At 38.9% G+C, this 60,948-nt stretch overlaps 2 protein-coding genes across 4 annotated transcripts in view; one reads left to right on the forward strand and one right to left on the reverse strand.

Moving 5' to 3' along the window:
- Positions 1–9,091, reverse strand: part of nmd3 (NMD3 ribosome export adaptor) — a 15,707-nt gene extending 6,616 nt beyond the window's left edge. Inside the window, exons 1-9 of the mRNA XM_005807997.3 lie at positions 9,023–9,091; positions 8,555–8,636; positions 5,965–6,099; positions 5,753–5,849; positions 4,584–4,664; positions 3,979–4,107; positions 1,595–1,685; positions 826–904; positions 455–551 (exon numbers count right to left, since the gene is read on the reverse strand). Of these exons, the coding sequence (XP_005808054.1) occupies positions 455–551; positions 826–904; positions 1,595–1,685; positions 3,979–4,107; positions 4,584–4,664; positions 5,753–5,849; positions 5,965–6,099; positions 8,555–8,598 (753 nt within the window). The 5' untranslated portion in view covers positions 8,599–8,636; positions 9,023–9,091. The remainder of the gene's footprint in view (positions 1–454; positions 552–825; positions 905–1,594; positions 1,686–3,978; positions 4,108–4,583; positions 4,665–5,752; positions 5,850–5,964; positions 6,100–8,554; positions 8,637–9,022) is intronic.
- Positions 9,092–10,587: 1,496 nt separating this feature from the next.
- ppm1l (protein phosphatase, Mg2+/Mn2+ dependent 1L) lies at positions 10,588–60,694 on the forward strand. Of its 3 annotated transcripts, XM_005807996.2 has the most exons (5): positions 10,589–10,718; positions 11,148–11,505; positions 47,998–48,208; positions 56,276–56,437; positions 57,539–60,694. In XM_005807996.2, the coding sequence occupies exons 2-5, from the start codon at positions 11,152–11,154 to the stop codon at positions 57,880–57,882; spliced, it is 1,071 nt and encodes a 356-aa protein (XP_005808053.1). In that variant the 5' UTR covers positions 10,589–10,718; positions 11,148–11,151; the 3' UTR covers positions 57,883–60,694. The 3 variants fall into 3 exon arrangements, with proteins under 3 accessions (XP_005808052.1, XP_023207445.1, XP_005808053.1); XM_005807995.2 differs by having other exon boundaries at positions 10,588–11,505; XM_023351677.1 differs by lacking the exon at positions 11,148–11,505 and having other exon boundaries at positions 10,588–10,718.
- The last annotated feature ends 254 nt before the right edge of the window (positions 60,695–60,948 follow it).

Consider the following 60,948-nt stretch of genomic DNA (forward strand, 5'->3'; position numbering starts at 1 on the left):
AACAGAGAGTAAAAATAAAATTTTTGTTAATACTGCCAATCTTGTTTTTTTTCCCCCATTTTAACATAATTTGAAATTCATTGACATGACAATAGTTCAAAATTCTTATCGAGATAAGAAGCTGTTCACAATAAACTATATGATAAATGGCCACCTCTAGTGAAAAGTATCAACAATGTTGAAAAGACAAAAGAACTATTCATTGCAGAAGTGGTCACTTAAAGTAAAAGAATCAAAGTTTGATATTTTCAGTATCAGCTTCACTTATTGACTAGAAATTTGTTTTTGGCTCAAAGTTTAAACCCAGAAACTAGAAATAAACAAATCTCTGATTGGTGCATCTCCAAAACTAACAGTAAAGCTAAAAAGAAAGCAACTCCAGTCTGTTCATTCATATATTTACATCCAATCTAAAATGAAAAGCCAGAAATATAGCAATAGATCTGTAGCATACCTTGCAGACGGGAACAATTTCCATGGAGAAGGTGCTTTTATAGTTGTATGTGTTTGAATGAATGTCATGAGAGATGAGGCGCTGGGATGCTTTGGACCTGGAAGAAACATGTGGGAAATAATGGGTTTCAAGTTCTACAGAAATTACTTTTACAAGTTAGATACTCAAACACTAAATTAGCCTACTTTTATAAAAATGTTGATGTACAGAAACTATTGATTTAAGCAAGTAATAATTCCAGCCAGTGTTTTCTTCTTATAACCAATTTTACATTTTATCATCTTATAAATCAGTTTACGACAATTCCTGAGCGTAATCTCATCACTGAAGGTTTCCTTCTCCTTCTGAGCCCAGAGAGAAGCAATGCTCACCTGCAGGGTACGGTGCACTGCAAGAAGTCCACCATCTTCTGTGCGTGCTGCTTGGAGCCATAGTAGAAATCAATGCCCTCTGCGAGAGAAGACCAACACCATCAAACAAGCTCCACCGGCAAATTAATCACAGGTGCTTCACCGGCCATCACTGCTGCGGGGCACGTATGCATGCAAGCACGCACACACACAGACGCACACACGCGGGAAAGCTGAGGAAAATATGGCAGCCAGATGTTTTAACCTTCATAAAGCTTTCAAGTCCTGCCACGACACAGACATGATTTAGATTACACTTTAGAGCCAAATTCCACTTTTTCATCCTGTCCAAGAGTGCAAAAAAAAAAAAAGCTGCTGCTGCTGCTGAGCTGTCACAGCGTGTGCATGCCTGGAGTAGCTCTTAGCATATCTGAAAAGGGCGAGAAGCGAGCTTGCATTGCTAGAAGCTGGTTTGAAGTGCCGGCTCTGATTGCAGCGCTCTGATTAGCTGCACAACGCGTGCCGCCATGAGGCCCTCCTGAGGCCAGCTGTGGCAAGCGATTGGCGCCAGCGATAGGCATGCGCGGCTTGCGCTCTGGTACAGGAAGCGCTAATTAACACCTGACATATCGTCATGCTCCGCGCCAACTCGCAGGCAAGTTCCCCACTGTTCAGTCCAAGTTTGGATTAAAGGCCCAGATGAGAACACTAACCACTCCTTCAGGGGAGTAAAATCTGAAAACATGAGAACAAAAAAAAAAACAAAACAAAACACACAACACAAACCTACCATGAATTTCTTTGATGTTTAAGGCATTCTGGTGGAGTTTATGCTTCAGGATCAGCTGCTCCAAGTAGTAGAAAGTCTTTTTATGGACAGTCTAAAAGAAAAGACAAATTCATGTGAATACAGTGAAACAATAAACACTATATCCATTTACAGCATGTTGAAACAAACCTCACAGATTATTTATCAAGTCGAAACAAAGCGTTCATATTTTTTATTTTGATTTCAAGCTCATTTTTATCTCTATTTTTTTTTTACATATTCTGGCATTTTTCATTTATTGCTTTAGCTTATATTTATTGTCTCCAAATGAGAACATATTCTGATTCAGCAGAATAAAAAAATGATGTTTTGTCAGCTTCCGAGGCAAACACCTTCCCATAGTCAGGTGTGTGTTGCATTGTGGGACGCTGTAAACAAACTAATAAAACAAAGGCAGCACATCCGTTCATACAGCTCTAATCAACTTCCAAGTTGTGTTCTCAAAATCTATTTGGTACATTTACCAAATAATTTTGTCTGAAATAGTTTCTGAAAAAGCACCAACAAGATGACATTCCTTGTGCTTTTGACTAGCTTGGAATAGCATTTGCTTCCAGTATTTGAATTTGGTTCTCAGTCCTCAGAAACATGTAAAAATACTGAACACTCTTTTGCGTGTTGTGTATTTTAATTTGCATTTAATTTCCTCTGTGTGGAAAGGAACCAAATTTTATTGATTCAGACCGAAGAATCGGAACTACAAGTGTGAAAAACGTGCTTAGGCTTGTCAGTACACGACTGTGTTCTATTACGCTAAAAACAGATTCATCGAATCATTTTGTTATCTTTAATGCCTTTATTTTCTGTTAAAAATTACAGAAAATATTAGTGTCAATGTTTTAATGTGGCATACGGCACATCAAAATGCCTGATCGAGGAGTTTCCACAGGAGGGGGGAAAAAAAAAAGAGGTCTAATTACCTTTTTGATTTTCAACTTCGATTGCATTAATTTCTGGATTCTCTGCCAATAACTCAAAAAAAAAACAAAATAATCGAAGAATCATTTTTAGCATTAGCAGCTCTAATGCTGGTAAAGAAAATGTTGCCAACTCATGAACCTGATTACAACGCAGCTCTGATTTTCAAAGAAATTACAAAAATTAGAGCTGCATTTGAAAAAATGGATCCTAAAATTAGGAGGAGGCCGGTGTTTGCTGCACAGCTCCTCAGTAGCTTACAATATATATCCAAAGGAAGACTTGTTGTATTTAATCTATTTTACTCTCTCCAAGAGAAACTCAAAGTGTCCATTTCGGGGTTTGACCTCTTTTCTCTGTATGTGCTGTGAATCGGAAACATGATCACAAGGTACCATATTTGTCTTTCATTTCTACACTGATGCCATCCAGATGTGCAATCTCACTCCCTCTGCTTTATTAGCAAGACGCCACAGATTGTGTAAAAAGTTCTCACATAAACAGACCTCATTAGTTTCTGAAATAATTTTCATATCAACAGAAATTTTCTCTACAGCTACCTGAAACCAGAGGCGTTCCAGCTGCTGTCAGACATCTTGTTTTTCACATGTCAATTTTATTTGTTGCTGCATGTTTTAATTTCTTTTTCATGCTGCTGATCGCTACTTTTTATTTGTTGCAGATTTTTTTAAATTTTTGTATACAAGTTATTTTTCAGCAATGAGAACTAAAATTGATTGTGTTTTCAGTGTGTGATGTGGCAAATGAACTATTTAGTTACAAATTAATGAAAAACACACCTTGTCCTAAATTCTGATTTCCCCCCCCCCTAACTAACGGAATACATTCTAAGTCTGGAAATTTAAGCTTTTTTTTGTTGTTTTACACCCAAATTTGTTTTTATACAGACTTGAAAGACAATTAAATTAAGATTCAAGAGTTTTCTAAACAACATAGGAATTTTATGAAACAAGTGAGATGGATAAGAAATCCTGCAACCAGAAGGAGACAAGAAACTTAGCGCCTCATCTAGACTACACGACTTTGTGTTTTTCACCAAATGGGATAGATTAGCCCTGCTAGGAGCAGGAAGTTTGTTTGCACTCATAAATATCTTAAATGCAGCTAACATGTTCCGTTACATGCGCCTCCCTGCAACCAAACACTTATTTTGCCTTTTCTATGCAAAAGCCTTGTATTTTCATAAGTACCTAATTAAAACAGTGAGAGATTAAAAGTCAACTAAAGGATCACAGGTAGATATTATGCAGTGTGTCAGTATATATGATTGTTTACATCAAAGTACATTTTCTGAACCCAGACTAATTCGGCAAATCTAACCCTAGGTTTTAACTAGAAAGCCTCATGCGTCAGGAGTTAAAATTATACAATAAATATCATCAGATCACCAGAAGAGCGACACAAACCTTCTGCCTCACTTGAACCACTGCCTTCCAGAAGTCCTTGGCCTCCACACGGTGGCAGTCGTCGCACATCTGGTACTGGATGACAAACTCCACCACGAACACCTGCTGCAGTATCGCCCCATTCATCACCTGCAGCGACAAAAACAGCCATTAGTCACTGCATATGCACCGGATGCATTAACGACACATACCGAGTACATTTAATTATTGAAACTCACTTGTTAACCAAGCAGTTTGAAAATTAAACCAGTGATTATTTTATGATTAGCTTCAAACTGGAGCCAAAAGCGAGGCTCACAATCAGCACAAAAGAGCTGGCACTGAGAGGTCCAGCAGCTCAAGTTCTGCCTAAAGGTCAAGTGGATGTGATAACAGCCACATGTAAAACCGGCTCCCCTCAAACAAATAGATCTGTTGCTCTGCTGTAATTAAGATATCAAATAGATTTATCTATAATTTAACACACACTATTAGCTAAAAGGCAGGGAAATCTATAAATTTGCACTCTACTGCTAATTACCATTTAAAAGAAACGAGCCACGATTCAGGTTTAATCTCTGCAAATGTCACCGTCCACACTTGTCCCGTCCTTTCTGTCCTCCTACCTCTTTCTGGATGGTCAGTTTCATCTTAATCCTCTTGGAGTGGGGCTCCGTCCACAGGAAGCCGGCATCGATAAGCCGCACCTGGAAAATTATGAAGGAGGAGGAAATGTCAAACTAAACTGGGCATCCATCGGCTCTAAAATTCAGACAGCGAAGGTAATCGGGAGTCAAGAATACCTCGTTGAACAAAAGCACTAATAGGGAGGCTGCAGATGCTAGCTTCTGCAGTAGTGCTAAGACAGTTTCCACTATGTATATCAATGCATCATAAGTTACATGGTCCACTTAACTTCTGAAAGCAACTGATTGCCTATGTTGTATTTGTATGGATCCAAGTGAAATGGTCTAAATACAAATGGCCACTTATACTGTATGTAAATGCATGACACACTGTTTAGATCATTATTTGTACAAAACTTTGAACACTAGTGGTTTTTTATATTAATAACATATCTGCAACCTTCATTTAAAAATAGCTATATACAATATACAAGAGTATGGTGAAAAAGACAACATGAATCCTATTAAACAATAGAATCAAACTAAATGATAGTATTGAAAAATACATCCAGATATTACCAGGAAACATTTTAAAGATTAATTTCACAACAAAATCACTCTATCATTTTTAAGAATACAATAGTTCCTTATTATTGCTGCACAGGGGAAAATCACAATAACAAAATACAACTTCATTGAATATAAAAATATCTATTAACAACTGTATATTAATGAAGTATATTAAAGCAGAAGAAATTAAAAAATTAAAACAAAGGCAAGTCTATTATGATCAAAAAGCCAAACTGAATTAATCATTTCCTTCCTCTTTACTATTATGCACAACTTTGTGATGCTTCATCACACAAATTATCAGTAAAATACATCAAAGTTTGAGGTTGTTAGGCAACTAAAAGTAAAATAGTTCAAGAGGTAGTTTTGCAAGGAAGTGCATCTATTAACAAAAAAGCAAACGCGCAAGATTATAAGTGTTAGAGCAAGCACTTTTGAAAGCACAGTCATTCACATGCTAAAAGCAATTCTGCATTGAAATCCCTTCTTTTATCATTTATAAGGCATTTCATTCTTAGCAACACAAGCCTCGGACTAAAACCGTGACTCTCTTGCACTTTAAGTCTTTTAAATTGTAGAAAGATAATAATCCGCCCTACCTTGGTCATTGAGCTCTTAAGTTTTTTCAGACAAAGAGCGAGAAGCTCCCTCGACTCCAGAGCGCACTGCATCCAGGTGGCGGGAGGCTGCAGGTACCTGATTTACAGGAAACAAGCGGGATTTCTAAATCATTACAGAAACAACGATTTGCTATCTTGTGCTGTAAAACGGACAGCTGCTTTGGGGTTCTGAACAAATGTAGAAAACGAACCGTTCACATTGCTTGCAGAAGTGAACCGTGACTTGCTTGGGGATTCCCTCGGAGATGTCGACCTGAGTGCGCAGGCAGGCCACGCACATGTTGGCAGGGTTGGGAGGAATGGGGACACCACAGGTACAGCACAGGCTGCGCAGGAGAAAACAAACTTTAAAAGAGCCGGAGACCTCCCGTTTCTGCCCCTCTGGTGACTTTGTAGTCATGTTTGTCATGATGCAAAATTCGTCCTGAAGGCACAATTTTGAGTTAATTTTACAGATTTTTTAAAATTCATTTTTAACACCTTAAAATTTTCTCCAGCCACACTACCTCACCAGATATTTAGCTTGGCTGTTAACCCAATATGTAGTGTCAACTTTATTTTGATTTCACAATTACTCTGATAGTTATACTTGTATTTATTTTTTTGCATTTTACTTTATATACAGCTTAATCTAATTTGTATGCTTACTCTGATCAGTGCTGCTTTTAAAAGTAGGTTATAAGATACAGTTGCATAGTTAACCACACATGCCGTTGTTGACATATATTTAGAACGTCTCCTATGCATCTCTTCTGAGATTTCCTGTTTGAAACGACATGTAAGTGTCAATAAAATAGTTTATTTCTTGAAAAAATTTATGTTTATTTCTAAAAGATAGAATAATGCATTTTAAGTTGTTTGGTTCACGTTTTAAGATTTGTGTTAAATGATTGTATTTTATTTCGTGTCAAATAATTTTTTGTCAAATGTTATCGCGAGATTTGTGTACGTGTGTGAGGCTGCGAGACTTAAATAACCATAGAAGAAGCAGAAGCCCGTGCCAGAGCTATGTGTAGCAGCCTCATGTCCTGTCGTCAAGGTATTTTGTAGTTATGTTTGTAATGTTTTGTGAATTTATTGGCTATGGTGTTTTAATTACTTAATATTTTGGTTTAGAGTGAACAACGACGAATCATTCGGTTAAAGACCTCCGAAGTGGCAGGCGGCCACAGGGTATCCATCCATCCATCCATCCATCTTCTTCCGCTTATCCGAGGTCGGGTCGCGGGGGTAGCAGCTTCAGAAGGGAGGCCCAGACTTCCCTCTCCCCAGCCACTTCTTCTAGCTCCTCCGGGGGAATCCCGAGGCGTTCCCAGGCCAGCCGAGAGACATAGTCCCTCCAGCGTGTCCTGGGTCTTCCCCGGGGCCTCCTCCCGGTGGGACGTGCCCGGAACACCTCACCAGGGAGGCGTCCAGGAGGCATCCTGACCAGATGCCCGAGCCACCTCAACTGGCTCCTCTCGATGTGAAGGAGCAGCGGCTCTACTCTGAGTCCCTCCCAGATGACTGAGCTTCTCACCCTATCTCTAAGGGAGAGCCCAGCCACCCTACGGAGAAAACTCATTTCGGCCGCTTGTATCCGCGATCTCGTTCTTTCGGTCATGACCCAAAGCTCATGACCATAGATGAGGGTGGGAACGTAGATCGACCAGTAAATCGAGAGCTTCGCTTTTTGGCTCAGCTCTCTCTTCACCACGACGGACCGGTACAGCGCCCGCTTGACAGCAGACGCTGCGCCAATCCGCCTGTCGATCTCCCGCTCCCTTCTTCCCCCATTCGTGAACAAGATCCCGAGATACTTAAACTCCTCCACTTGGGGCAGGACACCCCCCCACAGGGCCACAGGGTAACCTTTGTCAAAGCAGGTGTCACCTGTCTGTCTGTAAATGTATCTATGTCTAAAGCTTTGTCTTTTATTTCTGTAGTTTTCACGGCATTTAATAAAGAGCCCGTCTTAAGAAAGCCGTGGCAGAGTTGTCACTTTGGAGCTACACGACACATTGCACAGGGTGTAAAAGAGAAAAGAAGGTCCTGAAATAGACCCAGTAGTTACATTTCTCTTTAAATAAAAACAAGTAGGCCTCCCTGTAGCCAGCTGGGAAAGTCAAAGCTGGTAAAGTTTGATACCATATATGACTGTGTGTAAGCACGACGTAATGATTATTTTATTATCAATTCTGACAGGTTGAGTTTCATTAAACCAGCAGCATACAGAGTGAATACAGTATCCATTTGTGAAAATGTTCCTTCAGTGTTAAAACACAAAAAAATAAGAACTAAGAAATATTGTAATTGGCTCTTATAGTTCACAACACAACAAACAGAAAATCCTGACTTGAACACTAGAATGCTCAACTCAGGCTTGCAAGTGCAAAATAAATTATGTATTAATGGTAATGACCGTACACTTAGTTAATCATTGTAGTTTGGTCCCATTTCGTTCTGTGGATGAGAAATGGCGGTGTAGATTATGACCAGCAGCTCTTGTGGCGAGCTGAACTTTTTGTGTTTCTCTCTATTGTAGTTCTCCAGCAGAAGTAGCACAAGAAGTTTTTATGAGGGAAGTGACAGATTACTAATCGAAAATCCCTTTAAATTCCGATTTCGTGTTTAAAGTTTGAATAGAAATGTGTCCGTTACATTTAAATTAAATGGTTTGTTAGGTAATAATTGTGTCACCATTGATTTTTGTGAATAGCAATCATGAGAGAACAAAGGATGTTTGTCGTACCAAAATACATGTAACCAACTCAGAGGATGGATTCCACTTGTTTAACTCACATGTTCCCCTGACTGCTGGCAGCTGGAGCCTGCATGTACTCCATCTCTCAGGTCGACAAATCACAGAAGAACCTCCTGATTTCTATTGACAGAAACATGACAGACGCATTTGGTCAACTAAAGTTGACGCTTTCCTACAGACATTTAAGCTTTAATACACTACGATAGCTCATACCGTTTTAATAAACTGCTTTTTTTATAAGTATGTACAATCGAACATGTAAAATTTGCTGAGACTAAACACAATACCGATCACTTTAAACCTGCTAACACCGCTGATGTTCTGGGGTTTAGTAGCACACTTTTAGCATTGAAGGCTACCCTGCTCGGCTGCCGAGTAACTCTAAAGGAAAACAACTAAAGAATAAACTGAAACAAACGGGCAAACATTTTTTCTCCTCCCAAATGGTCTAACCGAGTGCTGACAAGAAACAACAATGTCTGAAACAACAATAAATCCCGACATACCCTCAGTAGGAGCACTCCACGTTTTCACAACCGAGGACCGACGTGGGAAGCGTCACAAAGGACCCCTAGAGACGCTTCTGCTGCCTTCGTTTTGCCTGAATAAATTTACTGCAAACATAAGCATTAAAGCGCCAATATGTCCAAGTGATGAAAAATAACGTTGTTAAATTCGTTAAAATACGTTCTTATTTTTATTTATTTATATGGCGGAATTTATATAATATATTAATATATTACATTTATGTCACAGATATAATTGAATTCATATCACAGAAAGTGATATAAATTATAGTTGAGAATTGTATATGTTTTCAGGCAAATAACAGGCTGTTTTACTCAATTATTGGCTAAAATTTAGTAATGAAAAATATTAATAAAAGTGAACGCTGTTGTTTTGTTGGACCTAGTTAGAATGGTAGCTAGAATGAGTCTGTAAACTCATGTCAGCATTCAACACTGTGCACGTCTCCAGTTACTAATGCTGTCATTTGTTATAATGAAACCACATCCAGTCGGTCCCCAACAATTCAAGGGTATTTGAATGCACCTGTCATACGCGCTTGCTTGGATGCCTTCAGGTACAGTCGGATTTATTTAGGAACTGGAAATTTGACCAATCCTGCTTGTTGGTTGCGAGAGAATATTTAAGTACCCATTACTGTGATCAAAGGTAATTCAGTACAGAAAGCATTTACAAAATAATGCTTGGGAATTAGTTTACTTCTCATTTGTTAACTTCTTTTTTTTATTATTATTTGTTTTTCGTTAGCACGTCATAATAAATTAAGCATCCACATATGACTGCATGCACCAGAACAAACCTTTTCTCCCTCTCCTCTCCTATCCTCTGTTCCCCGCACCAAATAACTGAGATTTATCTACTTGCTGACTTCTGTGCTACAAGCGTACGGTATTTTTTATGAAAGTTTGAGTGTGTTTATTCCAGAAAACAACTGTTTTTGCCTTTTATGTAGTCAGATATATCTGACCCATATCTAGCCCATACCTGGCTAAATTGCAAATATAACAAACATGACTAGTTTACATTTTATCACAATATTTAATGTTAATGTTTCCTTTTGTTTGCTCCTGTTTATCAGCGGACATTTTTCTAGCTGTTCTGTTTATATCTGTTTTAATTCCAGACATATGCAGGATCACAGTCCACGTTGGGAATTTATGTCAGATTTTTATTGTTTTACAAAAGATTGTGGAAATTTTATTTAATTTTATTGCAGAATCCAATAGCCTTTATCACCACACACCACACAACAAAATCAAATATTTAAGGGTCTCCAATTCCTTTGTTTCTGTTGGGATTTGATAGAACTTAAGTCATCAGACCCAAAATATAATGTGTCTAGTGAGCCAGTTTTTTCCTCAAGTAGTAGTTATTGCTTATATAATTCTGCTAAGAGCAAGTGTCCTTAACAAATACCTTTTTGTACAATTTTTGTGAAGGGTTTCAGTTTAGTTACTTGGTATTTGTTACAAACACAGGCAACCACTGCTAGAGGAAATTCCGGTCTGCACTTGAAGGCAGCACCGTGAATCAGAACAGCAGGAGCTCAGAGTCGCAGTCAGTCGGTGTTGCCACCGGGAATGGGCGGCTTTAAACGCTCGCTGTTTTCAGGACTGGGAACTCAAGCTGAGCTGGTCAGAGCAGACCTTCTTGCTGTGACTTTACTCTCGTAAGGTAACCCGAAACCATACTTCATTCAAATTTCAGGCGAGTTTTTCCCCCCCCTCCTCCGAGTGTCGGTGTGCTCGGACCGCAGTAGATGATCAACGCACAGCGGTTGGTGGCTCTCCGCCGCGGGGCTACATGCTAGAAATAAGCCGCCGGAGCACCGCGTCGGTTTCTGTGTGAATACGTTGCCACTCTGTCGTCCGGGCCCCGTTTAGAAATGCTCTAAAAAAAAAAAATAAAAAAAAAGTGTCGCCTTTATTTTATTTTGTTTTTCATGGTGTGAAAACGCTCTGTTAAATGTGCGTCGACAAAAGGCTATGGAGTGAAATCTGCGGCGGGCGCGAAGAACACAACGACCTGCCGTGGTTTCCCTGAGCTGCGTGTAAACAAATAGATGATAGAGGATACAATGACCCTGCTATCTCTTTTGGGTAGGATCATGCGTTATTTTCTGCTCCGACCGGAGACCTTGTTCCTGCTGTGCATCAGCCTGGCTCTCTGGAGTTACTTCTTTCACACGGACGAGGTGAAGACCATCGTCAAGTCCAGCCGGGATGCGGTCAAGATGGTCAAGGGGAAAGTGGCGGAGATGATGCAGAACGAGCGCTTCGGCGGGCTGGACGTCCTGGACGCGGAGTTCTCCAAGACCTGGGAGTTCAAGAGCAACAATGTGGCCGTGTACTCCATCCAAGGCCGGCGGGATCACATGGAGGACAGGTTCCAGGTGCTCACCGACGTCGTGAACAAGAGCCACCCGTCCATTTTTGGGGTTTTTGATGGCCATGGAGGAGAGGTGAGTCTGATTATGAAGATGTGGCGAAGGGACATTTATGTCTGATCTAGGTCCATCACACTCAGCTCTGTGTGGGAAACCAAAGTATACATTATACCGGAACACTACAGTGTAATTTAGTCTAGTTTGGTCTAGTTTTAGTATTTTGTTGTTGTTGTAGTAAAATTTGGATACCAGGTTGACCTAAAATGTTATTTATCTGTTTAAAATAACTACAACTTATTAATCGGTTGCAGGAGTTTTAGAGCAGGTGTACATTTTTGCCAGAAATAAGTTTGTAAGGTGGATTGTAATACATGTGTCATGTTAAGATTATACAGTGGCTTGAAAATTCATTGTTACCCGTTGAATTTCTCCACATTTTATCATGTTACCGCCACAAGCTGAAGTGTAGTAGCCACTTAAGATCAGAACGTTTTGTTCTGATCTGTTCTTTTTCTAGGTTTTTATCTCATTTCTTTTGTTTATTTTTGGTTGAGGCATTGCATGTTTGGACAATTATTCCCTCTGGTTGTGGATGCTGTGCAGCAGAAAGGATCTTTTCTCTCACTTTGAAACATTTGTTATGGTGCGTAACCATGGCAACAAGGTAGGACTGGGTTAATGGCCTAAAAATAAAATGTTGGGTTTTTCTTTTTTTATATATACAAGATTTCTATTCCAATTTTAATAACCCCCCCCCCACTCAATTTTTCCTCATTTAAAAAAAAGTATCTTAAAAAAACTGGCTTTCATTTCAGTCGCTCTGTCCTTGAGTTGACCTGAATTCAAATGCCGAATAAATAGAAGCTGTAAAACATGTTTTTCCCCCCAAGATGGTAGCTCTTGGGTGGGCTAACATCTCTCTGAACTTTGAAAAACTAAGGAATGCATTGGCGAAAAAGCAAAATTCAGATTTTCCAAAAGCTTCTATTTTATTTTAATGGCAGCTTATGCTGCTGCCAATGAACCGTGACACTTTGGGGACGATGTGTTCAAGGTGAATGTCCATGTTAGTACGCTTCTCCACAACTCATCTTTGACCTGTTTATTGTTCTGCCTTTTTGTCATGATGTCCATGAATGTTTTCTACCAAATATTTGATGCTTTTACAGATGATCTATATTCATACCAAAATGAAATTACATACAGGTGGACTGCTTTCCATTTAGTGGTATCATAGTAAACGGGATTGGAAACAAATATGCACCACACTTTTAAGATATTTATTTGTAAAAAAAAATATATATATATATATATATTTTAAAGTATCATCTCTAACAACTAAGTACACCAGATTTTATTTAGGGGTAGAAGAGTGAAATGGGGTTTAATACAAAAGCCCGTTTGTATTAAACACCACCGAAATGCACCGATTTGAAAATCTGGGCCGATATTTTGCAATAGTAATATTGCTGTGATGGCCAATAACCAATATTTACTGATGTTACATATATTTCACTACTGTTTTGACACTGAAAAAAATGAGCATACCGCTGACTTCACTGCTTTTCTGTTAATCCACTTTAGTTTTCACTTTTACTATCACATGACCAAACACATACCACATGACCAATTTGTCATCCCCATCCAGAAACAAACGGCAACAAGATGGAAATAAATATCGATTGTTAATATTGGCCTAAAGTTATTTATCTGACTGATACAATATGTTAAAAAGTGACTAAGATTGGTTGATAACTATGTTGTTGCCAATATATTGTGCATCCCTAACAAAAAAAAAAAGAAAATTTGTGACAAAATGTGAAAACTTAAAAGGTGTATGAATACTTTTTTAAAAGTAGCTTTTGACATTTATTTATCTTGTTCCAATTGGGCTCATTTTCCAGTTTTAACTAACTGGTAATTTGAATAAATCTAAAATTTGGCTCAGGCTTACGCAACATGTCAGGATGAAGTGAATAAAAACTCTCTTAGACAGCGGCTCAGGGTAAGGGCATGCACTGAAATTCTTGCTCTGTCAGCTGAAACCTCCCCACAATTCACTTTGATAGGTTTTCTTTTAAAACTAAGGCGAAGTGTCATGAAACTGACTTTACCCGTCGGGACTGCTGGAGGAAGTCACCAATCTAGTTTTGGACATTTGAGTAAACGAAGGAGGAGTCCAACAACTGCAACTCTACTCAACCACTGTTTCCTAATATGGAGTAATGGAGGTGCTTAAAAATTGACAAATCAAAACAAAACCATATTTTTCCATGTATTTTTATGCCTTGATGCTGAATGCTAGAGACAACCATTAAGCATAACCGATGTGTTGACACAATCAGAGTGAGAATACAGGTGTAGTCTGACTCACTGTTGACTCACAGCAGCTCTGATGTGATTCTCAAAAGGTTCTCCACTGCGGTTTGAATCAAACAGTTTGATGTTGTCGTTTCTTTTGGTGGATTGAGGGGCGAGAAAGAAAAAGTAATTCACTGCAAGAACCTTTTAAAATAGCTGGATTTCAACCAGGCTCTCAACTGACTGCACTGATGCAACTAAAGGCAAAGCACAGAAAAAATACCAAAAAAAATAAAATAAAATCACTTGATCTTTTCTCTTCAAAGTCTGCATTAAGCATTACAGAAACCGTGTCATCTCTCCGAGGACCACCACGGCCTGACGACGTCTTCATTCAGAGTTCGACTGCTGTGTTCTGACGCTCTGCAGTAGCCCGCTAAATATATCCACGCATGGCCATGAAAGTTGTCGTTCTCTCAGAGGAAAATTAGATTTAGTGGAAGCTGAGTGCACTTCAGTAGATTTTGACCAAAAGTGGTCAATGGATTGCTGCTGTCTTCTTGGGTTTTTTTTTTCTTTCGTAGAGCTTTTCCCTCTCTGCTTCCTCTCTCTATTTCAGGAGATTTCTAAAATTGAGCTTCACAAACTTCCTTAAAGGAATGTTTTTGTTTTTTTTTTAAATATCCGCTTGAGGATAAAGAGTGAAGTGGCATCAGTTGTTGCATTATATTTTGTGAACCAAGTTGCCAGGCAGCAGCCATGAAAAACAAGTTTATGTATTTGGCAAATCTGGATTTATTACCCCACGCCCAAAACCTGTTGAATAAACTTACGCAGTGGGGTGCATTCTGGCCCAAGGGAGAGCCAAGAATACAACATGCCTCAGCTGGCTTGTTGGTTAGCTGTCAGAAAGTTTTATTTCTTTGTGCTCACAAACAATTGTCCCAGTGAAACCACACTGTGCCATTAAGGCACAGCCTTGCTCATGTCAACATCAATCTATTGTTCAGGACTGCATCAACGAGTTCACAAAGTCTTGACTTGGAGTTAAGAAATCAAGCTTTTCTTTTGTAATTAAGTTCTTTTTGTGTGTGTACCACCAAATTAACCACAAATGCCACCCCAGTAAACTTTCATGTCCAATTGCATGAAATCCAGATCAGTAAACAATTTAATTTAAATCAGTTAGTCAAGACTTTGACTTCACAGCAGTCACTTGTTGTTCAATAAGCTGGGAAAGAGACACCAGCTGCGTTTCCATTACAAATGTGGTTTATTGATCAAAAAACGGGTTTTTTCAAACTTGCCGTGTTTCCACGAAGCAAATTTATTTTCACAATGTCGAACTGCACAATTATATGGTCAGTAGAAACCAGGGGTGCACCGATTGCAATTTTCTGTCCGATTATTGGTCTTTAAAAAGCTTGTTAAAAATGGCTTATTTTTCTAGCAGATCATCAATCAGTTCTACATGGAATCTCTTTTCCACCCCACCAGCTAATTTTTTTATTTTTATTTATTTTTTTGCCACACACCCGCTTTCACACTACACTGCAGATTCACTCTTCACTGTTTAAAATTGGCGTTTAATGTGAGCGTGTCCATCGGCAGCCTCAATCGGCAAACGTGTCCAGGTTTCTGATGAAATGACAATAGATTTTTTTCTTTCTTTTTTTTCTTTTATCTGACACTTAAGAATAAAACAACCAGCGTGGAATTGATAACCTCGGGCTTTCCGGCCATTATGCAGCAACGCGAGCTGCACTTCGCCTCCATCCTCGTCTCACAGTCAGGCCGTGGCTGAGTCGGCTGCTAAATTACAGCAGAGCGCAGAGAACACCTTCACAACAACATATCCTCTACGTCTTCTCTGGACATTGTTTCGCCTTTGCTTATTGTGTTAGTTTTTTTTTTGTCTGCTCCATCGTGTCTCAGTCTTACATGCAGTTTTGGCCACGGGCATTTAATTGTGAGGGTGGATGTAATGGATACGGTGTCTTGCTGAGAAGGAGGCGATGGGAGATCTCGGAGCAGAAGATGATTGCTATTTTTATATGTCTGCTGTCTGTCTTCTAATTCGGCTTGTAGTTTTGCTTTAATGCTACTTTAAAGATACATTTTTCAGCTATTTCAGTTGTTTAGTATAAAATCCTTTTTATTCTAAGTAAAAAAAGGATTTTTAAGCAGTGCACGTTTTTTTTTTTTTTTTGGAGAAGTAATGCCGTTAACATACTAAGTAGTCAGAATTTCTCGTGAGCTCGCTCTCACTGGAGAGATGAAAGAAAGACCTGGCATGTGACTAATTGCTCTGTTGGCATTACAGGATTACAGAACGCAAGGACACAAATGTGTACATCAGTGTGTGTAAAACAATTGTGTGTTGCAAGCATGCACTACAATGCTGACGGTTCAGGTAGAGATAAGCTGGACACTTTGTTGTTCCATTCCACAGAGAGACGCATCTATAACTTTAAAAGCCAGAGATCTATCAGGAGCGCACATCTGATTCATACTAACTCAGCGGTTCTGGTAAATAGACTTCACAGGCACTTGTGCTGAAATTATCAGCCAGGCTTTCTTCTTTTTTTTATTGTATTTTGCCTTCTAACTCAGCTAAAGGCAGCGAGTAGAGAAAGGGAAGGCAGTGACATAAAGCAAAGGCTTGAATGGAACAAGGGTTGCTGAGTTAAGTGCTAAGGCTTTGTAGACGGTGCGCAAGCTTTACAATGTGATCTACTGCCTCCCACAGTCCTCTTAGAATACATTAACAACTCAAAGATGTACAGGGAAAAAATCTGAAAAATGTCCACATATCTAATATGTGTTTCAAAGTAATTTTTTTATTCATTATGAAAGAATGGATGGATGATATTGCTATTTACAACATTTGTTTTATGTGATTAAAATTCAGCTGGAGGTGAAAACCTGCCGAGTCCAGACTGGTTGTTTGTAAATGTGTAGCCTGGTACAAGCCAGCGTTTGTTCTATATTTTGCTACATGCACAGGTATTGAGAAATGATTGCTAGCTGGAGGCCTGGACTCTGTTGAAGTTTTAAATTTTACCCAGTCGCTGACTTTTGCCTGTAATGCCAGTTCAACGCTTACCGGAAATCTGTAAGCTCCATAGTTGTAGACGACCATCTCTCACTGCGAAGAGAGAAGTGCTGAGCCGAACGAGATAGTTAATGTTAATTCAATATTTGGAAGAGTAGCCAACATGGTTTGAACGGCTATGTTCACTTCCTCTGCCATTGAGAAAGAACTACCATTGGCACACTACAATTATAAGACGGCACAGAAAATTGACGTCACCTTTCCAAATTTCTTCTGTTCACCGACTTAAGCACCAAATTTCAACCAACTGGTTGAAATTCATTCAGACAAATTGAGCTCAATGGGAGAAATCTCGGCTGGTGCAATGAAGGGAGATGAGAATTGAGTGGAATTGCATAGGAAGGCAATGATCAGGGTTGCAAATGTGCTTAAAGTGCAGAATATTACACCTTCTTACAGCTAATGAGTGATTATAACTCTGGCATGACAGACATGCTGCCTTTAGCTTGCCAGATGTAGATTTAAAACGGCTAAGTCAGAGTGATGGCTCTTTCTTCGCATTGACCATCCATATTTTCTGCAACTGGGAATTTTGTAGAAACTGCGTAAACCTAATTAGAAACGTGTAGCAGCCTTGTTCTGTTTTGACTGTGTTTTGCCTCCAGCCAATAACTTCAGCACATGCAAAATATTCTAAAAGAAATTCTCTTCTTGATTTGATTTATTCCCAAACTCTAAGTATAACTTCCTACCAACCATGCTTGTTTTTAGTTACCATGGTGATTGCTTCACTTTGCAAATAATAGAGAATTCAATTGATGAAAATAGATGAATCATAGCTGGAAAATAATAATTTTTTAAGTTCTAAAAGCAGTTTATGACTCCCTTTTTGAAGGAAATCCATATTTTTGTCCGTCTCTGTGACCATTGTTTGACTAACTCCATTTATTGCATGACTAACACTGCCTGCGTCCAACTGCTGGCAATTTATTTCCTATCAAACAATGGAGCTGGAGGTTCTCCTTGCTTCAAGAAAATCATTTGAAATGGTTATTTAAATGCTGGCAGTGTACTTAAAATGTGGAATCATATTAGCAATGTGCCCTTGAGTATTGACTTTCACTGTAGATTAGATAAGTATAGGACTTCTCCTAAAAAGGATCAGTAGTACTGCTTGTCAGTTGAAGCTGACACTATTTCATCTCTTCCTTGAAGTAAAGTGAAGCAGAAAGTACATGAGGTCATGTTTTCTTTGAAAAGGATTCCTGTAGCAGAAAAGAGACTAGTGTGTTCTCCTGAAAAGTCTCCTGGTAATTTAGTAATTTGTCCTTGGTGAGGATGTTTCCTGTTTGTGTGGTGAGAAATCCCTCAGGATGTGATTGGAGGGGAAAACTGAATATATAAATGGATGAACATTGTTGTCTGTCGAGCTCTGGATATGTTTTAAAGATTTGGCAAGCATTTGTCGTCCCGTTTTGTCCTGCATTGTTTTCTAGAAAGCTGATAAATGGTTTGCTTGTGAAGTGTAATGACATCTTTTCTCGCTGCGCATCTTTGCTTCAACCTAGTAGAGTGCTTAAGAAGACCTTCCGATGCATTTTGTGTGACAGGTAGGAGATAAGAGAACCTTCGTCAGCTTTCTTGTACCATCCTGCACTGCTGGCACGGTTAAATTTTTTAACACCCTCTCTGTCCCTTCTGCTAAGCCCTCCTGTCTAAATATATCTCCTCCTACCTCGTCAAGAGAAGGAAGCCACAAGGTCAATGTTTAGACACACTCATCACATCTCGTATAATTCATGCTGTGTGGGTGGATTTTTGCTGGAAGGGTTATGACGTTTGGGCTTTCTGGTGTTGAGCTCCTCTCTGCAAGTTGGTCTTATGTAACAAGAGGTTGAAAGCTGAAAGGTGTGTTGGATAGTAAAGATTTGCACCCTCTGTCACTGCTTCCTTTCACCTGATGGGTTTTACAACATGTGACTGTTTTAAACAAAAGTCAGAGAAGTTGATGCGGATTCAATGCAGACTCAAAGCGGGCATCCACCGTGCAAAGGGAAATTTTTTAAGACGCCATATTCTGTCGCACAGCTCCTTGGCCGGAAACAGTGTTCACAGCCAACTGTTTTGTATTCAACAATGAGCTGATAAGGTTGAGAGTTGGCCTCTTTTTTTGTAATGGTCTATGGACCTACTCTGGTCTCCTTTAGTAGGAAGATATATCCCTGTGAGCTTGCCGGAAAAGTAAGTACATCCTAAATGGTGGCGAAAGCTAACAAGCTAATCAGATCAACTCTCTTTCTTAATCCACCTTATTAGCTGATCTGGTGGATCAGTTGACCACGGTGATGAACTTGATATAAGTACAAGACCAATAAAGCACAGGAACATACCAACTTCTATGCTGCTTCACAACAGACACAAAATATCCAATATTTTTTATTTTATTTAATATTTTTATTTATTTGCAAAAGGTAGATTAGACTTCACAGATGACTTAGCAGATTGATACATGCGGCAAGCTCAAACCACATAACTTCATATTGAAAGAAAAATACTAGAAAAAACGGGATCAGACAGAACAGACTTTTAAAAGTTGCTAACTTTGCTTGGTATCCCTCTGATATGAAGACTTTAATTTTGAGTTGTTTTCAATCATGACCATCAGCTAAAATAGACTTCACCTCTCTTGTTAGCTTCTCCCCTGCCCCCACAAAGACTTATTTCCATCAAGCTCACAGCAATTTGACAGCTTTCAGCTACAGTTAAGGGAACTCTTACCAATACTAAGTTCACAAAACTTTACTTCAAGCTTGCAAACTAACCAGCTAACATTCAAAAAGATTTGTTTATAGTTAACAGCTGCTGGTTAGAGACCTGTGTCTCTCTGTAGCATTGAACATCTACAAATACAATAATGGCGTCCAGGTTATAGAATAGAGGTATGCATAAAATGAATTAAATCCAACTAACATGAACTAAAACATTTCCTTTGATCTTTTACAAGACAGATTGTAGCTCGTTTTAAGAGTCATTCAAAACAAAAAACGGTTGGTATTCAGATTAATACTTAGAAGGAAAAAGTTCTAATTTACGTATGTGTTGAATTGTAAAATCATTTGTTCGTTGTAAACAGCCTCAGCCTTTGTGCTGGGACAGATCACTGATTGTTTATGAGGTGTTGTTACACCACATGTTAGGAAGAGAGCAGTGGGTGTTGTACAACTTTTCAGAATTTCACAAATTAGTTCCCCATAGTAGTGGCTAGCGTGGTTAGCATTAACTGTAAACACCAGTGTTTGTGTGTAATCCATGTCAAACTGACCTTTAGCTTAAATGGGAACATTTACCTTAACAGTCAGCATTTCCTAATCCAGTAAGTCTCACAACAGATCAAAGTTGACTTGTCAAAAGTATAAAAGTGAGAAATTTCACATTGATGAGATTTATCATTAGTTTTGTCTGGGGGTTTTTCCCCATTACCTGCTTAGGTCTAACTCACTGTAGCCTGACATTTATCCTTCTTTCAGCTTCTGTGCTTCCCTTGACAAATCCTTAAACACTTCACTGATGCTGAAAATAACTAGCTTTGAGATTCTTTTTCCACAAAAACAACTTCCACACCGCAAAGTGTTGTAGGCAGTGGCACTGCCTACAACAGTGCCTTCCTTTCACGGCTCTGGAGGAAAAAATAAATAAATCTGATTTTTAAATTTCCATTAAAGTCCATTTTTAGAGCAGGGCCGGCAGATTCCAGCCACCAGCTAATTTCTTCACGCATCTCTGATTGCTTCAACTTCACTGTTTGCACAAAACCTTATTCTGCTTTTCACACTCAGCTGCAGGATGCCATGCCCTAACAAGGCATCTCATGTGGCGTTTCCCTGATTTCAAATTCCCTACCTGTTGGAGCTGCAGGTTTCAAATCCATCTTGAGAGGTTGTAAAGCCAGAGGTATGGCTCTGAATGTGTAATGCTTGGCTACATCCGCACAAGTATATTGTTTAGTCTGATGTTTATTTTTTGTTTGGAGCTGATTAGCAGTCTTTAAATCTGATCACATGGCAGAAGCTGACTAGACCAACTGGTTTAATCCACTCTTTGTTTTAAAATGGGGGAACTCTGCACATAGAACACAGTTATATAAAATGCTTAAATAAAAGAAGGTTTTGTGCAGAATTGTCCACAATTTGAATTCAGGTCCACACACCTAATCCTGTGTGTGAGCACAAGCTCTACAATTGTTTGTGTGTGTGTGTATGTGTGTGATGGAGGAAAATAGATGAGTCAGTTAGAGTTTGCCTGCTAGCTGCCTTGGCAGTGAGAGACGGCTGGAGAAGAATGTTGGCCGACAGAAGGTATGAAGTCGCAGCTGTTCAGAGTTAGTGACATTTGTGTTACCGTGTGTGTGTTGGGGTGTATGTGTGTGTGTCTGTTATGCAAAAGAACTGAGGCATGATTGTGGCTCTACATCTCTTTGCATTGCCCAGATGGACCAGGAGGTTGAGGCAGGTGCATTCTGGTGAAACAGACACAGAACCTGGAGGGGGGCTGTCTGATTTTTCTTTTCTTTTTAATTTTTAAACATCTCATTATAAAATATTTTATGGCTTTATTTTTTTTAGTTTCAGCTCGTTTCTCTTCTTGCCTTAAGTTCGTTTGATATTTTCGCACACATGTTGCATGTTTGAGCCGGTCTGGTGGACACATGTGCCGCAAAGCCTTTCCAGATATGAATCCTTACAAGATCAGAGGAATGTAGCTAATATTAACAGTTTGGTATTTTTCACATGGTTCCTATTCAGGAGCGGGGCAGACCTTCAAATAAACTCTGCGGTGAACCAGTCTTGTGCTGGGTTGTCTTTAATTTACACTGCAGCAAAGGCTCATGGGATAAGACGGAGATCAGACTCCAAAGAATGTCATTAATGTGTGCTTGTTGTGATTAAAATTGCGAAGGAGAGAGATCATCCTTCTCTTTGGTGAATGTTTTGGTATGTGTTGCAGTCAGAGTATGTTTATATATTAGGATCTTGCAGGAGAGTTTACACCGTCGTGTAGATTGAGATTTTATTCTTGTCAGATCTGGTTTTGTTTTTGTTTTATCTGTTGGAGAGGTTTTATGACACAGGGAAGTTACCTGGCAGCTCTGTGGAGTTAAGATTTATGGCTCGAGCCCGACCCAAAATTCCAGCAGGGTTGGGCCAAAATGATTTGCTTGATAGCCGGATTGGGTTCTAGCTACTGTGGCGCTTTTAATAAGCCTGCAATGCATAAAGCATAGAAAGAAAAACAAAAAACAAGAACGCACAATGTAAAGATGTCTTAGTCTACTTGTTATAATCTACGTAGAGGAGTAGATACTTTACCTTATTGAGGAAATAAAGAAATTAATCAGACTGTAATTAGTGCAGAACACTGCATGCAAAATTGGTTCCTTTCAATCACACATCCCAGATGATTTTCACTTAACTCACCCTGCGGCTACAAACAAGCAGCAAATGGAGCTGGAAGAAGATAGACAAATTCTAAAAACAGGAGTAGTTGCGCTACTTACTTAAATAATTGTCTGCAAAAATATGTCAGGTTTACTTTGGGCTTGGAAACATTTCCAACGGGCCGGGCAATTTGCATATAGGTTGGATTTTTTTAGCCCCAATCTAAACTCTACAGCTTCTAAGGCTACAATGCCTTGCAAAAGTGTCCCCTTCAACTTTTTTCATTACCACAAACAAAGTAGTGCAGCCCTTCTTTACTTTATGTTTATCTCTTAATAAAATCCTGTTCAACCAATTACCTCAGGAAGTCTCTTCATAAATGGAGTCAACCAGAGAGTAATTTAGCATTCACAATTGTTCTGCAAAGACCTCAGAGGATTATTAAAGACCATTAGTGAACACAGCGGGAATAAAGGTGTGGAAAAGTTTAAAGAAAAGTCAGGTGATAAAACCACCTACAAGCTTTGATCACCCACCAGCGCAATGTTCCAAGTCATCCGAAAATAGTGCGGAACAATTACAAACCTACTGAGAGAACATAATCCTGAGAAGTAGCCAAGAACTCCATGGTAACTCCAGAGATGTACAGCTCACAAGGATTGATCTGTTGTCAGAACAGCTATTTGATGTGCAATCTACAAATTTTAGGCTTCATGACAGAGTGGAACGAAGAACGCCATTGTTAAAAGAAAGCCAGAATGTTTAGAGTTTGTTTTAGTCATTCTTGAGATGTCTGAAATAATTGTTGTTTTATTCCAGTTTTAGTCAACTGAAATTTTACTCAGCAAAGTTTTACCATAAATTTAGTCCACTACAATGTGACGTTTTAGAGGAATGTGTGTCTTACAACAACAAAAGTTGTATACAAACACAGATTTACTGTTATTTGAAACAACTTTTGGTTAGGTTTCACTGACTATGTTGTCACTGGTTGTAATTCATTATAATTGGATGTCATCGCTCAAATTTTCATCTGATTTGTCAATGATAATGTCTGTCATCCTTATTAAAGTTTGAGTTTTCCTTTTTTTTATTTTTGTATAGAAAAAGTGTCTGAAAACTGCAATAAAACTATGTATAATTTCCTTCTACTTTACAGTTTGCGCTATATTATATCGGTCTATCACATAAAATCCCAATAAAGCACAACATATTGTAAAAAAAAAAGGTTCAAGCTACATGAATCCATTTACAAAGCACAAGATGCATAAATAAAAACTAATGAAATTAAAGGATGATGGGTTAAAGAGGCATTTGTAGACAGATTGAAGCTTTAGCCCATATGTTCATCGGTGTAACTGCTACTGTGTACTTAATCCAGCATTGGGACCAAAAGTTGATTCTAATCTGGATTTTTCCGACCTAATTGCCTGTAATCCCTAAGCATGACAACAACTGAGGAGGATAAGACTAGCGGGATGAGGGAAATCCGCACATCTCATTTTGCGTCTATGGTCAGCTTTACATTTAAAGCATTCAGAGATAAAGAAAAAAGTGAAATAAGATGTTCACATGCTGTGACCTGACCAACCTAAATAAATGTAATTAAAATGTAAATTTTCTAGGGCGTGCCGTGGTGACGTAGCGGTTAGCGCGACCCATATTTGGAGGCCTTGAGTCTTCAACGCGGCCGTCGCGGGTTCGACTCCCGGACCCGACGACATTTGCCGCATGTCTTCCCCCCTCTCCTTCCCCGTTTCCCGTCAGCCTACTATCATATAAGGGACACTAGAGCCCGCAAAAGACCCCCTGGAGGGGTAAAAAAATTTACCTTTTCTAGCTGTTTACCTACTTTAAAGCCATCAAAAATGCCTGAATGCACTTTCAGTGTCGACTTTAGAGGCATCATCACTTTATTTTGAAATGTTTTGTCCTCTTTAACCTACATATATCACTTCCCACATGTTGGTAAACGGGCCTCTTTCAATAGAGATTTATTCAGTGTGTATGTGTGTGTGGAGCCACTTGATGGTGATGGCTGTGGATGGATGGCAAGTTTGGAGGCAGATAAGCAGGGTTTGTAATTGATTTGTGTGGTGCAGAAGAAGCTTATAGTGATGTGAGCTAATGCCATCAGCTCAAGGCTCGTATAAGATCCCTGCTCGCTTCCTGAGAGCGCCACTAAGATGAATTTATAAAGCAAAGAAGAGACAGCAGGGCAGGTTAGATTGTCACTAATCCCCCTCGGTGAGATTGGGATTAATTTAGGATTTTCCCCGTCAACTCTATCCCCGTCATCTTTGTATATTTAACTGTTCAATTAATTACTCTGTCACTTGTTGACCTTTTTTAAAATACGTTTTAAATGGTTCTTGCAGTTTGTATCCAAACAAAGATGTTGAACAACAAAACAGGAAGATTATGGATGAAGAAGAAGCTGAGGAAAATATTGAGTAGGACGGATGAGGAGTGGAGGAGTGATGTTAAGATGAAGGAGAGAGAGAGAGAAAAAGAGAGAGAGTGGCAAAGCTGTTTGGAAATTTAAAAAAAAAAGTGCTTCTGGCATATCGAAGCATTTAGCCAAGATGGCAGAGGAAGGAGCTTAGAGCTGCTGTTTGGAGGTGGAGAAAAGGTGGGGGAAGAAGTTACTTCTTTCAAAAGAGAAGAGGATAAAAATGGATGGATGAGAAGCAACTCTTTGCCCACAGCTTAAAGTTTTCACAGAGCTGCAGCTCAGCACATCTTGTGTTAGTCAGAACCCACCAGATTCTTTTTACAGAGTTTTTGTGAGGCAAATTTTTGTCATATAGTCCATTCCAAATGCGTTCATACCCCTTGAGACGCTAACATTTCGTCACGCTGCAATCATCTCCAGCACACTTTATCACAACTTTGTATCATACACCAACACCAAGTAGTTTATTATTGTAAAGTGCAAGTACCTGTAGACATCACATCGGCAGTGTTGCTACAGATTATCCTTTAAATTTAGGTCTGGAGTTTTTGTGTAATTTCAACCTGTCAGCTGTGTCTCTGCCTGTATGTTTAGTGTCATTGTCCTGTTGGTAAAGGAACCTTTGACCCAGTCTCAGGGCTTCTGCAGCCTCTCACAGGTTTTCTTCCAGGCTTGCCCTATATTTAGCTCCATCTATCATAGCGACCATGTTCCCCAACAGGGATGGTGTGCTCAAGGCAAGGTGTAGTTTTAGTATTCCTCCACACAGTAATTTGCATGTAGGGCAAAAAAGTTCAATTTCATCTAGGACTGAAATAATTAATTCTATTAATCATGACGAATAGATTATTGAAATAATCGACAACTAATTTACTAATTGATTAGTTGTTAACTGCAGAGTGACAAAAAAAAGACTCTTTACTGAAAGAACAACATACTAATTTTTGCCAAAACTGTAAAAAAGAAAAATCAGCTTCTTTGTCTGTAAAGATGTTCTACCCCAGATGTCCTCAAGTGGCAGTTTTGGCTTCACCTGGTTCAAATTAAGTAAAAAAAAAAAAAAAGGAAAGAAATTAAAAAATCTCCTAATGAGCAGTTTTGCTATCCAACACTGTTTTGATGTTGAGTGCTGAGCTTTTCTCATGTTGATGTTAGATGCATTTCCTTTTTTTAGCTGTAGATGCATCTTTTGCGACAGTTGATCAAGCGATCTCCAAAGGAATGCTATGTTGTTGCAATTTAGACAATAAAATGAACCAACTCCTCCCTTCCTTCTTCAGAAACAAAGTGGAAATAAATATTGGTTAGTATTGGCCCAGTTCTATTAATTGAACCGAAACTGCTTCATTAAAAAATTACTAATATCTTCCCCCGATTCCGATTTTGGTGCTGATATATCGTACGTCCCAAAAAGATTTTTTTCTCGATTAATTGTCAGAATAATCAGTAGAATAATCGATGACTAAAACAGTCGTTAGAAGCAGCTCTGATGTATAATTTTTTTGTCCACATGTTGGACCTCTCCTACGTGAATTATGACAAACTGAACGAAAGCCATTAATCACCTGTGGCTTTCTTCTTGCAGCTGTTCCAAAAACACAACATTTTTAAAGTGCCCACCTTAAAATCCTAACTTAATACCCTAAAGTCTATATTTATAATATGTGAACAAATCTAAGATATGGTAATACTTTTTAAAGTACTGTGGATCGCGTGTCTGTGAAGCTTAAGCGTCTTTTTGTTAATAATTCTGCCTGACTGAAGACTACGGCACCATGGGACGCATTCTTCCCCAAGAAAGCTGACATACTTCTACCTCTTCCTTCTGTTTTTTTCTTCTTTTTTTCTATCTTCTCCCCTCACGCTTGCTCTCTGTCTGCTTTGACCTTTCCGTACTGTAACCGTCTCTGTTTTCTCTCCGTCTCGTCCCCCTCTCTTCCACCTCCACTCTGACTCCCTCCTTCCTTCCGCCTCACCTCTTCTTTTTCCCTGATCCTCTCCTGTTTTTTTTTTTTTTGTTTGTTTGTTTTTTTTCCACTGACAGAAATCAAAGTTCGCCATTCACCCCAAGTGTCTTCATGTCGGTGCTTTTAGGAAGCTGGAATCATGTGGGAAAGGCTCTTCCTCCTGTTTGTTCACACCTCACTGGTCAACTGAGCTGCACATGTTTGAAGAGATATAATATGGTTGTTTACTGCCACCTTTAGCCTTCCTGTCTATGTTTAGACTACATTATTTTTGTCGAAGGCCCAAAAATATCTTTATTTCTCCATTTTCATTTAATTTATCTAAGCTTTTGCTTATCACTACGGATCATACATTTCCACTTCTTTCATATCATATTTCCTTTTCCCCCTTTTTCCCGGTCTTCCTCCTCTTCCTCCCCCACCCCTGTGCTTCGCCCATACCCGCAGAGTCACCTTATCTCTCTGCAGTCTGTCTGACTTATTTATCACTGCTCTGAAATATTAAACAGCCCCCTGCCTCTGGATGGGAGTCCACGTCTTTCATTTTGAACACATGTATGTGCAAATGCACACATACATCCGGCATGGAGCGCTGCTTCTTACGGATGCTGAAAACGCACTGCTGCGTCCGTCTTGCCTCCTAACCATCTACTCCTGGTTTTCAGAGACTGACAGACGGCACTGAGTCTTGAACATTGCTGTTGGGACATTGTAGATACATGTATGCTGTCAAATACCTTTTGCATGTGTGCCCGAGTGACTGTGGTACTCGTGTTGTTTCTAGGATACCGCCAACAGTCAATGATCTTTGTAGATCTGCAACCTGTACAACCTAAAGAGCCATTTTTAGCTCTCAGGCCGGCCACATAAAACTGGTTTAGCGATGCAAATGTCACACAGCTTTTTGAAAGAAGATGGCTTATAATTTTAGATAAATATCTACTCGGAAATTTATTTTTAAAGAACCACCATTCCATTTCTATTTTTGGGATTTAAAGTAAAGATAAACGTATCTTTTATGTGAAAAGAGGATGGATCTTTCTTTTCTGTGGGATGTAAAATGATGTAAAAAAAAAACAACAACCCATTGATTCCAACCCAATGACAAGAAAACGGATCTAAAAACATTTTTGTGTCGTCATTTGAAGAGATGAACTGAAAACTGTCAAAGTCCTGCATTTGTTATTAGATTTAGATCTAAAACCAGTTTGTTTGTTTTTTTCATTTTTAGCCAAAATTATAAAGAAAGTCCAAAGAGCCACCGGTTGCAGACCGCTTGGGTTGGAAAATAAATTGTGGCTTTACAGAAGGAAATGTCCATACATCCATCCACTCATGTTTCTTGAAAAAAGCTTGAAAAGTGTTTTACTCCGTGAAGAGATGACTGTAATGGGTGAAACGTTTCATCCTGCCAACCTTTCTATAGTAATATTTTGATTTAGTTCTCGTCTCTTCCATTTGTGTTAGGAGATTCTTCCACCTGAGCTGTGGCTCTCTGCAGCTCCTCCAGAGTTACCATGAAGCTCTTGGCTGCTGACATCCTTTTTCTTCCACTTTACAATGAAATTCACATAGTGCTGCACAATATTAGACAGCGATAAAATTCGTAAACACTCCGATGACGATATCAGTGGTGAAAAATACTTATTTCCTTCTTTCCTCTTTTTCTCATCCGTGCTTCCATCTTTCTTTGACATTCGGCATTTTGGACAATGTTATTTGAGTCCAGTGTGAGCATCTGCTGCCTTGATACTCTGTTCAACTGGCTAAATATTACATTAGCATGAAAAATGCAACACCAAAACACTTGGAATTTATTTCCTGACTCCAGACAGCCATATTCTTCAGCCCTCACATCGCTTTGTGTTGATCAATCGCCTAAAATCCCAATTAAATGAAGTCTGAGTTTGTAAAGTGATAAATAAAAAGAAAATTCAAGGGTTTCTTTTGGTAATAAATTTAGTTATTAATGTATGACATCGCAGAATTTTAGAAAATACATTGACCTGTATTTATAAATCCTGACTTTATTTCCTTCCTGTAAAGCCTTGATGCTGTAGAAATGTCCTTTTCTTTGCACGTTATACCTAGTACGCTTCACACTTTCTAAGCTTGTAAAACGAGGAACTGTTCCTTTTTTAGAGTATAATTTGAGGTGACAAACACGCACAAAAATGTTACCGTTCAATTAGATTTGTTGCTATAAAGTATAAGCAAACTCCTAATTCTAAACAACTTCATTAAGCCTCCGCTGGAGTGTTGTCACCTTTGGTAGGCGGGTTATTTCTTCTCTTCACAGCACTTTCTACAGAGCAGTCCATGAGGATTTACATGGTTTATACATTCGCCCACAAACGTGTACGCAGAGGCAGGGGCAGAGGCCAACGGTGCCTTCTATTCTTAGCGGACCGTCCCCTCAGGGAGGAGTGTTGTCTACGGCTGGAAACGTTGACTAGGCCAGAGCGGAGCCGTGATGGTTCTGCACCTGCTGTGGAAACTGGGCTGCGTTAAAAGCTGCGTGGCCATATGCCGACTGGCTCCATCACCCCACAGCCTCTCTGAACAGGCTCAGCAGCAAATGTACAGTCTGTAACAACAAAGAGCCAACATTAATTACGAGGATTTTGATCTAAAATCTTCCACAAATGTTGCTAATTCGGAATGTAACCACTAAGGGAATTTTATTACCTGGACCATATTGAAGTGTTTGGAAGCACTCCATGTTAACATCACTGATTGTGACTAACTCTTAATGGCTGTGGTTTTGGTTTTGAGCTGTATTTGGCAATGTGTGATTGTTTTTTATTATTATTTTTTTTTATTATTTTTTTAAAAAATGTTTTCAAATAGGCACTTGCTTCAATTTTTGGCTTCACATCTTGTTCTTGTTACATTGAATGGAGAACTTGGCTGTGTTTGGCATCATGAACAGCATATGTCGTCAGAAGCTCATCATCTGTATGCTTTTTTTCCCCCTATTAAATTAATCTGACCCGAGGGAAGAGGTTATTTCTTCCAAAATAAATTCAGATGAACATGCGTGGGTTCTTCTTAAGCCAATCAGTTTCAGAGACTAAAACTGATTAGGTTAATACCTTGTCTGCCTTCCTGGACTGAATTAGACTAATGTTTGGAAGACGCAGCGATGTTGGATGAAATTTGTATTTCTCATGCCATATTTGGTTTTAGCTCTCATCTCCTGTGCCCACGCGTGAGAATGGGTAACCTCTTTCCTTCCCCAATTATTCCAAGAAATCCGATGTTCAAGATCTACTCGCCTCTGTGCTCTTACAGACGCTCTTCATTGGTTTATACTGATTCCTTCCATTTCTACCCTGGTGTTCCCTGTTCACATTGTAAAGTCTTCCCTCTGCATGTACTTAAACAATCCGCATATCCAGAGTCCATTAAATCTTTTCCATGTTCAGCTTCAGGGAAGTCATTACTCCTTACAATGTAATGCATGCATTAGGCTTTATGAGGACACCCACAGAAGCAGAGGGAGTAGATGACTATTGATTTTTATTAATGTGTGTGTTTGTCAGCTACTATATGCTTAGGTTTTACTCTGCAATACAAACAGGAAATTCACAGATTTATGGGATGATTTTGTTTTTTCTTTAATCAATACAAGCAATACATGTAGTGCCTTGAAAAAGTTTAGAACCTTCTTGAATATTACAACCACACACATAAGTTTTATTGGGATATGACAGTTCAACACTATAATTCAGAATTAAGTGGGAGGGAAAATGAAGAAATAAACGTCTGAAAAGAGGGATTAGCATTTGGATTCAGGCTCCTTTATTGTGACATGCTTGAATAAAATTCAGTGCAACCAACTGCTTTGAGAACTTGGTTGGTAAACAGAGGCCATCTGGGTGTAATTTAATCTCAGTATAAATCCAGCTGCTCAGGTTTGTTAGAGATCATTGGCAAACAAACAGCATCATGGAGATCAAGGAGCACAACAGAAAGGTCAAGGAGAAAGTGATGGATATTTCTTTTTTTTTTCTCCGAAGAGTTTTTGCGGCGCTAGTGGCTCGTATTTTTTCCACAGTAGGCAGACAGAAAGGAGGGTGAGGAGAGGGGGGACATGCGGCAAAGGTCGTCGGGACCGGGAGTTGAACCCGCTACGTCCGCGTCGAGGTCTAAGGCCTCCAAACGTGGGGCGTGCTAACCCCCTGCACCGCCACAGCACGCCCCAGTGATGGATATTTCTAAAGCAGAGATGGGTTATAAGGCAGTCTCGGCTTTGAAGCTCTCACAGCACTTTTTAAAGAGAAGGTCTTAAGGCATTTTGTCTGGAAGTTGTGGTCATCACCAATTTATCATTTATCAAAGAATGATGGGAAGAAAGTTTTATAAACATAGTGGTGGCTGGATCATGCTGAAGGGAAGCGTTTTTTTTAAGCAGGGACAGGAAAGGGTGTAAGCCCACCCCTGAGGTCAGATTCAAATTTATGATTTAAAATTCTGAAAACCTGTGAGAATCTGTGACAAGTCTTGAAAATTGCTGTGCATCCAGTTGGACAGAGCTTGATTTTTTTTGTTTTTGCAAGATGGTCTTAAAAATCCATGCCACACTTTTAAGAAGTGTATTATAGGGCAATACAATACAGTAATGGTTCAGCAAGTATTTATGTTTTAAAGTCACGGTTTGGTATGTTTTCAGTATACCACAAGCAAGAAAAATAAATCAGGTTTTTTGGTGTGTAAACATTTTTTTTTCCAATTTTTGAAGCTAATTTGATTTTATTATGGGGTTTTTTTTAATGAAAAGAGGAATTTAGTACTGGTAGCTGGATGGATACACAGATTATGCAACCATAACCACTTGAAAACAGTTAATGTTAATATTTACACATTTCTAAGTAAGACTGCTCGTAGGAGAATATAACAAGTGAAAATCACTTTGGAGTTGTTTTGATATTTTGACATGCTAGTGTCCGAGCTGAACCTGACTGCATCATAGTCCGCTGTTTGGAAAATCCCCTTTCATTGTCTTCCAACTTGCATTTCATATAATGTTTGGAGTGTGGGCCTACTGGACGCTACAGGTAGCCATTTGGACGTAGGCTGATTTTTCTCCTATTCCAGTGTTATGATTCAGCTTGATGTTGCTTCATGTGAGTAATTCAGTTCAGAGCAAGCTCAGATGCTTACTGAAATAAAGTCAACATTTGTAGGTGCAAGAAAAATCTTAACATTCCCAAATATCAGAGTTTAGTGTTGTTCCCTGTTTCGTTTTTCACTTTCTAAAGTTTCGCTTCCGTGTTCAAGCATAAAACCACTGTAACGTTTTTTTTGTTTTTGGTTCTTTTTTTTTTAAAAAAACCATAACTTTGTTTCTGTTCCATCCAATTCACAATAATGCACTCCTTTATGTTAGTCTACCACATGACATCCTATATTAACTAAGTATGAAAAAGTTGAAAGGACATAAATAGATTTGTAAGACACTGTAGAAGAAAGCTTGTATGCAATTCTGTTAGAGAAAATCTGTTGGGGGTGTGCAATTTTATCTGTGACTATCAGGACTGAGATGAAGAGACTGGCACTTTGTTATTGAAGTTATAAATCCAGCGTCTGTGTCTAATATGACTGCCAGATAAAGTGGGCGAGGCCGAGAAGGAGGAGGATATATATCGAAGCCCTGAAATTAGACTGTGATGGAGCATGATCAGGGGAGTAGAGCGATGATAAATTAAAGCCGGGGCTGGAGGGAGGAAGTGATGATACGAACAGGCTGCAGCTTTCACGCAGCGAAACATCAACATCAGGTTCTTCCATGCATGCTTCTCCTGCTAAACGAGTCAGAACTCCAGGCGTCGCTCTGCTCCTTATTCATTCTTATTTATGGGCGTCCCAATTATAAGCCTGCTGCTTTTTGCCTCTCGGTGTGCCATACGTGTGTGGTAATTATCTGGATATGAAAAATAGGGATACAAATATGTTCCCTGTAAGGCTGAAGGGTTTTATAGATGCGGTGGTGTTTAGCTGAAAGGGTCTCTCCTGCCAAGGACGGCAGCTGTATGGAGATGAGAGCGGCCGTGAATGGATGGTCACGAGGAGAGATGAATGAAGTCCAGGAAGCCGTCGACTCCGGATGCCGGAAGAAATTCTGTGCGGTGTTTTGTGTGGCTTTGAAAACGACTGCAACAATTTTATCTGCGTTTTTATTGCGGCTGCACAATAAAAGGAGAACAAATAATTGCAAGTCGTTGAATGGGGACTGCCTCATATTTCTCACTCGTTTTATCGCCACCACTTTTTGTAGGCTAAAGCATTTTCATCAAGATTCCACAACCTATCGAGTATCTAAGTAGGTCTTTGTGATTAGGCTTGTCACGATGACAAGTTTTGCTGGATGATAAACCATCCCAGAGGTTATTGTGATATACGATAATGTTAAGACTATTTTCAGGTAATATATTGATAATGGCACAATAACACAAATTCACCCTCTCAAAGACAAATGACAAGAAATTTTTATTAAGAACACTTAACATGGGAATTGGAAGATATTTTAAATATAAAATAAATTGGATTATAAAGTCTAAAAAAATTGCTCTTCAAAAAATAGTAATCATGAGAATGGATATTATTGAGCTCATTTTAATTTACTATAACTAACTGATAACTAACTAACTTAATGCAACAAGTTTATTTGCACAACTTGCTGTTTTTACTCTATACTGTGCCAGTCTAATTTTTATCATTATGAACACTAGAGCCACGGCAACCGAAGATATTGTAGACAATAAATTACAACAAAGACTGCTTGCATCTTTCCTGATAAAGAAAATGAAATGATAAAACATGTTGATCTTTTATTTTTAGACTTGTTCTCCAATTTAGATTACATTGCTTTAGAGAAACAAAACCCCCCCAATTCAAAGTTTGGCAAAAAATATGCTTTGATGCAAAGGTTTAAAAATTCTTGGATTATTTAAATCTGTTGGATTATAAACTGTTGCCTAGCGAAGAACCCTCAATCTGTTTTTGTAGTTGAAAAAGCCCATAAAATAAGCGAACTTGGCATTTCTCAAATCTGAAATCGGCCAGAAAAAGTCTTATTGATGCATACTATGGAAAACTGTTTAGATTAATTAGTTATGGACATCAGCGTTGTACTTTGTTGGTAATTAAATTTTAATTTGAAGCTAACACGCTGCTTTATTCCAGTTAGATTTCTCTTTGTGACGCAACATGTGTCAGGAGAATATTTTGGTTAACTTGGATGAGCAGGAGGTGAAATTTGCTAGCATTGGAATCATATAGAGAAAAAGAAACACGTTGATTAGATAAAAACAACTTTTGGTTTGCTTTTCGTCAGACTCTGCTGTTTTAAATCCGACTTTTTCACCTCTTATTCTTTTTGGTTCCCCTTCTATGCCTAACTGCAGTAGTACTCTTTGTACTCCATCTCTATTTATCGACTTTGTTTTTTGATGAAAGCAGACGATGTCTCGACGTGAAGAACGGAGGAGGCGAGCAGTGAGAGGTGTGCAAGTTCAGCTTCTGCCTTTTTTTTTTCTTTTTTGATGACCGCATAACTATTAATCACTCTTTCAATCAAAGCTGAAAAGAGTGCAAAGAACAAGGCATTACCGAGAGTGACTGATGGGGAATTGGTGAATAAATGTGCGCAGTTTCGCAGTGAATTGAGAGAAATGTAAATGGCAATTTCAGATCAGAGTCTGAATGGGCGAAGTGAAAGTGTGTGTGGGAGAGACGGCGCATCGGAGCAATGAGCTGTGAAGACGTAGGAGACTAAGCCGGAGAGTCGAGATGATTGATGCGCGGCGACAAAGGTCTTCAATTGTCTCTCCCCCATCAGCACCTTTAATGGCTTACAAGGAAATAACAGTGAGGGGATTCATGCTCCCACTTTAATGAAGTTGAGGAGAAATGAGTTTCATTTGCAGTCTTTTTAATTATTTATAGATTCTTTGATGCCTCTTTGTAGCAAACATTCTTGGCTGCAGAAGGGCAGCCTAGAAAACACACTTTGTTTCTCTCTATGTGACTTTGTTCGACGTTCAGCACACACCGATTTGTTTAAGCTTTGACGAAAGTTTTTCAACTCAGGGACTCAGGTGTATCTTAATACACTTGAATTTCATTAAAAACTGACTTAATTTTAAGCATCTGATTTTGTCAATTTTGACGATTATTGCTTACAGCCAGGGGAAACTGCATATTAGAATATTGAGAGAATGTTGAAAACAGGATGTTTAAGACACAAACGTTATATGATGGCCATCACTGATGCATTCCACAAGTAGGGTGAGTCTAATATGCTAAAAAAAAAAAAAAAGCCAAATTCTAAAAGAATCTTGCCGTTCTGATTGATGTATCAAAGCATTTAATGGAATATTAAATGGAAGAAAAACCTGGTTGAAGAAAGGCTTTTAAGGAGAAATATTTTGCGCTGTTGCTCAGTGGTTTAAGCTCCTTTTTTCAGCTTTGTATTTTAGTAGAAAAAAGATGCGATGATGAAAGTTTCTACAGTGAGTGATAATTTGGGAAGCCATATCATCTGCCAGGGTTTTAGAGCACTTCCTCCTTCCGTCTGCTGACGAGCTTTATAGAGATGCTGACGTCATTTTCCAGCCGAACTTAAAAACTGCTTAGAATCAAGAATCTATCGCCTCCATGTTGAGCTGCATTGATGTAGTAAGAGAGTGCTTGCATTCTAAAACCAGGAAGATAGAGCACATAACACCAGTTTTAAAATCCCTACACTGGCTCCCTGTAGCTCAAAGAATAGACTTTAAAATACTGTTAGTTTATAAATCACTGAACGGCTATTGTTGTATCAACCTTCCAGACCTCTCAGGTCTTCTGGTTCTGGTCTGCTCTGCATCCCCAGAACCAGAACCAAACGAGGAGAAGCAGCTTTCAGCTTCTATGCACCACAAATTTGGAACAAACTTCCAGAAAACTGTAAAACAGCTGAAACACTGACTTCCTTTAAATCTAGACTAAAACTCACCTGTTTAGGATTGTATTTGAAATGTAATCAATTACAAATTTAATGATGGAACTTGACTTAATGTCGTGTTTTGATTGTTGATTCTATATTGCATTGTGTTTCTGTGTTTCATATGATGTAAAGCACTTTGAAATGCCTTGCTGCTGAAATGTGCTATACAAATAAAATTTGATTGATTGATTGATTCTTAAATAGACTTAATCTTATGTATCTAAAATGAATGTCTTAAATTCATTAAACAACATTTAAGTTTCCCTTAAATACATTAATCACAGGTCTTCAATTTTAGCGTGGCAAGATTATTTACTCTCATATATTCTATATAGCTCATTTTACTCATGAGACTTTTCTGTCAGGCAAAAGCTTGAGTTGAATGCAGACATCTTCATTTTGTTCTGTGACTCTAGGTGGTTCAGGCTACAACTAACTAGCAGCAAATAAATCTTTGCTAGCTAGCTGTTTATGTGTATCATTGGTAAATGTAAATTTATTGCCAGTTGGCCGGACGACCTTATTCATCACTGGGTCACTTCTGTTGCTAACCTGTACGAAGCTTTGTGCATTGTGGGCAAAACAGCTTGCCACTACTACATAAAATATGTGTTTCTCTTTTGTACATTTCTTTTGTGATACAGGTCTTAAATTTCATTCATAGTGGTCTTTAAATTAATTAAATTTGAAGTGGTGAAACCCTGAGTAATTCTCTGTGCAACACGTGGGCATGCTTTTCAGCTGACTGACATCTCTGTTCTAAAAATCACATTTTCATTGAAGAAAATTTACTTTGGGATGACATATTAATTCACCTCGAAGCATTTACAAGCACGTGTAAGATCAGTATTGTTTTAGGGTAACCTGACATGTGTTTGTGTTTTCTTCTTCAATCACATTTGCAAGAAAAAGCGGAGGCTGATGAGACTCGCCACCCTGACAAGTGTATGAATATTTATGCAATTGATATATCAGTGTCTGCCAGAGAACACAGGCTCCAGATAGGAGGAATACAAATAAGAACATTTCCAAGTGAGTGTGTGTCTGTGTGTGTGGGCGCAGTTGAAGATTACAGGCCTGGGAGTACATGAGCTTTTTGGGTGGGTGTAAAATCGAGGTGTTTTGTGTGTATGTCGGCATGTCAGCGAGGGAAGGGAAAGGCATAGCTGACATTTACTTAGCTCTTCTCCTCTAGGCTTTTTGTGCCCCACATTCAAAAGAGGGAGAAATAACACTCACTCCTGTCTGTGGAACTTTCCTTTTTCCTCCTCCCCGCCTCCCACCCACTGCTCCTCCTAATACAGCCTCGCTGACTCTGTTGCATTATTCTGTTTGTTCCCAGCAAGTTGCTAAAATAAGCTCAGAGTGTGACATTAAAATAGGAGATGAAAGCCCGAGAAACGCCACCCCTACACTGGTGTACAAGGGGTACCAGATTGGGTGATGAATAAGAACCAGCTGTTCGCACCATTTGGCCAAACATGTCGCACATTAATCCAGTCTTTTGAAGGTTAATTTGGAACCTGTAAATTTGGTGCAAATTATGCATCTTCACAAACATACATGCACTTTTCCTTTCGTTAATATTGTCACTTTCTGAGGCAGCTCCCAAAGGAGAGCGGAAGAAATCGTTTACTCTAAATCTTTAATAGCACTAACTTCCTCTGCAGCTCAGCTCAAACGGATTGCCTGGGGACTCAGTTTTAATTATTTATACTCACAAAGCCTTTATCAACCAAACCTTAGGATGCTTTACAGCACAAAGTGATGTTTATTATTTATTGCCTCCAGAAATGCACATCGCTGGAGCTAAAACAATTATTTACATTAATCTAATAGTTGATTATTACAATAATCCTTAATTTATTTAGTAATCAGTTAATCGTTAACTATAGTATGCAGACTCCAAAACATGCCATTTAGATGAAAAACCTTCTTTGTTCCACCCAGAACTCCTCAAGTGGCAGTTTTAGTCTCACCTGGTTCAAATTTAGTGAAAAAAAAACCTATTTGCTGCCCAATTATTAATATGATAATCCAAACAATAGTCAACAGTCACTTTATTGATGTTTGATCAAGCAGAAAGGATTGAGATGGTCACATGTTGATGAAGCTTTCATATATATATATATATATATATTAGCTGCAGATGCATTTTTTGCTGCAAAAGACCAAGCATACACTAAAGGAATGCAGTGTTGTTACATTTAAAGCAATAAAATTTTTATTTTCTTATATAAAAAAGGAATTGAATAAAACCGTTTGCATTTTCTTATGCGTTTTTAATATTGTATAAAACAAGCTTACGTAAATAAATGAACTCTGCAGGATGTGCAAAATTTTTCGATCCGATTACTCGTTGATAGAATAATCGGTAATTTAACAACAGATTGTCAGCTGCAGCCCTACACATACAGCTGATGGCAACCAGTAACGCTCAAAAATACCCAAATTAAATCTCACAGAGTCAAAAATACGACCTCCAGGGCGTGCCGTGGTGGCGTAGTGGTTAGCGCGACCCGTATTTGGAGGCCTTGAGTCCTCGACGCGGCCGTCGCAGGTTCGACTCCCGGACCTGATGACATTTGCCGCATGTCTTCCCCCCTCTCCTTCGCCGTTTCCTGTCAGCCTACTAACATATAAGGGACACTAGAACCCACAAAAGACCCCCTGGAGGGGTAAAAAAATAAAATAAAAAATACAACCTCCAAAAGTGTACATCCGGTTTGAGCATCGACAGCTATGAAAACTTACCCAACAGGTCAAATAATGTGCGGAATTTGTTTGCACGGCACATATAATATGATATGCTACCAAATAAAGTGTTCCTTTGTGATGGCAATGTTGCATGCATTGATACTGATATGAAAATAGTTTTTTTATTCGCTGGGAACTTTGAAAAGACATTCAGCTAATCTTTTTTTTTACCTTTAAGCATTACGAAGCAATTAATAAAACAAGAAGAGGCTTTCTATTTCTGCATGGAGAGCTGTGTGACTATGAACTCCCTCAGGTTTTTCTTTCCCACTGAGCAGGAGAAAATGAAGAGAAGCAAATGTCAGCATTATTCTCTACACACCTTACAGAGTGTGTGTAAACAAGACCAGAGGTAGGACTGGAGGTCTGTAGGACAAACGCTGCTCTAATAGATGTCACAGGACAAGCCTACGGAGTCTCGTTCTCTTCTCTTTTGTTTTCTCTAAATCTTAAGCGTTTATTAAAATATAAATGCCAACTTATAATAGCGCTGCTGTCGTTTGTATTACACCAACATCCATGAAGTGAAGGTTATCGGAGAAGTGCTTAGCTAAACCCTTTAGGTCCTGAACTGAAACGGTCTTCTTGTCTTACATCTGTTCATTTCTAAAAACTGCTGGTGTTCAATAATTAGGCTGCTTACTGTCATCGTTCTGCATCATGCACATTTGGGTAAACAGTTTTACTACGGCTGACGGCATTATAACCTTGAAGCAACTGTATGCGTCAGTATTTGATTTACCAAATCAACAACTAAGAGAGTGATGAGACACAATATTGAATTCACAAAAATGAGATGAGATTTTAATACTTTTAAGAAAACTTCAGATTGTTCCTGCAAAAAGTTCTCTATTCTTCATTTTTATATACTTTACCACAAACTGAAACTTTTTCATTTTCAAATTTCTTTCTGTCTCTTGGGACCATAGAGTTATTTGTAGTCTCCCACTGATTTGTGCCTTGAATATCTGATTTTAATTTTTGTCTGCTCAGGTTTTTGGTGGCCTTAATTGAAATAAGACGACCTGAACTTCAGCTGTAACCTGACGCAATTTTTTAAAGGACAGCTCCGTCTTTCAGTCTTTGTGCAAAAAAATATATCATCCAGCTATTAATAAAGTCAAACAGTCGTCCCTGCAATTTATCCTGCAACTTTGAGACTTTGCTCCATTTACTTTTACCTCCATTTTTCCAGCTCCTATCAGATTATAGCCGTCTTAAATGCTTTTGGAGCAAGAAGCTCGTATGATGTTTTTATTTGCTCACTTTCATAATGGGGATGAGTGATGTTTATACAACATTATTTGATTTCTTGCAGCAGAAGTAAAGGCGTGGGATGTTGTGTGGTTGTTTATGATAATAATAGACTCGCTGAAGGTGTGGGCTGAGAAAGTACTCGGATCACTCTCCCTGTTGCAGAATTCACACTTTTTACTGTAATTTTATAGTTGACAGTAAATACCTTTAATTATCTGTTGTAAAACCTTTCCTCAGAGGTGGCCAGAAGAAAAATCTCCAAGTGGTTTTATGCTACTATTTAATCTTCAGTGAAGATTAGAGAAGTCATCCTTTGGTGCAAAGCAGCAGTGTACTTTTTTTTTTTTTTTTAATCACTCCCACAGATGCGAGAAATTCATAAGCAGAACGAAGGAGGAAATGATTCTCTGTTCTTTCTCTCTCTCCATTTATTTTCCTCGTTCCACAATCTTTTTTTTTCTCTCACCCGAACCGCTCATATAAAACATTTTTATTGCAGTGGCTTCCTTTCTCTCACGTCCTGCTTTTATTTTTCACCTCCGTCCCGTTTTTGCCGGTGTGCTTTACCGATCCACGTCAGCTGTCGTTCTTCTAATTGCTGCACTTTTCTTCTGTGAGTTATGTTTGCGATGTGCGAAGCACCGAGTCAGATGTTATTAAAGCTTCTTCTATTTCTGGCACACAGAAGTGCAGCTCTTCACACCTTCGCTGCACACCGCACAACACTTTGGATTCGCTGCTTTTACGGTACACCATCGTATGTTTTCCATTTTCACAAAACATGAAAGCGCCTCATTGCTTAGTGGGTGGCATCGCATGTCATGGAAGCCACAGTCACCCTCTGGCAGCTGTTTGCGTGTTTGAGCAAAGGGGTTGCTGTCAAATTTAGGAAGGAAACAGTGTCTGAAATTGAAGGTGTTGCGTTTTGGGATATAATGTTGGTAGATTCTACAAAAAGTCAGGAAGGAGACGGCAGATATATTTTAGATAATTTACAGTGAAATCCGTACCTGATCTACCTGCCTTAACGCACATTAACTCTTGTTTGCAAAACATTGGGGAAGTTCAACCCCAACCAAATTATCTGCCATTACCATAGAAGTTGGATTTCAGTATGGTCTACTACGTAGAGATATTTTAATAGTTTAGACCTGGGGTGCCCAAAGTGTGTACTGGAGGGCGGGCATTCTGCATGTTTTAGTTCTCTCCCTGGTGGTAGTAGCAACCTCCTCAGCATGTCAATGTTGTCCTTCTAATAAGCCATCATTTGATCCAGGTGCGTTTAACCAGGGAGAGATCTAAAACAAGCTTCCACATTACAGAGGACCTCTCCCCTCCAACTCCTCCACTCTGCTCCTTCAGACTAGCCAGTAGCAATTAGCAAACACCTGCTGGAACTGCGTGTCTGCTGAGCTCATTATAAGAGCTACTTCTCAGTGCATTGCTGGTAAAAACGTTATTAAAGGGTTAATAGAGGAATAATGTTGTGATGATTCCCTGAAGGTGGAGAGTTGGAAAGAGCAGGGCTTATTTTTTAAAGAGACAGAGGCGTTAAATTACAAAGTCAAATTTCTTTCAAGTCATATTTAATATACAGCATTTTTATAACAACTGAGCGTAACATACTTACTAGATTGTTCTATAAAATGATACCAGGTGGCTGGAGAACACAATACTACCCCTTTAATCTTGTTTGACACAACATCAGACTGAATAGGTTGCTTAGTTCTCTTCCTGTGAACTAAATATCAGTCTATTAGAGTCTATATCCAGGTCAGTGACACAGACAGGCAGCTCTTTGTCTCAGGTTACGCTATGGATTACCCAGACAGCCTCCTTCCAAAGTCTGTTTGGGTTTAATATGAGTTTCACCTCTTCTAATGGATCTGGCGGTCAAAGGAAGGACACACGGCTCTCTTTTACTCAGAAGTGTGTGTGTGTGTGTGTGTGTGTGTGTGTGTGTGCGTGCGTGCGTGCGTGCGTGCGTGTGTGTGTGTGTGTGTGTGTGTGTGTGTAGCAAGTGGAGAGGTGTGCTGACAAGTCTGCTCACTCCCTGAATGTGAATTGCCTCTGATAAAGTTCTCTTCGTATTTTTATAGGCCTGGGTCGTCACTGTTTGCGTAAAGTTGTGTATCTGTCTGGGCGTGAATTCGGAGCTGAAGACTTGGAGTCGCATGACGGTCACCTTTGTAGTAAAACCTGCTTTATAGGAAGCAGAAGGAGTCAACAACCTTCTGAGGCAGGGCTTTGGGTTTGAGGGGCCTTGAAATGAGACATCTGCCGAGGTGGGACATATGTCGAGCCTGTCGGTACCTTTGACAGCTGTAACTGTGGTTACCAGATGTTCTGGTAAGCAGAACATCTGGTTGTACGTGACAATCGTACGAGTGTCACGATTGTATGTGACACTCGTATAATCATTGAGCTAAAAGCTGAGGCAGACAGTTTTACCTCATGTACATCTCTCTTTCCTTCTTTGAAGGCTGAAGTCACTGAAGCGTTTCTTGGAACTTTTAATGGACTTCTGTTCAACTTTCCAGTCCTCATTCATTTTTATGGCGTTTCTCGTCTTGCCTTAGAAATCCTCATTCACTTCACAGAAACCATTTCTGTCCTTTTTACGCTGTCAGCGAGGCGGCATGCTGTGGGCCATTACATACCGCCTCTGGGACATGATGCATATTTGAATATGAATGACGCTCTCTGGGGTTTATCTTTTGAAAGTTTTTGAGCTTTGTTGGTCACTAAAAGAGATGCGAGGTTCAGCGTAGCATTGCCTTCCCTACCTCCCCCCTCCCTCTTAGAGACCATCTGCACTCAGCATGTTTGTTTTGGCTTTTTTTCCTTCTTCTTTTTTCAGTTCATTTTTCCCAGGAAGAATGAAACATTTTTTGTGATGCCTCTGTAAAATCTGTGTGTCCAAGCCCACACAAACAATCCAGTCTGCCCCAAGCCTCTCATCACACAGGAAGCATAATATTGAATTCTGATCCCCAGCTTTGCAGATGTCTTTTTCTTTTTTTCCTTCTCAGTGTTCCTTAATTTAGACTAAAATAGTGTTGAATCCTTATTCAGCCAGTTTTCATTTATAATGTAAAATTTTTTGGCTCTTATTCCTCCCAAACAATAAGCTGAAAGCTGGAAATTCAAAAAAAACCAAGAACTTTGTTGCTATTTCATCAGGCTCATTAGTGTCCATCAAACTTTCTCTGTTCTTCTTTGCTTTCAGTTAGTCTTTAACTTTAAAAAATTTAATTGCATCTTTTCTTTTAATGAACTGCTTGAATGTTTCTAATGAAAGCCCTTTATTCTCCTCTCAGACTCTTCCCATTCTTTTCCCTTTGTTCCTGATCTGTCGGAAAGTAGTCTGCCAAAGAAAGTCTTCACTCCAGTGCAGAGTACGAGGGGCAGGAGGAGATTTCTTCTGACTCTGAAGAGAAAATGGTTTTCTACGTTTCTGCTGGCCTGGCAAATTGATGAATAGAAATGTCTTGAAAGCCTGGCGACTTCTGTTGAACTGTCTCATACAGATGCAGGTCCATGTTGACAAGACGAGCGTGTCTGGGAACATGGAATATTGTGCGTGCGCTGTGATTCTGCTTACAGGTTTGTTATGCGAGTCAGGTGATGTCTTGAGTATCTTGAATGAGGAACTACAGTTGGAAGCAAGTCTGCGTGGAGCTGGGACGCATATTAATGAGTAATAAACAATCACAATAAAAAAAAAGTCCAATTCTGTGGCTGTGCTGTTATTTTTAGCTGTGCACATAAAATAATCTCTCCACCAGAGAGAAGTGAGACAATGCCTCCATCGGAGCATAAAGCTCATTCTGCTCAAGTGCAGATGGTTCATTATAAAGTGTTGCCTGATCAGAGAAGATACAAGTTTTGTTATTGTGAAGAAGATACTGGTGCTGGGCTGTCCTGATTTGCAACCCCATCTCTAAAAGATATGCTGTTGTGGTCTAAAAAGTCCCAGCAGTAAAATAAATCAAAAATACCATAACAGGATTACCACAAGATGATGAAATATCACAGTGTGACTTGTACAGAAGAAGTCTGTGTTGTGATTTATGGCTAAAGCTGAATGGGAGACTCTCCTTCCACTCTTTTATATCAAAGTCATGGCAACATTTTAGGTGCCTGGTTGCAAAAATGAAACCGTCATAAGAAAGACAAGAAGGATTTTTAGGAAAACATTGATGAAGGCCATTCAATGGATGAAAAATATAATTTAGTTGAGGTTTTTAAGCTTGTAGACACAAATATGTACTTGGGGTTCAGTTCAAAGCTTCCAGTTTGGTGCTAAACTAAAAACATTTGAATTATCTTGTCTTAGTGTGAAGCTAATGTGTAACAGCCTTTGAGATGGGTACCAAACCCAGCAGACCCGTAATGGATGGGAGCGTGGACGGATCTTCAAAGAAATGTTTGCTTCTTGGCATATTTGATTCCAGTCCCTTAACATTAAGGCTTAATTGCTTGCTTTGACTGCAAGTGAAAACTGTTTACTTTTTCTTTTTCCATGTTCTCTATATCTGAACATGGAAATATCTGAGATATAATTTTAAATTTTACTGGGGCTTTAACTCTTCAAAGATTAGTCTTTGATTTTTTTTTTTTTTCAGTGTCTTTGGTTTAAAGCAATTAGGATTTGAATCTTTTTTTTCCTGTTTTCAGAAAAATCTTTGATTCTGTCCACAGAAAATAAAATGTGGATGTGGATCCTTGTGTTGCTCTTCTTTATCTACATTTGGTGCACCTCCAGTGTTTCTATCGACATTCTTCATGTTTGCCATTTCTGAGTGAAGGCTTCCACATAAGCGCACGCAACATTCATTTTTCAATATCTTATGCTGATCGTATCATTAATTTGATGCAAAGCGGTTTGGGTTTTTTTTCTCTGCTGCTCGACTATAATACTGCCTCCTGACAGTCAGCCCTGCTCGCCCTGTTCATCACATTTACTCTGACTCTACCCTGTCGTGCTCTACATTCCTTCACTGTGCTCTCGTGCCTTTTCCTAATCTACTGCTACATTTTGTTCCCCTGTGTTTTTACCACTCTTGATCCCAGTACTCATCTCTCTTTCAGTTTTCATCTCCATCCATCCGTGCTCTTCCTCCCTCATCCACCTTTCCTTCCTTTCATCTTCTAATCTGGTATCTGATGTGCCGGTCTAGTTAGCCAGCAGGGTATGTGGTCAGATATTGAGGCCTTGACTTCCCTTCTGTTTGAGACCTACATTGATACTCTGTAAAATAGGTCACAGGAATGTAGAGTGACCCTTTGTGATTTCTTGTTTTTATTTTTTACAAGATTCAAACGTTTCTAGTCATTAAACAAGTTTTAATAACAGACAAACCTTTGAGACACCTGTTTACCCACTTGGCCGTGGGGGGCGCTGCACCAAGGACCACTGAAGTTAAAGACACAAAAACCTTTGACCCCAACACTGAGCCCAACTTCATTCTTCATGAAATGTAAACAGAAATGGAGTGATGTCAGATTTTTTCTTTTTTTTTTTGCGGTTTTAGGATTTCCTTTTGTCTTTGGTAAAATACCACAAGCCATTACTCCTGCTAGCCCTGAGTATTTGTTTAGGTTGCATTTACCCACAAATCCCTGCACTTTAGATACTTCGACAAAGCTCAAAGCTTGGATTTTATGCAGACCAGAGTTTTTTTTCACTTTTTTGGTCTACATCAGAGTTCGATTGCGGATTTATACCTCCCCAAACAACCCGGACTTTCTAGGCAAACGAACAAGAGTTTGATTAAAGCGGCGTGAACATGGCTGGTGTTAATGCATCCTGAATCACCAGAAGGTTGAAGGTTTCAGAGAGTAGACTTAAATCTGATTGAGAAGCTGTGGCATGACCCTAAAAGAGGGAAGTTCAGGATCAAAACTTGAGTAAGAGTGGGCCAGTATTCCTCAACAGCAGTAAAGTTAGTGGACAGACTCACTTTCAACTAAAAACTACTGATGGTAGTTTGTGGCATTTATTAGATTGAGAGGGCAATAACTTGTTTGTATAAGGCTAGGTATGATTACATGACCTTGTTCTTTAATGAACTGAGTAAAAAACTGCATTTTGGATCTGCACTGTCACTCTGGGAGGTAAGCAGCCGTAGTTCTTGGTAATGGGGACAAGAAAACAAGAAGCAAACAAGACTTCCAGCTTCGTTTCTGACCTCTGAACCCAGTTTGTCGAGTGCAGCTTCCTGCTTGGTAGCAACAGCAGAAAAGTATGTCAACTCATTGTTCTTCAAATGGAGTCAGAAAAGCACTCAGAAAAGACCCGTGGTGATTTTAGGCTGAGCCTCACCATGGAAGGAGACTGACGGGACTGTAGGAAATGAAAAATGAGGCAAGATAGAGGGAGGCTGATGGTGTGCACAGACAAAATATCACAAGTGCTGACAAAATATAATGAGAGGCTAGATAAATTGTTTGCATGTGTAAGAAAAAGCAAAGTAGGCATGGATATTTAAGTCCAGGAAAGCAGAAAAAAGTGCAGATGAAGGACGCAGAGGGAGGTCTAGATTAGAGACGAAGCTAAATGGGGCAGTGTTCATTCTTGTAACTTTGGGTTTATCTGCAGTTTTCTGTCAAATGACCTAAAATTGTTCTCCTCATTGTATGGAAACTGCATACTTCACTGCTTTTTCTCATCCCCTTTTGCTTTCTCATTCCTCCAGGTGTTTGACTTTTCTTGGTGTGAAATATGAGCTCTATGGGTTTTGGATGATACAGATCAGAGGCTTGTTTGCAGTGTATTATCTCACATTCATGCACGGTGACCTTGTGTTGCCTGGTCGTCCCTGTGCTTGGGGACTAAGGCATTATTTGCTCTGAAAATGCAAAGAGGATGTGTGAGAAAAGGTTCCCTCTGTGTTATCCTTGGCAAAAAAAAAACGGGTAGAGGTGAGGATACGGTTTCTCTAGCTCAGCTGTATCCCACAGCGTGAGCCTGTGTGTGTGTTTGACTGGGATGATCATTTCTTTCTTTATCTCTGTTTATATGCTGCGGCGAGGCAGAAAGGACATCAAGGTTACTGCTGTTAGATCAGCTTTCTGCAGACTGTGCATGCATGTGTATTTCTATGTTTTTCTAACGGTGTCTGTGTGTCCCATAGCAAAGATACAGAAACGTTGATGAGCTTCTAGGAATTCTGTCATTATAGTCTTTTGTCCTGGTTTCAATCCTAAGTCGTCATAAAGGGCAATAAATGTTTCTACACTTGCAGATTTTTACATACTGACTGGTGTTTATAGGAAGTGTGGACATAGAGTATTTCACGTTTTAAATGTTAAGCAACTGGCGTTTTTCTACAAATCTGACTTTTGTTTGCATCATACCTTAATGTTGACCGAGGAGAAAGATCCTCCAGATTGATGAAAAGATTACATGGTTGTGTGCGCTGCTTATTTCTAGTAAAACAGTGGACACAGGAGGACAGTTTTCATTCACAAATGTCTGTGTTTTTGACATCTAGCTTTGATTTCTACTCTCATAACAATCTGATCTGACAGTATTTCACCAAAACAGTGGTAAATGTTAAGTATTTACTTCAGCAGGTCTTTTCTATTCTGAAACAAACTTCCAGAAAACTGGAAAACAGCTGAAACGCTGAGTTCCTTTAACTCAAGGCTAAAAACTCAAATGCTTAGAGTTGCCTTTAATTAATTACTGGAATATTAATCAAAATATTTGATGTACATTTGCTTAATGATTTTGCTGATTGCATTTGACAAAATGTAATGTTAATTTTTTGTTTCATAATGGGTAACTGTATTTTGTTTTTATGGTGTAGAGCACTTTGAACTGCCTTGTTGCTGAAATGTGCTCTTGAATTGACACACACAGGGAGAACATGCAACCACAACCACATAATGTACTGAATCGCAGTTTGTCATCGTAGTATGAGTCTGTGCAATATCACAAATGCAACGGTCTCTAACAGTTGGTGTTTAACCTCTCAACCCATTAGAGGTTGAGATGCTAAAGCACATGGAAATTAGTGGTGATGCTGTTTAACGGTAGAAGGAAACAAAAGGCAGAAAAATGTGGACTGTCATAATCAGATTTGAGCATTTTCATAAAATTTCTGCAGTGCTGTAATTTCTGAGAGCTGAAGTTTAGCTTTGGCATTAGCATTAGCAGGGCTCGAAAATGTAAAAATTAGTTGGAAATGTCGATATACCAATATGAGCTCAGACTCGTGGGAAACCGTGAATATTTGCAAATGTCTGAACCGTACCTCCTACTGTGTTTTGTTGTTGTTATGCAACCTAATTTTTATCTGGAGCCATCTAATTTCTCCTCTGTGCTCTCACGTTTTCAGGCTGCTGCTGAGTTCGCCAAGACCCACCTGGCGGAGGCTCTGCGCAGGCAGCTACTGACCTACGAACGAGAGAGAGACCGAGACAGAGAAAAAGACAAGGACGAAAAAAAGGAGAAAGGAGGCTCCTCCTATCCGTCTATCCTGGAGCAGCAGATACTGACGTTAGACAGAGAAATGCTGGACAAACTCTCTGCCAACTACAACGAAGCAGGTCTGTATCTTAGTTGTACATTGGCTCATTAACTCTCAGTGATTTAAATGTGTGCGAAAAGTACATTCACCTGGAGAGGAGATGATAAAACTCAAGCGCATTAGGATGGATTCAAGCCATGTGTGCTGTTTGCCAAAGCAGATGTAATAAGAAAGAAATAACCAATCTTTTTAGCGTCTCTCGTAATGCTGCATTTAAAGCTGTATGTGCTACTTTAGTGTTTCACTTGACAGGAGTTGAATAGTGACTGTCAGCAGCCTGGGGTCTAGCTTATTCAGCTGTTTGAATAAAAGTTGATCTTCACAAAGCTTGTAGTAATTATCTCTGAAGGGATGGATGTGTAGAAGAAGGAGAATTGCGTGGGAGAGAGAGAGAGATAGGCGGAAACGGTTAAGGAACGGGTCAAACGGAGGGGTATGTATGTGGAAATGAGCATTGGGCTGTTAGGGCGAATACAGTACCGTGGAAAATGACCACATTACAGAAGTCAAAATAAAGTGAGAAGAATATTCACGGCTTTCTCCAGTGTATTATGAGACTGGCGGGCTGCCAGGCTTTAGGATTTGACTGATTTATGTTATTTACTTGAATTGTGTTTCATTGAATTTCATTGTGTTTGCCTATTTAAAACTGTAGTTGGTGTTTAAGTAATGTCTGTAATGTAATAACACAGAATCACCTTCCTGTTAATACACAGAAACACCGTGGGCCGCTGGTGGGTGCCCCTACATTCGGGCTTAGCAATATTTCTGGGTAACACCCTGATGTTGGTTTACAAAGAGAAGATGGGAAAAAAAAAAGATAAAATCCAAAAGGAGCACGTCCAGTGGTTTATAAGTTCTATACATGCGCTGACATAACCAGCAGAAGTGAACGTTTAAAATGAGCTAAACTTGTAGCAAACTGGAATGTCTCTTAGGAAATTAGCTTGGAAAAAATGTGAACGTTGGATGGGACGTCTGAATGGTAGTGTGTAGCTCATTAAAACCTGCTGACATGTGACTCGTAAGTAAGTCAGTGAAAGGGGCCGCTTGTATGAAAGAGCCATTGAGCTTTCATATCCTCAAAATGAAGAGTCATATGATCCAGTAAAGACAATTAAAACGTGCACAGCCACAGCAGTCTGGAGATTCCTAGTACTACTGTTGCCGAAGATCCATTTTGCTCCAGTTGCAACTTCTTGGCAAAGACTCTCTGTCCTCTGTCCTTTTTTATATAGCATGTAGGTCAAAATAATATATTTAAATGTTATTTCTGATTGGCATATAAATTAAGATAATTTGCTCCTCAAACTAGCATAGCAAGCAGGAAACAGAAAAAAATTCTGAAAAGAAAGACCAAATGAACCGTCCAGCAGCCCCACGGTGGAGGACACTGCTGCTAAAAAAAACATAAGGACTGTGGGAACAAAAGAAAATTCTGTTGTGTAATTGATAGGTTTATTTTTGTCCTAACCTGCAAAGAATCAGCCAGAGACAGAGGTTACTTTTCTTTTCTTTTCTGCAGAACAGGAGAATTGAAAGCAGACGCGTTGAATCGCTGTCAAACACTGTCTGGAATCAATTCTGCCAGATCTTTCTTTGCATTTCTCTTTATTGTATAGAAAAAGGAGGTTGGGCTTCTTCACACAGTCACACAGAGAATTGACCAGCCGTCTTTACATTCTGGAACCTTCTGTGGACATGCCCTTGTAAGGGCATGTGGCTGACCACAACTAATCAGTTACACATGGAGCTAATAACACATGAATGTTTTAACGTTTTTAGCTTCCAGGCAAACATCCTAAACAAAGTTAATAATATACTACAAAAGATTAATAAAGTACTACAAAAGAGAGAAGTTAAGTAAACATAAAAAAGAATAATAATATGAGAGTAATAATATAAAAAGAATAATATGAAAACATAACTTGTAAAATAAACTCATAAGTAAATGAACAGGAGGATAATTTTTCTAACAGTAATATAAAAAATTACATTTTCTTGTAATCAAAAGAGGGGCTTGGGATGAAAAATAGTATTTTCTGGTAATAAAGTCATAAAATATTGTCTGATAGTAAAATTATTCACCACAAAACTCATAGTCATCTAAAATCAGAAGGTGTGAAGCAGCATTTATGCTTTATGAATGTAATAATTATCGAATAGTAATAAAAAACATTCTAAACGTTGTTTATTTACATACTTGGTAGCATTGTTTGTGAAGGGATTTCCCTTTTTTTGTTTTCCCTTTCTGATGCACATTAATAGTGTTTCTCTTTCAGAGTCACCCCATCACACTTACAACCCTGAATAAAGTCTACTAAGTCTGCTATCAAGGTTTTATGTTGCCCCTTTACTCTGATGGTCCTAAATAAAGTTTTTAGGTCTATTGCCTGATAACCCAAAATAAAGAATATCATAGAAACAGGTTGTTCAGTGCATTGTGCTGTACAGAGTGTTGCCTTGTCCCAGTCCTGACCACCAAAAACATTGATAAAACTGACCTTTAAGTGGGGCTTGTTTTTTTTCTCTGCCTTTGATTCTATTTTCTCAAGAAAATCATACGTATCTGATGATTGTTGGTACAATTTACTACAAGAGCGATTTTAATCTTTGTGTTTTGATTCCAGTGTTCTCTGATTGCATAAAAACAGAATATATTACTTTCCCCTCAGAGTGTTTGTTCAAACACTTCAGTGCTTCACACTTGAGCTTCTCTTTTTTTTTTCTGAGGCAGGAAATTATTCTATTTGTGCTCTGATCTGTGCATATATTTGCTTCAGAGCTTGTCCTAAAATGCACGTCGTTTGATGGAGGTTTTATCACATTTTTTAAAAAAAAATCTTTGTATACTTTGCTGAAGTTGAGCTGAATGTTTTTAGCTCTTTCAGGGCTTTCCTCGTGATGGTGTTGAAGGTGATGCATGAGAGGGAAGGAATAATAAGGTTAAATATTTTTTAAAATCAGTTCACACCTCTGCAACCAACTAGCAAGCGAAATGGGATCGTAGCATCTGGGTGCACTTAACTAAATAACCACCAGCAGGTGTTACCAACTCTGTAAAACGGGGCAATTTGCTGCTCTCTGGATCGTACAGGTGTTTAGCACAATGCCTGGAAGGACAAGTTGCTCCTGTTCATTAGTTTAGGAAAAAGCCAAATTATTTATTGCATTAATGTTAACTAGGCCTGTCACGATAAACAATAAATCAATTAATCGTACGATAAATTAAAACTACCGACGTCATTTTAATTATCGGCATTATCGTCTCTTCCGGCCTTTTCCTCTTTCTGTTAATGACACTGAATGAAAAAAGGCTCAACTCCGGTTCTCTCCACTGACCCTCCCTTCCTCATTTCCTTAGTGTAAAGCCCAGCGGACAGGACACGATCTTAGAGCTGTCGGCCGATTGTCGGCCCATTTTCAAAACCTGACAGATCACACATTAGCCGACACAAATCCTAGGTATAATGGTTCGATCGGGTTCGGTCCTGCCATGTGATGTCCAACAATGGGCACAAAATAATGGCTATAAGTTCAGTGAACTAATTTTAAAACCAGGCATTAATCAATGCTTTACTACAATCTACCTGCAATGCATGTGGCTAGTGTCAGAGTAAAGTCCTGATTGAATGAAAATCATTAGAACCTATTTACTCACGTTAACTTACTGGTTTCGCTCCAACTCCTCCTCTTGTCATTTCTATATTCTTTGCATGTTGAATAAACATTAATGTTGTTTCCACGTATCATCTCCAATGTCCACTGGACTTCGGGTTGCGCCGTGTCAGCTGTTTGGGATTCCCCTCCGTAATTTCCCCTCAGAAAACGCTGAGGAGAATCTGCGCTTTCTGATTGGCTGCCTGTCACATTCAACAGGCTGCATTAAGATCCCAGTCGGGAAAACCCCTGATTTAGATCGGAGCGGCAGCGACGATGATCTACCATAACACACCACACAATCTTAGAAAGATCAACGTTTTAAGATTGTTGTAAGGGGAAAAATAGTAGCAAAAAATCGTGTAATGTGAACTATTGCATCATGTAGTCGATGTGCCCATCTTCTCTATTTAAATCTAATTATTACTGAAGGGCAACACAATATACAGACTTCATAATCTGCCCTCTTTTGGTTGAATGCAGTATTTATTTACACTTTGGCTTTATGTTTAGTTTTTTTTTCCAGTGCATTTTTTGCTAATGGAGACTGAGAATCCATTTTATTTTTGTTTTTGGTTGTTTTGTTTATTTTGTTTACCAGTTCCAGTGTTTAGTGTTCTTTTGAAAATAAAGTGTATCTAACTTTGGCAAGAAATCGCATGCATTATTACATCATTTTCAGCGTAAAAAGGTCTTCAAACAATATTATCGTTTATCGCAATAATTTTTGAGACAATTAATCGCTCAGCAAAATTTGCTATCGTGACAGGCCTAATGTTAACCCACATTTTCTTTTTTAACATCGTTTCAGTCAGCACTGTGTCTCCACTAACCATGAGATGAAGTCATTTGGGATTGCAACACATTGATATAGGGATGGGCTATAAGTTGATTTTAGAAATTCAATTACATTTTTTGTTTTTGAAGATTATTTTTTTTCCTTACTAATGGGTGTCCATAGTTCATAGAGTGATGTCAGCATTCCCAAGGCCCACCATCTTGTTTGACATGCATGTTTTACAGCTTCTATTTATCTGGACTTTGAATTCAGGTCAACTCTATGATGAAATATAAGAGTCAAGCTTAAAATGTTTTCCTTTTATTTTAATTACTAGAATAAAGTTAGAATATTGCAAGAATACAGTCGTAGTAATACGAGAGTAAAGTTGTGTGACAATAAGTTGAAATAATAGGAGAATAAAGATTTAATATTACCAGTATTAATAGCAGTTGTAGTAGTAGTAAAATAAAGTTGTTTTTTTTGTAAGAATTCCAACCTGAAAAATAACAATTAATTATCCAAGTTTCTTTTCCAAATGAAACAACTTTTTTCTCATAATTTTAAAGTGTTCTTTCAGTAAAATTGCTTCTTTATTCTGCTAATATTTTGACTTTATTCTTCTAATTAAAAAAAAAATGCTCCTAGCCTACTCTCAGAAGAGACGATTGAAATAAAAGCCACTTTTTCAATGTTTTTCCCGACATTTGTAATTTTATTTTTAAAAAAGCGGGAAAAAAAATATTAAAATTGGTATGAAAAAATTGGAGATTGATTCTAATTCTAGGTAAAACAAAACCTTACTCTAAATTGGTGAAATACTTTCTTTTTTTTTTGAACCATTGAAAGTGAGTTGCAGTTTTTTAGGTCACCACTTCTTATTTTTCAGCCCATTAGCAGGACATAAACGGAGCAGCCTGTCAGAGATGGTCAACTCCAAATAAATGACCACAGTGATGCAAATTGGAGTGAAAGCCAAACTGTTGAGGAGATGTTAATCTGGCTGGAGTGCTGAGGGTTTTCCTGTCCAAGCTAAGCTAATTATTGACATGAGCACTGGGTGCACAGGGACCTTGGTGCCATTCTAATAGGGGAATACTCGATGTATGCTGGGCATGGCTGAGCTAATTGGGGAAGGGTGTGCTCGCAAAGCACCTCAGTCTATTATCTCTATCACCATGGGAACTAGATAAGGATAATTAGCTGGACAGCAAGGCACCATGCTGCTTCAGCTATAAGTCAGTGCAGCAGGATTAAGGATGCATACGATGATGAGCCTAAAAGAAACATCAATATTCAGCAAGTCATTTAAATTTTGTGGCATCAGCAACTCCATCAGTCAGTGTAATTTTCCTCTTGGCTTCCTTGTCACTGCTTTATCTCTGCTTTTATTTAATTTATCGCATTCTACTCACTTGAATCTAAGATAAATAACGTAATTATCACAGTTTTGCTTCTTTTTTTCTTTAAAGAATTGCCATTTAAGCAACCATCCCCTCTTCCTGTGCTCTGTCATTTGGTTTTATCTGCATCCGCTGCTGCCTGTTATCTCGTCTCATTGCTTTCAGCTTCAAGTCAACTGACTCTCAGAATATAGATTGTAATACAGGGAGCTAAACCTTAAAATGTCCCCATTTTACCACATTAGAACAACGGTCTTTGATTTATTTTATGGGGATTTTATGTGATAGACAAAGATAATAAACGAAGATGTTAACTTCTTAAAGGGACATTATTATTTAAAATCAATTTTGTTGAGCTTTACATCATGTTATAATGTTATTTCCTCATCAAAAACATGCCTGGAGTGTTGCCTTGATTCTTTCATTTATGTCTGAGAAATCCTTTAATCTCCTGTGGCAACCATTCAGGATGCAGCTCCTCCTCAGAGCTGCAATTTCTGAGTTTCCACTTCAACTCCCCTACTTGGTTCCTTCAGACTAGCCAGCAGGAATTAGCAAACACTTGGTAAAACTGCCAATAATGAGCTCATCTACTGAGCTCATTATACGAGCTACTTCTCTCTGAAATGCTTGTAAAATTGTTTTTAAATGGTTAATAGAGGAGCCATGTTGTGATGACTTCTTGAAGGTGGAGCTTCAGAAAGAGCTGTAGTTTTTAAAGGGACAGAGACCCTATTTCAAGGCGATAAATTAAGTCAAATTTCTTTTAAGTCGTATATGATATATAAAACCTTTTTATTACAAAAAGGTAATAAAAAGGACTTGATTGCTCTGTAAAATGGCACTATGTGCCTGGAAAATACATAATACCGCCCCTTTGAATTGTTGGAATATTTTCTTCCTCCTGCATTTTGTTCAGATCCTGGGTGTGACTGCTGCTGTTTGTTTTCATTCTCCCCATCTTTCTCTGTCTGGGTGGTCCAGCCCCATGTGCTGGGACCCCCTGCTTTCATCCCTTATTCTTTTCACCCCTCGCCCACTCTCCAGCTTTGCCTTCAGTCAGAGTGTGAGCACATGGCCAAATGGGCAGATCTGTTCTGTCCCTACAGGACTTTGGATCTAATACAGCAGCCCTCAGATTCTGAGCCTACACTCAGATTCTGCTTGGCTGGGAAGCTAAACAAAGAGAGGAAGGAGAAACAAAAGTATTTTGGACTTTTGTAAGGCGGAGGTGTTACTTGACCACCTCTTGACTTGTTCTTCCATTCTTTTATGTGCTTTATTATCTTTATTTTATTTTTCTAGCTTATTTTCCAGTTTTATCTGACTCTGGTTATCATATTTGTTTCACATAGACAGGGTCTTAAAAAGTCTTAAATTCATGTATTTAAAATGATGGCCTTAAAATGTTGTTTTTAAAAAGTTTGCTTTAAATAAGTGAATCACCGGTCTTAAATTTTGTCTTATAGTATATTGGTTTTTTGTTTTTTTTAATAAATATGTCTTTGTCTCTATTTTTTTTTTCTCTCGCAAAACTTTTCTGTCAGGCATAAATTTTTGATGCACGCAGACATTTACATTTCTAGGCTTTGGACGGTTGAGGCTGTTACTAACTAACTGCTAGCATGCCCTTGGTAGCTTTCTAGCTAGTTAGCTAGCTAAACCTTACAAGCTAGCTCGCTAGCTAACTATAGCAAGGGCTTGTCTGAGTGTACTCACTCCGTCTGAGGCTAGCTAGCTAGGTTTTTTGCATCTATCATGAGTAAGTGCAAATTTACTGCCTGTTGACTGAACAAAGTTTGTATATTTTTGTGGAAATTTTGGTCTTAGAAAGGCCTTAAAAGGTCTTAAATTTGAGTTGGTGAAAGCTGCTGAAGAAAGCTAGATTATCTTGTAGTTAAACAGCCAGTCATTAATATTCTGCAGTTAAATGGTTCCTGGGCTTTCCCTAATCTTCAGGGTAAAATGATCCATCCCCAAGTAGGTTTAACAAAATCCACACTCTGGTATTAATGCCATGTCAGTTTCTCAGCTTCACTTTGCCAAAATTGAAATCTCTCGGCAACAGTTTGATGGACAGCTTGGAAAATTTTGCAGACATATTTCCTCTCCTGAGGACAAGTCTTACACGCTCCCGACTGTGATCTTATGACATTTTCCCTAACATGTAATATTTTGAGAAAGAAAATTGCGATATTCTCATCCTCCTCTACGTTTTCATTTTCCTGTCCTTCCTCCGCTGCAGGCACTACTTGTCTGGTGGCTCTGCTGTCGGATAAGGAGTTGATAGTGGCCAACGTCGGAGACTCCCGGGGGGTTCTGTGCGATAAAGACGGCAATGCCATTCCTCTGTCACATGACCACAAACCTTACCAGCTCAAGGAACGCAAGAGGATCAAGAAGGCCGGTGAGAAAGCTTGACCATGGCACAGACGAGTTTATTTTCTGGAAAAAAGCATAAATATATAGTTATTCATATCAAATACTGAGAATCATGATCCAGGTAAATATTATTTCTGGTGTATGAAGGCATGTATGGATGCTTGTTACAGATTGTCAGATTGATTTGGGAAAGCTCAACAGCTCCATCTAATGTTTGAGTTGTGCCCTGTAAAAACATCAGGCCCTGCTGTGAAATGCTCCTGTGCAAACCTCACTCCAGAATAAATTCCCACCAATAAATTTATGAAGAAAGGGAAGTGCTGTTTCGAATAATATTGAAAGGTTAAACTGGGAGTCTTCCAATTCGGGCCTGTTAATTTTAATTTTAGTTTCAACACACCTGAGTCAAATAATCGGGTCAGTAGCAGGACTCTGGAGAACTTGGCTGCATACTGAGGAGGTCATTCGGCTATTTGAGTCGGATTTTAAAATTAATTATTAAAGTAATGAACGTGAAAATAAAAAAAGATGGGCGAAACTTTAATATTCTAACGTATAAACATAATAAAATTTTACTTATCTGTCCTAAAGAGGAATTTTATTATAAGAAAAAGGGGGTTTGTGTTCAGATGGATATTTTGCCAAACCAGTTGCTGTCGGGAATAAAAAGGGTTTTATGACCAAGTTTGGAAACGTCCATCTTATGTGCTTATTTTTAGAGCTGCTCCCTTTTTTCAGATCCCAAAGCTATAGACGAGGTCCAGCCGTTTCACCAGGATATGACATGAACTGAAACGTATCCAACGCAAACACTTCTGAGAGTTAAAACAACTATTATGTTTGGACTTAAAGAGGAACAATCAAGAGTCAGCGTGCAGCTTCAGATATTACAGCTAGAAACTAGAGATCAGGTCTGAAATCTTGATGTGGATGAACTCTGACCTGAACCTTCAGAGCCACATAAAGACACTTACAAAGTCAGCCTTCTGTCACCTGAAGATCATTTCCAGGATTAGAGAATCAATGTACCAACAAGATCTTTGTGCTCTTCTTCTTCACTTTTCTGACAGTCACTCCAACACTCTTAACTGTACCAATTTTTTTTTTTTCGCTGGATCCTCCACAGGCGGTTTCATCAGCTTCAACGGTTCGTGGCGTGTCCAGGGCATCCTCGCCATGTCCCGCTCTCTGGGCGACTATCCGCTGAAAAACCTCAACGTGATCGTCCCCGACCCCGACATCATGTCCTTTGACCTCAACAAGCTGCAGCCAGAGTTCATGATCCTGGCCTCGGATGGCCTGTGGGACACCTTCAGCAACGAGGAGGCAGTCCGCTTCATCAGGGAGCGACTGGACGAGCCGCACTTCGGAGCCAAGAGCATTGTCCTCCAGTCCTTCTACCGCGGCTGCCCCGACAACATCACCGTCATGGTGGTCAAGTTTAAAGGCAAGACGGGTGAAAAAAAGTAAGGAATTAAGCAAAGGGCATCAGTTGGGAGGCAACTGAGTGAGAACTATTCGCCACAGATATTTACAGCACTTTGCTCTTCAAACCTCACATCAGCATCCCCCATGGTTTTTGTTTTTTTAATAACAGACTGGTTGATTTTAGGATAGGCATTACCTATCAGGACGCTAATGTGAGCAGGGTTGCCGTTTCGCGAATTAATAGATTACGTTTTGTACAGCTGGGAATTTTGAGATTGATTTGTCCTTTTAAAAAAGAATTTTAAGAAGAAATTCCAGCAGATTTCTCTTTATGTTAAACAAAAACATGAACGTCTCTTTTGTTTTGCTGTCGATTTTCTAGAGTGGCGACGGCAGCATGTTGGAGTAGCCATTTCAGATTCCGCTCTTTCTGTTACGTCTGTTTATAATGGGTTTTGGTTGAGGCATCGCATGTTTGGACAATTATTCTTTTTGATTTTGGATGCTGTGCAGCTGGGAGAATTTCTGCTCCATTGTACTTTTGAACAGTTTTGATGCGTAACTGTGGCAAGAAGGTGTTGTTTTAACAACTCGCAGCAGCTGATTAGCATGTTAGAGTTTCAATTCTCTGAGGAGTTGAAAAAGGAGACTTCAGGCAGAGAGAGAAGGAGGAAGTTCAAACCATCTCTTCCCTCAATCTTATTAGGCAAAGCTCATATCCCCTACTCCAACATCTGTCTGCCCGACTTTCTAATCATACGGCAGTGCTTGCTAGCAATTAATTGCGTCATAAAGGACATGTTACTATGAAATATAACTTCTCCTGTCCGGAAAGTGAGCTGTTCGTTGTCATAGAAGCTATCAGACTTTCATACAGCAACAGCCTTCAGTCAGAGGCCTCGTCAGATTTGTTGCACGACTGACTGCTACTGGAGATCCTTCCTGCCCATAGCATCACGATCCACAACAGCTCTTTGGAGAAACTTGCATAGGGCTGCACAATTTATAGCAAATATATCACCATCGCAATATGAATGTGTGCAATATTCGCATCGCAAAGGACTGTGGAACGCAGTAATTGACTGACACATTATTCAGTGTTATAAATGTTCAAATAGGAGGCCAATGATGTTGCCCGAATGCTAGCTCTCACAGTGATGGAAGCACAGATGAGAAGGACAGGAGAGAAGAAGTTAGGTATATATGGAAACTGATATTGTCATCGCAATATTTACCAACATTCTCACTAGTGCAAGATATTCTAATATAGTGCAAATCTAACAAAAAGATGATCTCCCAAAAACGGACAAAAATCATACTTGTAATATTCACATAAAGAAGTAAGGTCAGTGCAGATTAATTGTCAACAAGATGGCAAAACTGCAGTATAACTTGAGGTCTTATTCAAGTCATTAGTTGAAATTTTCTTTATTTTTCCATAAATATATCAGAGGGTTGGAAAAAAACTGCAATGTAAGTTTTTTCCAGTATTGTGTAGACCTATACTTGAATGATACTTGAATCTCCCTTTAGGGAAGTTAAAGTGTTTTTGAATAGAATTGACAAAAATATGGCTGTCATTTTTCCTTTGCTTAATATATTTTATATGTTTGATCTATTTTTTTCTGATTGATCCAGCATGACATTTCTCTTGTCCAATACACATCACATTCATTATTTCACAAAGTATTAAATATTCTTGTCATGAACGACAGAAATGCTAATTTTGCCTATATGACCCCTGAACCTGTACAGTAACAGAACTGACTGCTTTTATATCACATTTAATGTATGTCGTGTAAGAATAGATGACTCTTTAGGTTGGGTTTCCCTGTTTTTTTATGTATTTTTTTTGTTTGCTTTTTTAGTGCCAGGTTTCTGATGGATTTTCTTGTTCGCATTTTTTAACACTGATATTGATCAGCTCTGCTGCTTCAGCACAGCTCCGATCTGTATGAGTAATAATAACGTGGAACATCATAACCACAGTGTGTCGGAGAGGAACGAAAGGTTTCTGAGTCAGTCGTCCTTCGTACACAGTGAATTAGTAATGTAGTACTTCTCATTACTGCTGACTGCTAATTATTTGTCCAGAAAGATTTCCCTTCTTTTCTGACTCACAAGTACTTTAATAAAGCCAGACATATGTAAATTTGATAATTACAAACACATCTGACAAGATAACTTCATTAATGTTAAGACGTGGATATGAGATGGACATGCTAGTAAATTTTCCCATCATATTTTTGTTACATCTACAGTAAATAGCGATTATGCTGTGACAGGTTATTGCAATGTGATGTTTTTGGGATACAATTTCACCTTTTACTAAGACAAAGATTCAAATTTTAAGCAAGTTAAAATTATATGAATTTTTCTATAATTTTGGAAAATAAGTTGTGTTAAGATGTGGATAATAAGATCTGTTGCCTTATTATTATGTTCTGCCGCCAAAAGCGCTCGTCTCGTTGTTTCATAGTTTTTAAGCAGGCGATCGCGCCGCACACGAGGCTCGACCTTGTTGTCATATCTTGTAAATCCAAACATGGAGCATTGAACGTCTCTGGGAGACGCAAAGTTGTAAGATGAATGTACATACTGTCAATGTGTTAATATCACCCAAACACGTTTACTACACAGATTTAAAAAAAAGAAACATATGAAAGTTCACGTGTTTTCCTTAATAATAACAATGATATTAATGTATCTAACAGAATGTCTGTGGCATTTGTACTTGTTTTTCTTGATTTTAATTAACTGTAAAAAATAAAAACACACACAATGTTAATTTACGCTGTAAATCATAACGGTGAAATTACAGCAATGATTGTCATTTTATCTAGTTTTTTTAAAAGAAGATCATTTGTAGTTCAAATTACAAACATGATTAGTCCTAGGAAAGTGTTGTGAATAACTACCCCGAAAAAGTATAAAATGTAATGTACATTATATCCTGAAAAAGGAATGGAAGCTCCAATAAAATAACAAAAATATAAATATGATGATTTTGAGTCCGTGTGCATTTTTTACAAGTCTAAACTAAAGGTGCTCGACATTTCGTTTTGCTAACTTGCAAAAACACTGTAAGACTTCACGTTAGCTCAAACC

The sequence above is a fragment of the Xiphophorus maculatus genome, chromosome 18 (genome assembly GCF_002775205.1).
Source record: "Xiphophorus maculatus strain JP 163 A chromosome 18, X_maculatus-5.0-male, whole genome shotgun sequence".
NCBI lineage: Eukaryota > Metazoa > Chordata > Actinopteri > Cyprinodontiformes > Poeciliidae > Xiphophorus > Xiphophorus maculatus.

Coding starts and splice junctions, on each gene's coding strand:
- ppm1l (XM_005807995.2), top strand. CDS start 11,107: ATGATAGAGGATACAATGACCCTGCTATCTCTTTTGGGTAGGATCATG. Junction 11,506..47,997: donor TTGATGGCCATGGAGGAGAG/GTGAGTCTGATT, acceptor TCACGTTTTCAG/GCTGCTGCTGAGTTCGCCAA. Junction 48,209..56,275: donor TGCCAACTACAACGAAGCAG/GTCTGTATCTTA, acceptor CCTCCGCTGCAG/GCACTACTTGTCTGGTGGCT.